Consider the following 72,089-nt stretch of genomic DNA (forward strand, 5'->3'; position numbering starts at 1 on the left):
GGTTAAGTCATCTGCCCACCGTCATACAGAGTTCAAACCAAGGCAGCCTGGCTCTGGAGGGCACACTCCTTGCCAGGACACAGCATGTTAGCAGGGGTAAGCACGGAGAAGAATGAGTGGGTCCAGACACCTCAGAGGAAGTCAGTTTTGATAAAAAATGAAGATTGGCTGAGCGCAGTGACTCATGCCTGTAATCTCAGCACTTTGGGAGGCCGAAGCAGGAGGACTGCTTGAGTCCAGGAAGTTGAGGGTGCAGTGAGCCTTGATGGCCCCATTGCACTCCAGCCGGAACTACAGGAGACCTGTCTCAAAAAAGATAAAAGGAAAAAAAAGAAAGAAAGATGGAAATTCAGGGCAATGTTGAGAGTGAATGAGAATGAGTTATATTCGTCCCGCCTCGGCCTCCAGGGTTTGGGTTACCGGCGCTAGTCCCCCGCCTGGCCTCGGCGGCTTGCAATGGCTGCGGGGAGATGCGAATTTGCTCACGGAAAGGCCCCGTCCTTGTGCGCTTTGGTATGAGCGCTCCTGGATGCTGGTCCCAGAGCCTGCGTGCCCCGAGCTCCAGGCTCCACGCACCTTGGGATCAGAGTTGCGGGGCTCAGAGGACGGCGGAATCGCTGGGCTCGCCATCCTTATGAGAGGTGACAATGTGCTAGCAGCCCTCACTCTCAGCGCCTCCTTGGCCTCGGCGTCCACTTTGGCGGTGGTTGAGGAGCCCTTCAGCCCGCCACCGCACCGTGGGAGCCCCTCTCTGGGCTGCCTGAGGCCGAAGCCGGCTCCCTCTGCTTTGCGGGGAGGTGTGGAGAGAGAAGGGCTGGTGGGAACCGGGGCTGCGCCCGGCGCGCGTCCAAGCCAGCGCGAGTTCCGGCGGGCTCGGCGGGCCCCGCACTCAGAGCGGCCGGCTGGCGCCGGTGGCCCAGGGAAGTGAGGGACTTAGAATCCGGGCCAGCAGCTGCGGAGGTTGCACCGGGTCCCCCAGCAGTGCCGGCCCGCCGGCGCTGCACTCAAATTCTCGATGGGTTTAGCTGTCTCCCCGCGGGGCAGGGCTCGGGACCTGCAGCCCGCCATGTCGGAGCTCCCCCACTGCGGTGGACTGCCGCGCGGCCCGAGCCTCCCCGATGGGCGCCGCCCCCTGCTCGGTGGTGCTTGGTCCCATCCACAGTCCAAAGTCTGAGGAGTACAGGCGCGGCTCGCGACCGGCGGGTAGTCCCGCCTGCAGCCCAAGCGCAGGATCCACTAGGTGAAACCAGCTGGGCTTCTGAGGCGAATGGGGACTTGGAAAACTTTAATATCTAGCCAGAGGATTGTATGTGCACCCATCAGCACTCTGTATCTAGCTAATCAGGTGGGGACTTAGAGAAATTTTGAAGTCTTGCTAGAGGATTGTAAATGCACTAATCAGCACCCTGTCAAAACGGTCCAATCAGCCCTCTGTAAAATGGACCAATCAGCAGGATGTGGGTGGGGCCAAATAAGGGAAGAAAAGCAGGCTGCCCGAGGTAGCCCACAGTAGTCTCCTCGGGTACTGTTTCGGAAGGCGGAAGATTTGTGCTTTCGCTTTTTGCAATCGCTCTTACTTGTTGCTCATTTTTTGGGTTTACTCTATGTTTATGAGCTGTTAAAACTTATTGTGAAGGTCTGTAGCTTCACTTTTGAAGCCAATGAAACCACGAACCCACCGAGAAAAACGAACAACTCCAGACGTTCTGCCTTTATAGAGCTGTAACACCACGAAGGTCTGCAGTTTCACTTCTGACAGCGATACCACGAAGCTGCCACCAGAAGGAATGAAGCTCCAAATACTTCTGAACATCTAAAATAACAAATTCTGGATACACCATTTTTAAGAACTGTAACACTTTCTGTGAGGGTTCGCGGCTTCATTTTTGAAGTCAGCAAGACTCCAATTACGGACACTTAGTTTTTACCGATGAGGTACCTGAGAGTCGTGGAGATTTTGTAGGGCCTAGACCAGAATCTCCAGGCGCCGTAGTCTCAAGGCCTGCGGCCACCCCACGGCTCCCTTAACGACCCGGCGCAGCGGCTTGTGGGCCAGGCCTGCGACAGCAAGTCCGCGGAGAGGCGAGCAGGCCCCTTTAATCATGGGGTTCTGAGCACACTTGTCTTGCAGGTCTGGGTCTATCTAGAGTTTGGGGGAGGAGAGGAGATTGCCAGGGTTTTACTCTGGCGCGGATGTCTTGCGGTCCCTGGCTGGCCAAGCGCCGAACCTTCTGCCTGGGGCGACGAAGCTGTTGGGGGCGCCCCCTTCTGGCCCTCAGGCAGAGTTGTTCCCTGGAAGAAGCCTTCCCGTGGACAAGGAGCTCCTGCTCGCCACGCGCGGCCGCCAACCCCAGCCACCCGCAGGAGTCAGTGAGCAGGCCTTGCCCTGCGTTCGGAACCGCAGTACAGCTGGGGATAAGCTCATACATGGATGATTGTATTTTATTTTTATTTTTAAGACAGTGGCTCGCTTTGCTGCCCAGGCAGGAGTGTCGTGGCGCAATCTCTGCTCATTGCAGCACCCAACACCCAGGTTCAAGTGATTCTGCGTCAGCCTCTTGAGTAGCTGGGACCACATGCCTGGCTGATTAAAAAAAAAAAAAAATGTAAGAGATGGGGTGTGGTTGTGTTGCCCAGGCTATAAATGTATGATCTCAGTTTCTCTCATCGTGCTGATCAGAAGTAGACTTTGCCCCTCGTTAAACATTTTAAATGTAGGGATGATGACTAGATTGTTGAATTTCGTTATCACTAATTTTTTTTTTTTTTTTTTGAGAATAAGTTTTGCTCTTGCTAAGGGTGGAGTACAATGGCAAAATCTGCTCACTGCAACTTCCGCCTGCCACGTTCAATTATTTCTCCTGCCTCAGCCTCCAGAGTAGCTGGGATTACAGGTGCCCACCCCCACACATCAACCAATTTTTTGTTTTTAGTAGAGATGGGGTTTGACCACGTTGGCCAGACTGGTCTCGAACTTCTGACCTCAGGTGATCCACCTGCTTCTGCTTCCCAAAATGCTGGGATTACAGGCATAAGCCATTGCGCCCAGCCTACTAAATCCTAATAAAAAGTGATTTGGGTTTTAACAACCACCAAAGCATCTTCTAAGGGAGAGCAGTCAGGAGTCATGGAAGGGGATCCACCAAGGTGTCATTTGGACCCCAGGCTGGGCATTCCAGCCACCGTCTGTGAGCGCTGCAGTGAAGCACAACATTCTCTGGCTTGGGTTTTTCCTCTGTATATTGAAGGTGTAGATGGATAGATGATTTCGGACGTTCCTTTTAGTGTTACTACTTGCTCTTTTTCTTTTTTAAAAGAATGGTGCGCTTTCTGAAGTATTTTTTTAATGTCAGCTTTATTGAGACATTTCAACATACCATTTACCCATTCAAAATGTGCAATTTCATGGTTTTTAGTATATTTACTGAGCTGTGCAACTATCACTATGATTGATTTTAGAACAGTTTTATCACCTCAAAAACAAATCCTACCTGATCAGCAGTCACTATTTCGCCCGAAGTCCTTCAGTTTCAGGCAACCATAAATCTACTTTTTATCTCTATGGATTGGCCTATTCTGGTGGCACTGTCTCATACACACAGAAACACACCATCGGCCAGGTGAGGTGGCTCAAGCCTATAATCTCAGCACTTTGGGAGGCCAAGGCAGGTGGATCACTTGAGCTCAGGAGTTCAAGACGAGCCTGGCCAACATGGCGAAACCCCTGACTACTAAAAATACAAAAATTAGCCAGGTGTGATGGTGCATGCCTGTAATCCCAGCTAGTCTGGAGGCTGGGGCAGGAGAATCGCTTGAACCTAGGAGGTGGAGGTTGCAGTGAGCCAAGACCGCCACTGCACTCCAGCCCGGGCAACAGAGCAAGACTCTGTTTCAAAAATCAAAAAAAAAAAAAGGAAACACACCACCACCAGCATAGGCAAATATACATTACATTTTTAACTCACAAGAAGTTGAGGTGAAAAGATGGTGTGCCCTGCAAATGTCCCCGTTATTCCTGTGCTTTTTTGGGACCTGAAGCCCTGCTTTGCTTGAGAAGAGTGGGAGACACTCTTCTGGACTCCATTGATAGCTGAGAGCAAGCAAGAAGGGTTTTATGCAAATAAAGCACAGATGCTGGATGAGATGTGAATGCTCACAAGGGCGTGGTCAGGATTTGGGTAGCCCAACTTTCTGGGGAAGTTTTAAAAAGCTGCTGAAATTTGTTTTACTTCTTCATGAAGTGTTGCAGATGGTCAACTTGGATGATTAAGAATGAAATATCCCAGGCCGGGCAAAGTGGCTCACCTGTAATCCCAGCACTTCAGGAGGCCGAGGCGGGCGGATCACGAGGTCAGGAGGTCGAGACCAGCCTGGCCAACATGGTGAAACCCCGTCTCTACTAAAAATACAAAAATTAGCCAGGCATGGTGGCGGTCACTTGTAGTCCCAGCTACTTGGGAGGCTAAGGCAGGAGAATCGCTTGAAACTGGAAGGCAGAGGTTACAGTGAGCAGAGATCGTGCCACTGCACTCTAGCCTGGGCGAAAGAGCAAAACTCCATCTCAAAAAAAGAAAATAAAAATAATGAAATATCCCAGTTAATGATCATGTCACAAAAGAAGGGTACTGAAGGCTGGGCATGGTGGCTCATGCCTGTAATCCTAGCACTTTGGGAGGCCAAGGCGGGTGGATTTCTTGAGTTCAGGAGTTCGAGACCAGCCTGGGCAACATGGCAAAACTGTCTACAAAAAATACAAAAATTAGTCAGACATGGTAGTGCATGCCTGTAGTCCCAGCTACATGAAGGGCTGTGGTAGGAGGATGGCTTGAGCATGGGAGGCAGAGGTTGCAGTGAGCCGAGATTGCACCACTGCACTCTGGCCTGAGTGACAGAGTGAGACCCGGTCTCAGAAAAAAGGGTACTGAATCAAACAGTAAGAAGTATTTAAGGTCTAAACTTTGGGTGAATCTAATACCCAAACAGTGGGCTCAGCCCCTTTATATGAAGATTCCCCAATAAAAATGTAAACATTCACAGTCACTCTGGGATCTGTATGAAAGATTGATGTGGTATAACACTCAAGAGCTCACAGATATGTCCATGGGTTATCTACATTCTTCTAATATCTACTACAGTCTGTGCCCTAGATACTCAAAGAAGAATGTTCTTTTACTAGGGTACTGCATCTTTCTCAGTAAATTCGTCTTAGTACCCTGGGGTGGTTGCCAGGGAGGGTACTAACAGAAGTTTGCTTGTTTGGTGGTTGGGCAAGTAATATTATTAGTAATTACTAGCCAATGATTCCAGTTATTGCATGCAGACTACACTTTTTTTTTTTTTTTTTTTTTTTTGAGACGGAGTCTCGCTCTGCCGCCCAGGCTGGAGTGCAGTGGCCGGATCTCAGCTCACTGCAAGCTCCGCCTCCCGGGTTCACGCCATTCTCCTGCCTCAGCCTCCGGAGTAGCTGGGACTACAGGCGCCCGCCACCGCGCCCGGCTAGTTTTTTGTATTTTTTAGTAGAGACGGGGTTTCACCATGTTAGCCAGGATGGTCTCGATCTCCTGACCTCGTGATCCGCCCATCTCGGCCTCCCAAAGTGCTGGGATTACAGGCTTGAGCCACCGCGCCCGGCCTCAGACTACACATTTTATATGTAGGTATGGGGTTTTACTATTTATTTATTTACTTATTTATTTTGAGATGGAGTCTCACTCCATTGCCTAGGCTGGAGTGCAGTGGCATGATCTCGTCTCATGGCAACCTCCACCTCCCAGGTTCAGGTTGTTCTCCTGCCTCAGCCTCCCGAGTAGCTGAGATTACAGGGGCCTGCCACCATGCCCGACTAATTTTTTTTGAATTTTTAGTAGAGACGGGGTTTCACCATCTTGTCCAGGTTGGTCTTGAACTCCTGACCTGTGATCCACCCACCTCAGCCTCCCAAAGTGCCAGGATTACAGGTGCGAGTCACTGCGCCCAGCCAGGGTTTTATTGTTTAGAAAATATTTTCATGTATTTGACCTCATTTGATCCTTACCACATGTGATCACCCAGGTAAGGTATCTATTCCCTGGAATCAGAATGCTTAGGTTCGACTCTGAAGTCACCATTTATTAGCTATGTGTTCTCGGGCAAGTTACTTCAACTTTATTACTTTTTTTTTTTTTTTTTTTTTTTTTTTTTGAGCCAAAGTCTCACTCTGTCTCCCAGGCTGGAGTGCAGTGGCACAATTTCAGTTCACTGCAACCTCCACCTCCCGGATTCAGGTGATTCTCCTGCCTCAGCCTCCTGAGTAGCTGGGATTAAAGGTGCATACCACTATGCCTGGCTAATTTTTGTATTTTTAATAGAGACAGGGTTTTGCCATGTTAGCCAGACTGGTCTTGAACTCCTGACTTCAGATGATCCACCTGCCTCAGCTTCCCAAAGTATTGGCTTACAGGCATGAGCCATCATGCCCAGCCCACTTTTTTTTTTTTTTTTTTTAAATAAATAGACATGGAGTTTCCCTATGTTGCCCAGGCTGGTCTCAAACTTCTGGGATCAAGGGATCCTCCCACCTCAGCCTCCCAAAATGTTGGGATTATAGGTGTGAGCCACCTCATCCAGTCTACTTAAACTTTCTATGCCTCAGTATCCTCATCTGCAAAATAGAGATCGCTGTGGTACTTACTTCATAGGAATGTGATGACGATTAAATGAGATTGTGATGACTTTAAAACTATGCCTGGGCCAGGTGCAGTGGCTCACGCCTGTAATCCCAGCACTTTGGGAGGTAAGAGGCAGGTGGATCACAACATCAGTAGTTTGAGACCAGCCTGGCCAACATGGTGAAACCCTGTCTGTACTAAAAATAAAAAAATAAAATAAAATAAAATTAGCTGGGCATCGTGGCAGGCACCTGTAATTCCAGCTACTCAGGAGGCTAAGGTAGAAGAATTGCCTGAACCCGGGAGGCAGAGATTGCAGTGAACTGAGATCGGCCACTGCATTCCAGTCTGGGTGACAGAGCAAGACTCTGTCTCAGAAAAACAAACACAAACAAACAAAAACTACATCTGGAGGCCGGGTGTGGTGACTCATGCTTGTAATCCCAGTACTTTGAGAGGCCGAGGCAGGCAGATAGCTTGAGCTAAGGAGTTTGAGACCAGCCCCGGCAACATGGCGAAATTCCTTGTCCACCAAAAAACAGAAAAAATTCGCTGGGTGTGGTGGTACATGCCTATAGTCCCAGCTACTCGGGAGGCTGAGGTGGGAGGATTGCTTGAGCCTGGGAGAGGTGGAGGCTGCAGTGACCTGAGATCTCTCCACTCCAGCCTGGGTGACAGAGGGAGACCCCATCCCCCACCAAAACAAAAAACAAACAAAAAACAAACTATGACTGGAATGCAGTAAATAAATGCTTTATAAGCATTCCTATTGTAATTATTGTTGTTGTTGTTTTCGAAATGTAAGGACTAAGGTGCTCTGGACTGAATTTGTGTTCCTCCAAATTCCTGTGTTGAAACCCTATTCCCCAGTGTGATGGTCACAGGCATGGAGTCCTTATGATGGGATTAGTGCCTTTATAAGAAGAGACTCTAGGCCGGGCGCGGTGGCTCATGCCTGTAATCCAAGCACTTTGGGAGGTCGAGGCAGGAGGATCACAAGGTCAGGGGATCGAGACCATCCTGGCTAACATGGTGAAACCCTGTCTCTACTAAAAATACAAAAAATTAGCCCGGCGTGGTGGCAGGTGCCTGTAGTCCCAGCTACTCGGGAGGCTGAGACAGGAGAATGGCGTGAACCCGGGAGGCAGAGCTATAAGTGAGCCGAGATCGCACCACTGCGCTATAGCCTGGGCGCCAGAGCGAGACTCCATCTCAAAAAAAAAAAAAAAAGAAGAGACTCTAGAGAGCTTGTTTCCTCTGTCTCTCCACTCCACGTGAGGACACAGCAAGAAGAGAGCCATTTGTGAACCAGGAAGTGGGCTCTCACCAGACATCAGACCTGCCAGCCAGTACCATGATTCCAGACTTCCCAGCCTCCAGAATTGTGAGAAATGTTTGTTGTTGAAGCCACCCAGTCTATGGTATTCTGTAATAGCAGCCTGGACTGACTAAAACATAGGCTTGGCAAGGTCAAATGGTTTTCCCAAGAGTGCAACAAGTGGCAAGGCAGGGAGCTACGGCCAGGGCTCCTGACTCATTGTATTCATAGTGGTAAATATCTGCCTGCAAAAACCGGTTTTTAGCAACCGTAACAAGATATTGTGCTGCTAAAACAAAATAATCATGGTTTTGTTAAGTCTCAGGAAAACGGTAATAGGTACATTTTTCTCCATCTTAAATGTTTTCGAATGGAGTTCTAAGCTTTGGAAATTTGCTACTGCTTGCCTACTAGCACTTGCTGGTGCTTACAACCAAGCAAAGGCATTCACATACATTTTTTCTTTTTCTGTCTTTCGTTTTTTTTTTTTTTTGAGATGGAGTTTCAATTTTGTTGCCCAGGCTGGAATGCAATGGTACAACCTCGGCTCACTGCAACCTCCACCTCCTGGGTTCAAGCGATCTCCTGCCCTAGCCTCCCAAGTAGCTGGGATTACAGGCATCCACCATCACACCCAGCTAATTTTTGTACTTTTAGTAGAGACTGGGTTTCACCATGTTGGCCAGGCTAGTCTCGAACTCCTGACCTCAGGTGATCCACCCGCCTCGGCCTCCCAAAGTGCTGGGATTATAGGCGTGAGTCACTGCGCCCAGCCCACATACACTTTTTTCTTTCCTTCTGTTTTTTTGTTTGTTTTGAGACAGGGTCCTGTTCTGTCACCCAGGCTGGAGTGCAGTGGCATTATCAGAGCTCACTGTAGCCTTGACCTCCTGGGCTTGAGTGATCCTCCTGCCTGAGCCTCCTGCATGTGTCATCACACCCAGCTAATTTTTGTATTTTTTAGAGATGGGGTTTCACCATGTTGTCCAGGCTCATTCACGTAAATATTAATAGGGAAAGCTCAAAAAATTAATTTATGACTGCCTATAACCTCTGCCTCGCTGCCTTAAAAACCCTTACCTATAAGCCTCAGATCTTAAGCATAAGCTGCCTGATTCTCCTTGCTTGGCACCCTACAAATAAACACCCCCCTTTCTCCCACCACAAGCCTGGATATAGATATTTGACCTTGCTACACTGGGCAAGTAGACCCCAGTTCGGCTCAGTAACACTCCCTTCCCTTTAAAAGGGGCAGGAGTAGTTCAACTGCTTTTTTATTTTCATAAGTATCCAACTTTGTGGTTTAATTGCATACTTGTATCATAGCTGTATTTTCTGTTCCTAGGTTGGATGAAGGAATTGGATAAATAAGTAATTTGCAGCATTCCACAACTTCAGTAGAGGACACAATGACTTCTAGGTCTACCACCCTATGAATAAGGCGGAGGGCCCTTACCAACCACGAATAAGCCACAGTCATCCCTTACCAACCACGAATTCTACCAAATATAGATGGATTTTAGTACTCTTTTCCCATAATCATGCAAATTTCAGACCAAGTATATATGATCTGAATTATTCTTGTAGGTGACAGAAAAGATGGAAACAGGAAGCTGGAAAGAGGAGAGGGGTGGTGTGCAGGAGTACATACTTTTGCCATGCACCCACCCTAAGGCAACTGAAGCAAAAGCAGCTTAGGTGTTGGAATTATACTCCTGCCCCCTTTAAAGGGAAGGGGGTGTTATTGAGCTGAACTAGGGTCTACTTGCCCGGTGTAGTAAGATCAAATATCTATATTGAGGCTTGTAGTGGGAGAAAGCGGGGAGCGTTTATTTATTTATTTATGACAGATTTTTGCTGTCTCCCAGGCTGGAGTGCAATGGCGCGATCTCTGCTCACTGCAACCTCCGCCTCCCAGGTCCAAGCGATTCTCCTGCCTCAGTCACCCAAGTAGCTGGGATTCCAGGCGCGCGCCACCACGCCGGGCTAATTTTTTGTATTTCTAGTAGAGACGGGGTTTCACCATGTTGGCCAGGCTGGTCTCAAACTCCTGACCTCAGGTGATCTGGGGGTGTTTATCTGTAGGGTGTCAAGCAAGGAGAATCAGGCAGCTCATGCTTAAGACCCAAGACTTACACGTCAGGGTTTTTAAAGGCGGGAAGGCAGAGGTTATAGGCAGTCATAAATTAATATATGGAGGATACAGGCTGGCTTCTCATATAGAGGACATCTCGATGTGGGGACCCATAGGTCGTAGGTGGATTTAAAGATTTTTTTATTTGTAATTGGTTAAAAAAGAGCTTTGTTTAAATATTTGGGGTCAGTAAAAAAGAATGGCAGCTCTGGCTCGAGGGTGTGACTTTTTGTAGGCTGCTCAGGAAGAAGAAATTTAGAACAAACAGTGGTTAGAGTTTAGCCCCCAGTTTCCCCTTATTTGAGGTTTATGTGCCAGTGGATCCATTCAGTGGGGATCTGGGTTTCTGAAAAACAACTGAGGGACATATGCTCAGATGTTATCTTTAGTTTTTTGTTGTTGTTGTTTTGTTTTTGTTTTTGTTTTGAAACAGTCTCGCTCTGTCGCCCAGGCTGGAGTGCAGTGGCGCGATCTCAGCTCACTGCAACCTCTGCCTTCCCAGTTCAAGCGATTCTCCTGCCTCAGCCTCCCAAGTAGCTGGGTTTACAGGCGTCTGCCACCACGCTTGGCTAATTTTTGTATTTTTAGTAGAGACAGGGTTTTATCATATTGGTCAGGCTGGTCTCAAACTCCTGACCTCAGGTGATCCACCCACTTTGGCCTCCCAAAGTGGTGGGATTATAGGCATGCACCCCTACACCAGGCCGTTATCATTAGTTTTTATAGGGAACCAAATATCTCACGACTTTAACTTTCTTGGCTATTGTTTCTTTAAGTAATTTCTTGCTTATAGTTCATTTTTAGGGCTAGTTGGGTGCCTGGAAATTTTTTTTTTTTTTTTTTTTTTTTGAGAAGGGGTGTTGCTCTGTCACCCAGGTTGGAGTGCAGTGGCTCGATCTTTCCTCACTGCAACCTCCGCCACCCGGGTTCAAGCAATTCTGCCTCAGCCTCCCAAGTAGCGGGGACTACAGGCGCATGCCACCACGACCGGATAATTTTTGTATTTCTGGTAGAGACGGGGTTTCACCATCTTGGTCAGGCTGGTCTCAAACTCCTGACCTCAGGTGATCCACTTGCCTCGGCCTCCCAAAGTGCAAGATTACAGGCATGAGCCACCATGCCCAGCTTGGAATTTTTTTTAAGTAACTGAATACTTTAAATGTTTTTATTTTATGGGGGGGGTTGGTAGGCTTCTAAGGATTCCTGCTCTGTCTTAGGAGTTGTACCTAGGTTATGCTACTTTTATTTAAAACAATATGGAAAAGCCACTACTATACAAGGGGACTTCAAAAAGGTCATGCAAAATGCATATTATGAAAAAATTTATGTATGGATTTTAAAATGTTTTTGCACCAAATAAACGCACACTAACTTGCTATAACATGTCTGAACAGAACCTAGTTTGAGGCAGGAAGAAGGATATTATATCAGTTTGAAAACAGGCTGGGCATGCCTGGTGTGGTGGCTCACGCCTGTAATCCTAGCACTTTGGGAGGCTGAGGTGTGTGGATCACGAGGTCAGGAGTTTGAGACCAGCCTGGCCAATATGGTGAAACCTTGTCTCTACTAAAAATACAAAAATTAGCCAGGTGTGGTGGCGCGTGCCTGTAATCCCAGCTACTTGGGAGGCTAAGGCAGAAGAACTGCTTGAACCCAGGAGGCAGAGGTTGCAGTGAGCCGAGATCGTACCACTGCACTCCAGCCTGGGCAACAGAGTGACACTCTGCCTCAAAAAGAAAAAAAAAAATTAAAAAATTAGCCAGGCATGGTGGTGCATACCTGTAGTCCCAGCTACTCAGGAGGCTGATATGGGAGGATCGCTTGAGCTAAGAAGGTCGAGGCTGCAGTGAGCCAAAATCTCAACACTGCACTCCAGCCTGGGTGACAGAGCTAGACCATGTCTCAAAAAAATCCAAAAAAAAAAAAAAAAACAAAAAAAAACAAAACAGAGGCCGGACACAGTAGCTCACTCCTGTAAATCCTAAAACTTTAGGAGGCTGAGGCGGGAGGATTACTTGAGGCCAGGAGTTCAAGACCAACCTGGCCAAGAAAGCAAGACCCTGTCTCAATTTATTTTAAATGAAAATATTAATTTTTTTAAAAAAGAAAATAAGCTGGGCACAGTGGCTCACTCCTATAATTGCTTTTGGGAGGCCAAGGCAGGAGGATTGCTTGAGCTCAGGAATTTGAGACCAGCCTGGGCAACATGAAAAAATCCCATCTGTACCAAAAATACAAAAATTAGCCGGGTGTGGTGGCACGCCTGTAGTCTCAGCCACCTCGGAGGCTGAGGTGGGAGGATGGCTTGAGCCTGGAAGGCAGAGGCTGCAGTGAGCTGAGATTGCGCCACTGCACTCTAGCCTGGGCAAAGGGGCAAATCCCTGTCTCAAAAACAAACAAATAAACAAACAAACAAACAAACAAAAAACCTGTAAAGGGCACCCAATTTTCTTCAGTTAATAGTATAAAAAAGACTGCATTGATATGGTTAAGTTCCCAGGACCCTCAGTTCCTTAAGGATGGACTACATGGCTGGTATCATTGCTTACAAGACTGTTGACCTTGATGAAGCTTATATTGAGAAATAAAGTTTATACTTTTAATTTTTATCTTCTAATTCCATTTTTCCACAAAACTTTTTGAAGTCCCTTCGTATAAATCAGTGAGTTTTGAGAAACGCCCAAATGTGTACATGGATTCTTTTTTTTTTTTTTTTGAGAGAGGGTTTCACTCTGTCATCCAGGTTGGAGTGCAGTGGCACAATCATGGCTTATTGCAGCCTTGACCTCCCAGGCTCAAGTGATCCTCCCACCTCAGCCTCCTGAGTAGCTGGGACTATAGGTGTATGCCACCATACCTGGCTAATTTTTGTTTATTGTGTAGAGACAGTGTTTCACCATGTTGCCCAGGCTGGTCTCAAATTCCTGAGCAAAAGCCATCCACCCACCTTGGCCTCCCAAAGTGCTATAGGCGTGAGCCACCGCGCCTAGCCTACATGGATTTTTTTTTTTTTTTTTTGAGATAGAGTCTTGCTCTTTCGCCCAGCCTGGAATGCAGTGGCACGATCTCGGCTCACTGTAACCTCCGCCCCCTGGCTTCAAGTGATTCTTTTGCCTCAGCCCCCGCAAGTAGCTGGGATTACAGGTGCACACTACCATGCCTGGCTCATTTTTGTATTTTTAGTAGAGACGGAGTTTCTCCATGTTGAACAGGCTGGTGTCGAACTCCTGACCTCAGGTGATCCACGCACCTTGGCCTCCCAAAGTGCTGGGATTACAGTCGTGAGCCACTGCGCCAGCCATGGATTTTTTGGTTAACTTTTTTTTTTTCCCCTCAAGCATCTGAGTTAATCCAGAATTATAGTGGGATCCTAGAAACTAGTCATAACATTTAAAAAAAAAAGTAATTTAAGATTCGGTAGAGAGCTGGTAAAATTATGTGAAACACAATGAACTGAAATTACCACATGACACTGGAAATCAAAGGAGGGGACATTCTGCAGTATTTCCAGCTACTAAGCGATGGCAACTTAACACTCGCTGTATGGTTCTCTTTAGTGTGCAGCCTGTGTTTTATTTTCGTGAACACTAACCAATGCTGATGAATGCCAATCCAAAAACCACTTCCAACTTTCTTCTCCCTTGTCCACCTCCTACGAAAGGAGTGGAAAAAGCTAAAATTCTATTTTGCAACCAGTCTGTGTGACCCAATCCTGGTCTATGAGACACGTGGGGGTTTCTGTGGCAAGGAAGATTCTGGAAAATATCTTTCTCCCTGATTTAAAGGAGAGAGAGACACATGAGAAGGGCCCTTTCACACCTCCCTCCCTTCTTGGTAGCACCCTCCTCTGGGTGCTATCATGTGAGGATGTGATGCCTGGAGAGGTGGCAGCCCCCTTGAGATCAGATAAACCCCCAGCCTGAAGCTCAAAGATGACATATGTAGGAAGGTAAGAATGGAAAGATGAAAGGAGCTCCAATCCTTGTAGGCACTGTTGAGCTGCCAATCCAACCCTGAGGATCACCCATTTTAGACTTAAGAAACAGAAGTCCTTAGGTGTAAGCCACTGCTCATTTTATACTAACTGCAGTTGAGAGCATCATGGGATACAAATGTCAACAAAATATATGTAAGTGTTTTCATGGGGTCACTGTGTTGATTCTCCAGGCCTCCATCTTTTCCTCACGAAGTCTATAGTTTATTCAAATTTTTTTTTTTTTTTTTTTTTTTTGAGACAGTCTCACACTATTGCCCGGGCTGGAGTACAATGGCATAATCGGCTCACTGCAACCTCCACCTCCCAGGTTCAAGCGATTCTCCTGCCTCAGCCTCCTGAGTAGCTGGGATTACAGACACCCACCACCATGCCTGGCTTATTTTTTATATTTTTTTGGTAGAGACAGGGTTTCACTATGTTGGCCAGGCTGGTCTTGAACTCCTGACCATGTGATCTGCCCACCCAGACCTCCCAAAGTGCTGGGATTACAGGCGTGAGCCACTGCACCTCACACAGATTATTGAGGTTAGAGAGCGACACTGCCTGTTACCCGCCCCTCAGAAGGCTGTGAGGTTCATGCACTCCATAAAATACTATACAAATGTAAACGACAAATAGTAACAAAATACTTCTGTGTTAGGAAACGACACTGACTTTCATGCCACAGGGTACAAGGTGCTATGAAGCAACTGTGTCTTTTCCCCTGGGGGAATGAATGAGCCTGTTGAGCCTGAGGTGGCGGAGTAGGAAGTATTTTTAAAACCTTTGTTGTAAGACATTAACTGCAAACATGCCACACTAAGCTGAAACTGGGAGTGCCGCTTCCTGGCTTTAACATTAAGCTGACCTGAACCTTCAGATCATGGAAACTAATCAGAGTTTACCGAAACATAGAGTATGTGAAAAAAATAAATAAATTACTTTAAACTGAAAGGGCAAGTTGGGACCTTATAAAACACCTACATGTTTCAACTACTCCTTGGAGAAGGTGTTGCTTAAAAATACTTATCTGCATATTTGTGATATGTAAACAAAGACCAAAATTTCACTGATCTTTACTGAAGGATGCTGATGCTTACACCTTGGTGGCTGGCAGTGGCCACCCCAGCCGCTCTTCAGTGTCCCGAAGGCCACCCGCTTTGGGTCCTTGGCAAGAACCTCCTACGGAAGCTGCCGAATTAAGGTGGAGACAAGATGGGCAGCAGAACAACTGGTGAAGTTCTGCTGTGGAATGCCAGAGAGAAAGCTGTTTCTAGAAAATGCCTTTAAGACAATTTTCTTAAAGAAATCACGGCCGGGCGCGGTGGCTCAAGCCTGTAATCCCAGCACTTTGGGAGGCCGAGGCGGGCGGATCACTAGGTCAGGAGATCGAGACCATCCTGGCTAACAGGGTGAAACCCCGTCTCTACTAAAAAATACAAAAAGCTAGCCGGGCGACGTGGCGGGCGCCTGTAGTCCCAGCTACTCGGGAGGCTGAGGCAGGAGAATGGCGTAAACCCGGGAGGCGGAGCTTGCAGTGAGCTGAGATCCGGCCACTGCACTCCAGCCCGGGGACAGAGCGAGACTCCGTCTCAAAAAAAAAAAAAAAAAAGAAATCAGCCAGGCATGGTGGCTCATGCCTGTAATCCCAGCACTTTGGGAGGCCTGGAGGTGAGATCACCTGAGGTCAGGAGTTTGAGACCAGCCTGGCCAACATGGTGAAACCCCTGTCTTTACTAAAAATACCAAAAAATTAGTTGGTCGTGGTGGCGGGCACTTGTAATCCCAGCTACTCAGGGGGCAGAGGCGGGAGAACCACTTAAATGCAGGAGGCGGAGGTTGCAGTCAAGCCATTCTACTCCAGCCTGGGTGACAGAGCGAGACTCTGTTTCAAAAGAAAAGAAAAAGAAATCACGGCTCTGAGTGGTGGCTCCTGCCTATAATCCCAGCACTTTAGGAGGCGGAGGTGGGTGGATGACTTGAGGTCAGGAGTTCATGACCAGTCTGGCCAAAATGGTGAAACCCCGTCTCTACTAAAAATACAAAAATTAGCTGGGTGTGGTGGCAGGCGCCTGTAATCCCAGCTACTTGGGAGACTGAGGCAGGAGAATTGCTTGAACCTGGGAGGCAGAGGTTACAGTGAGCTGGGATCGCAACACCTTACTCCAGCCTGGGCAATAAGAGCAAAAAATTCCATCTCAAAAAAAAGAAAGAAAAAGCAATAAAAAACTCAAGGCAAAGAAAAGGTTTTCAGTTTGTTCCCCTAACATTGATGTGAAATGGGGATCTAGGGGAGATGTGGAAGGATGACTAAAATCTAACACATTGCCCACCATTTTTGAACTTGAAGGTTGAGTTTGGAAATCATTTACCGCCTTTGCCTACCTGATCTGCTGGTTGCCTTCGTGAAACTTTGCAGTTCCCCCTCAAGTCTAGTTTGACTCTAACTTTGGTACAAGATTTCTGGTTGGAGAAAATGAGATGTACCTGAAATTAATTTCCAGGCTACCATTCATTCACTCACTTTAGATGCAGGGTTTTGCTTTGTGGTCCAGGCTAGTCTCGAACTCCTGGCCTCAAGTGATCTCCTGCCTTGGCCTCCCAAAGAGCTGGGATTACAGATGTGATCACCGATGTGAGCCACCTGTGTTTCATTTACCCTCTTTTCCCAGGTGTTCCTTTCCTCTCCTCCTGAGCAGGTATTCATTACACTGAAGATCAACCCGCACAGGCTGACCCAAGAAGAGCTCAATTTTTTGGAAGTGGGGAATTTGCTCAACAGGCCCTCAGGGAAGGTTAAGTATGCATCCCTCTGAGGACCCTTCTGCTTCCTGTGACCCCAGCTGCTTGCTTTAGATACTTCCTTCCCAAGCTTTTTTGGGGTGGAGCTCGCTACTCATTAAACTGTAAGGGGATGTACTCGGTGTTTCCTGCAGACACACAGACTCTCTGTGCTTGAAGAAGTAGGTCTGGGAGGATTATGGCCTCCAGAGAAAAAGCGAAGGTAAGAGGTGCAGAGGGGAGATCTCACAATGGCATTTTTTTGGTCCTTCCTGACCCAACATAAGCCAAAAAAGGATATTCTTGGCCAGGCGCGGTGGCTCACGCCTGTAATTCCAGCACTTTGGGAGGCCGAGACGGGCAGATCACGAGGTCAGGAGATCAAGACCATCCTGGCTAACACAGTGAAACCCTGTCTCTACTAAAAATACAAAAAAATAGCCAGGCGAGGTAGCATGTGCCTGTAGTCCCAGCTACTTGGGAGGCTGAGGCAGGAGAATGGCGTGAACCCAGGAAGTGGAGCTTACAGTGAGCCGAGATCGCGCCACTGTACTCCAGCCTGGGCAACAGAGCGAGACTCTTTCTCAAAAAAAAAAAAAAAGACATTCCTTTTTGTTTTGCTCAAGCTAGCCTGATTAGGATATCCATGAATCCTTATAGCTATTTTTATTTTATTTTGAGACAGGGTCTGGCTCTGTCACCCAGGCTGGAGTGCACAACCACAGCTCACTGCAGCCTCTACCATCTGGGCTCAAGCCATCCTCCCACCTCAGCCTCCTGAGTAGCTGGGACTACAGGTGGGTGCCACCACATCCAGCTAATTTTTCTATTTTCTGTAGAGACAGGGTTTCACCAGGTTGGCCAGGCTGGTCTTGAACTCCAGGGCTCAAGTGACCCACCCGCCTTGGCCTCCCATACTACTGGGATTACAGACAAGGCTAACCGTGCCCGGCCAGGTATTTTTAAAAATTGTGTATTTCTCAGCCAGATGCGGTGGCTCATGCCTGTAGTAGCAGCACTTGGGAGGCTGAGGCAGGAGGATGGCTTCAGCTTAGAAGTTTGAGACCAGCCTGGGCAACACAGTGAGACACCATCTCTACAAAGAATAGAAGAAAATTAGCTGGGTGTGGTGGCGCATGCCCATGGTCCCAGCTGCTCGGGTCCCAGGCTGAGGTGGGAGGATTGCTTGAGCCTGGGAGGTTGAGGCTGCCATGAGCAGTGACTGCACCACTGCACTCCACCCAGCCTAGGCAATGGAGTAGTATCTCATCTCAAAAAAAAAAAGAAAAAATTGTCTATTTCTAAAAAGCTGTGTTTAAACCTCATCATTTCCCCTCAAACAAATAGCTTGTATAAAACTACTCATAACATGAACATGCTAAAGAAATTATTTTGAATGATGAAAATTTATTTTGTACATTATATTAAAATTTATTTTCTATGTATACCCAAATTTTCAAGTATTAGATTTACTTACAAATTCATCAGTGTTATCATTATACAATTGGCTGGAATTAACAGTTGCAATACACTTATTCTAGCTTTTCATATTCAATTTGAATGATCAGGAAAGTGTATGAGTCACACAGAATTAAATATTTTAGATAGTAAGAATCTTACACTTTATTAGATAATAAAACATAATTGAATATCTGCTTAAGTAACAAAACAGTTAAGAAACTGGGTTATAAGCGAAGGAATGTAAGTGTAAAATGTGTAGAAAGATAAATATTTTCCAAATAAAATTCTAATAAAAGGCTAAACATTCTCAAATATTTTACATACATGAAGAATAAATTATTTCAGGTTAACATGTTTTTGCCTTAGTGCCAAAAAAGCCACAACCAATTTGATGAACTTAAAGTTTTCTAGACATGAATTCTATTATAACATCTCTGTATTTGTTTAGAATTTTGCAAAATTCTTAGAAGATCACATGTTAGGGTGGGGGAAGATAATTGCTTGCCAATACTGACATGGTTAATTAACAGACAGGCCTGAAAGGAGGAGGCTAGAAGAGAAGAGGGAAGATTATGTCACTAAGCATAGCTACAAAGGGAAAAGCCACATGGAAGCGGAGACAAAGGCTATCCCGGCACACAGAGGCATGTTTGCTGTGGCTCAGGCTTTCTGTTTTTCAAGTGTTCAGAGACGAATTCCAGCAAGACTTCTGGTTTGAGTCAAGCCTTTCAACTGAGCTGCTTGGCATACTTAACGGAAAAAGCGAGTACATTCAGATTTAGTTTTGCTAGCTATTAAGCTAGAAAACTGGATGACAGTAAAACCAATACAGAAACAAAAAGTTGTGTTTGCAGTAAAGAACCGTACACACCAGCAGGTTTTGCTTATTAATGCAGCAGGAGAGCATGGAAATTGGAGTTCAGACTCTTTAGAAAAGACAAAAGGCAGGGGAGGGGAGAGAAGAAGAGGAGGAATGCAGAGGAGCCCTCTAAGAATGACGAGTGATTCCTGCAGGAGAGGGAAATACATTCTGTCCACATGAGGTGCCGCTTCAGGCATTGGACGTCGTTCCCTCTACCTGCACCTAGAAGGATATGTGTTCCGGATCTCGCTATGATTAGTTCCCGCTGTGCTAGACATAGGTTGCTAGCTAGAAGTTTTGCCAGCCATCTTCCCTCTTCCTGGTGCTAATGCCTAATTTCCTAAAGTAATTCCTGAATCCTTATAAGCCAGGGTAACTCAGGAGGTTCTATTTACTTATTTATTTCTTTATTTTGAGACAGAGTCTGACTCTGTCGCCCAGGCAGATCTCATCTGCGTGCGAGTCTCATTGCAGTGGGCGTTGCAGTGGTGCAATCTCGGCTCACTGCAACCTCTGCCTCCTGGGTTCATGCGATTCTCCTGCCTCAGCCTCCCAAGAAGCTGGGATTACAGGTGTGTGCCACCACGCCTGGCTAATTTTTGTATTTTTAGAAGAGAGAGAGTTTCATCATGTTGGCCAGGCTGGTCTCCGACTCCTGTCCTCAGGTGATCTGCCTCCCTTGGCCTCGCAAAGTGCTGGGATTATAAGCATGAGCCACCGCGCCCAGGCTCAGGAAGTTTTAATATTACGTCTAGTCGGCTCACAGATGCTTGGGCCAGAAGTGGGAAGGGTACCCTTGTATTTTGGGCTCAAATGGTTTTCAAATAGAATACATTTGACCAAATAAAGCGAAAACAGTCCTGAACCCTCCGCACTCCAGATATGCATGCAATCCACACCATCAAAAGAAGAGTTCGCTGTTCCCAAGGCCAAAAAGCGGCTACGCTGTACTGCAGAGAACTCTACAGGAAAATCGAACACCCAAATTAGGTGCCAGAATGATGCAGCCCGCTATCATGAGGAAGAATGACACGTGAGAAAACTTTTAGCAGATGCAAAGATGTCACCCCACCATATGTTATTTTAAAAATGTTTTATCAGGAGACAAGGACACTTCAGTTTTTAACCTACACAAGGTTAGGTAATGTTTACCTTGATACATAATTGCATATGGCCCTTTATGCCACTCACCTAGGCCTTTGATAATGGGGGCAATTGCTAAGTGTGCTGTCTCTTCTGGGGACTTTTCTCTGAAAGGGGGACAATATATTGATAACGTATTTTATTGATCAGTTAAGAATTTTTGATCTACTTGGAAAAGACTAAATTATAATATTTCACTTTGAAACTGCTATTGCTCTTGCAAAAGTACTTGATTTTCATATCATATGGAGCTCAGAATCTTGGGACTACACAAACATTCTCTAAAAGGGCAATGATTTATATTTTCCAAAGTTTAGACATGATATCCAAAGGACAAAAGGTAACTACTTTTTTACCAATGTGACTGGAACAGTGACAACGAGTACTGTATTCACCAAACTGATCAAAAAATCTGCCTGTGGCTCCTCCACTGTACCTGTGTGCATATGTGTGTATGCAGAGAAAGGCAGAAAAGGTTCTATCAATGTCATTGTCTCCAAAATGCTTATTCTTGCCCATGTGCCAGTAATTTGAATAAGATGAGAATGGGCCAGGGGCAGTGGCTCATGCCTGTGATCCTAGCACTTTGGGAGGCCAAGGCGGGCGAATCACGAGGTCAGGAGTTAGAGACCAGCCTGGCCAACATGGTGAAACCACGTCTCTACTAAAAATACAAAAATTAGCCAGGCATGGTGGTGGGCACCTGTAATCCCAGCTACTCAGGAGGCTGAGGCAGGAGAATCGCTTGAACCCGGGAAGCGGAGGTTGCAGTGAGCAGAGATCACACCGATGCACTCCAGCCCTGCGACAGTGCGAGACTCCGTCTCCAAAAAAAAGAAAAAGAAGAGAATGTGCTTTTCCAGAATAACCCCAGTTGTATCTAGAATTTGTTTTCAATATAAAGGTAAGGTAGGTATGAGAATGTTTTTAACACCATAATTAGTCAATCTAGATTAGGATGCTGTGTGGCATGACCATTCTCAAATTTTGAAAGCCTGAGCTGGTTGTGGGCAAGGGGATATTCATTAATGACATAAATTTCATTTATGAAATATGTATCCATCATCTAGGTATCTTACACATGGAGAGCTGAGTGCATCCCTTGTATAAAAAGTAAATGAAGACCAGAAGGAAGCAGACTTTGTCCTGCAAACTGAAGCAGAGTTCCGTGCTAAAAATCAGCAGGTGTTCTAGGGAGGTAATAACACCAGTGCAGTATTATTACAGTTCGCAGACCATGAAGGAAAGAGGTGGAGAAGTGGGAGGGAGGAGGGAAAATCTTGCATTATAAGAGGTAAAAGAGTCCCCATTACAATTGCAATGCTTCATTAGACAGCTGATTTTTCTGGCTGGAAGGCACATTAAAAATAACCCTAACAATAACTTACCAAGACAATGGAAATCAAAAGAAAAGAAGGTAGAGGTACAGCTGTCTTATTAACATAACAACCACCTACAGCTGAAACAATACTCTGGTACAGGGACTACCTCATGTTAGAGACTGGGTATTTAGATAAAGAGGATCTGGTGCTCTTGGTTTAGCTTCAGTGATTTTCCAGCACTTATTAAAGCCACTGTACCCTGAACATGGAGACCCTCAAATCCTCTATATGCCAAAGATTTAAGTTGTAGAGAATTACACCAATGTTTGCTGTTGGTGTGAACCACAGGCAAGACCAAGCTCCCTGGTCTGGCTGAGTGGAGTCTTCCATGCACTGTGCGCCGCTCAGTTAGAAAGTCAACTAAGCGGAAAGGAGATGAGGAATGGCTATGGAATACCTGACTACTTTATCTTGGTTAAGTGTCCATAATTCACTGTAGCCTCCACCTCCCGGGCTCAAGTGATTCTCCTGCCTTAGCCTCCCAAGTAGCTGGGATTACAGGGGCGTGCCACCACACCCAGCTAATTTTTGTATTTTTAGTAGAGACGGGTTTCACCATGTTGGCCAGGCTGGTCTTGAACTCCCAGGTGATCCACTCACCTCGGCCTCCCAAAGTGCTGGGATTACAGGCGTAAGCCATCGTGCCTGGCCAACAATCTGGTATTCTTAAGGCAAAACAGTAGAAATCTCTTTAAATAGACACTTTATTAGATCCACAGGCGATAAAATCCCAGAGCTACTGTTAGGCATGTAAATATAGACCCTGTAAGAAAAAAACAATTGAGAGTACTATTAGTTCTATTAAGTTACTTGAGGGAACATCTTTTTTTTTAAGAAAACACATACTTATTCACTTATTTACCAAGAAAACCTAGAAACTTAGATTGCTCACTGATGTGCCATATTCCGTGAAACACCTGCCTACTGAAAAACAAATCCCATACCCCTTATTTTATTTTCTTGTTTTAGAGACACGGTCTCATCTGGCACCCAAGTGGAGTGTACCATGAAATGGTGTGATTACAGCTCACTGCGCCTCAAACTCCTAGGCTCAAGCGATCCTCCTGCCTCAGCCTCCCAAGAAGCTGAAGCTACAGGCGGATGACACCATGCCTGGCTAAATTGTTTTGTAGAGACTAGGTCTCACTGTGTTGCCTAGGCTAAGAAAATTTTTCAATAAACGTTTCGAATCACAAAAATTCTGTGGTCACAAGGTCTACGTATATGCACTATATAGACAGGGACACACAATTTAATATAAAGAACAACACTTCACTGTTAAATACTGCTGTGACCTTAAAATATTTCATTAATTCAAGATGCTAAATCTGACTTGAAATAATGGTTAATTTGGGTGCAGGGGTGGTACATGAATGTTCATTCTCTCTTTTGGATCAAAAATCTCGAAAGTAAAGTAACTCCTTAAAAGGAGTGTCGCCAATTGAAGCAGAAAGATTACAACTGAAACACCTTCCATTTTATCCATAAAATATTTCCTGTCTTGAATCTCATTAAAATCCCTAATAACTATACTTCGATTACAGTATCTTATCAAATTTCCAATTCTATCAATTATAAAGTACACAATTACTTTATTTACTACTAAGAAAGAAAAAGTGCCAATTAAAGTACGATACTTCAACTACTGGAAACTGTAAGATGGTTTCCAATTTCAGAGATGTTAAAATATTTCAGAAAGTGTTGGAATCAATGAAACGCAGTATCTGTCAATGACTTATTTTATAAATTTATTTTCTTTTCCGGTTGATTTAAATAGATATAAAATAGCTTACCTGCTAAATATTTAATATTATCAAGCTTGTGTGACTCAAGCATGGTTTTGAGGCCAGCAACCTCAGTTTCGATCTTCCTATCTGTCTGGGTAAGGGCCCGATCTTGCTGGGCATGCTTTTAAAATGAAGAGAGTCACAGCGTTAGACCACAGCATGTCCCTCTGTTCACCATCCTATAGCTCATTCCCAATGGGGCGTAGTCACAGGGAAACCTGGATAAGACTACGGAGGCCTGGGCTTTAGTCTCAGTGTGAAGATCCTAATGCTATGCTGCATTCGTCAGGACCCTTAACCTCTCTAGGCCTTAGTTTCCTTCTATTTGAAAAAATGAAAACAGAACAAAATGAAACAACCAAACCAGTGGCCCTGCCTTTACCTGGACTGTTTAGAAAATCAAATGCGATAATCTATGTGAAAAAGCATTTGTAAGCTCTAGGTTGCTATATAAATGATGTGGCATTATGAGGCCAGTCTGTTCTCAAAGGCAACAGCTACGGCTCATCCTTCTAAATCCTCCTTAGTCAAAGATATACAGTAAACTCAAAAATGTTTTCAAGAAATGGAGTCTTAGATAATGTAAAAGCGGCAGTGCTCGTCTTGAGCTATTTCTAGTCATATTTTTAAAAAACTTTCTTCTTCCATGTTCAAATATGTTTCATTGCTATGAGGCTTGGCTACCCAGGGCCAATTTGTGTCCTTCCCCAAATACAATACAGTTAAACTGGATACATAATCAACCCTCAAAGGCAGTGGGTTTGGCCGACCTTATAGGGGGTTGTATAACTGCATTAATGCATAAAAACCGTGGGAATACTTCACTAAAATTTCTAGAGCAACGGAATCTACCAATTCAGGCAGAGAAAGAAAGAAATAAATGCCTGGATGAGTAGAAAATTATTCCAGAGAAATATCCCAGGATTCTGGAATTCTCTCATGAAAGCCTCTTGGGTGTTTCAGAGGCCCCAGGTTCCGTACAGTATGGAAAAGGAGTAATGTATGCTATAAATTAAAAATAGAATAAGACTTCTCCATTCCTCACTATTCTTCAATTAGTGAGATTTAAACTTTCTTAGTAAAACTTTCGTTCAGAAAAACAAACTTTCAAGCAGGGTGTGGTGGTGCGCACCTGTGGTCCCAGCTACTCTAGAGGCTGAGGTGAAGGAGGGTGCAGTGGAGCTGAGACTGCACCACTGCACTCCAGCCTGGGTGACAGAGCGAGACCCCATCTCATAAAAAAAAAGAAGAAAAGGAAACTTTCATTAAGAAAGTTAAATCTTTCATAGGATAACTATCTTCCATTAAGATAACCAAATATTTTGTGAAGTGCAAAAAAAATCCTGTGGCATTCCACTTCTGCATATATACCCAAAAGAACTGAAAGCAGGGGTCCCAACAGACATCTGTGCACCCATGCCCACTGCAGCACTATTCACAAAAGTCAACAGGTGGAAGCAACACAAGTGACCTTGACAGATGAATAAAGAAAATGTGGTATATACATATAATGGAATACTAATCAGCATTAAAAAGGAAGAAAGTCCTGTCATTGCAACAACATGGATGAACCTTCAGGACATAGCGTTAAGTGAAATAAGCCAGCCACAAAAAGACAAACACTATGGTTCTATTTATATAAGGTATGTAGAATAGTCAAATCCATAGACAGTAGAAAGGAGGTTGCCAGGGGTTGGAAAAGGGAATGTATAAAGGGTGCAGAGTTTCAGTTTTGCAAAATAAACAGTTCTGTGATAGACAGTGGTGATGGTTGCCCCAAAATGTGAATGTACTTAATACCACTGAACTGTACACTTGAAAATGGTTAAGATCATAATTTTTATGTTATGTGTATTTTAGCACAATGTAAAAAATTCCCATGACAGTAAACCTGCATATAAGTTCCTATTATCATTACAAACAACCATGCATGGGATGAAGCAAAGATGAATACAATGATAAAGAAAAATCAAAGTCTCATTGCTTACCAATGCCACTATTTCTGTTCGCAATTCCAGCAGCTTCTTTTCATTCAATGAATACTGAAATAAACACGTAACATGGGTCAGATTCTGATCTACTCCTCTCTCTTCTCCTTCTCTGGTGCCTTAAATATTCTGGTCTCAGTAACTCCTAGAATATGTAACACCAGAAAGTGAACTCTGGGATGAAGTAGCCTACCTGCCTCTTTATAGCTGTTATTTGAAGTTTCTTTTTTTTTTTTTTTTCATAGAGATGGGGTTTTGCCATATTGCCCAGGCTGGTCTCAAACTTCCAAGCTTGAGTAATCTGCCCACCTTGGCCTCCCAAGGTGCTGGGATTATAGGCATGATCTACCATGCTGGCTAAAGTTTCTTATGTATACTTACTCATTCCTCCAATATCTGGATTTCCTTAGTCATCTATCACTTCTCCCTGCATCTTTCCTGTGACGGCTTTCGGTCCCTCCCACTGTTGCAGCAGCACTCTCTGGGGACCAATTTCCACGGATGCTGAGTCATATGGTTTTTGGTTTTAAGAGGGTTGAAAATGGAGACTCAACTCAATTTAGGAGCTATCCCATCATAACTAGTAGCAAAACAAGTCACTACTTGAGTCTCAACAAAAGACAGGAAAAGTATGAAGTTGGGGAAAAAACAGCGGCAAGGATTATTATTCTATGACAAAGACATTGTGCTGTGATTATAAAACACAATGTAAATAACATAAATACACTAACTCACCACATGTTGGGTTTTTTTTTGTTTGTGTTTTTGTTTTGAGATGGAGTCTCACTCTATTGCCCAGGCTGGGGTGCAGCGGCTTGATCTCGGCTCCCTGCAACCTCTGCCTCCCAGGTTCAAGCAATTCTGCCTTAGCCTCCTGCACATGTTGGTTTTAATAACAATAAAAAAACCCACTTGGGCACAGTCATAATTCAGTGTTACTAAAGGAACTAATTCTACCCAGAGTTAAAGTATCTCACCTTTGGTTATTAATGTCAGTGAAAAGATTTACTGCAGTTTTGGAGACAATAAGATTGAAATCAGACTTACCTCCTTAGGAGTGGGCAACAGGATTTAATTGAGCAAATGACAATGAGTAATTTAAATGAAGACTTTTAAGACCTACATTAACCTTGTTATACAGAGAAACAGTTAATGCTTTGAAATATATAGAAACTTTCTAGCTGTAAAATGTTCTCCTGGGACTACTGGGAACTTAGAAGTAAAAAAAAGATAAGAGAGAGAGAGAGAAAAACAAAACCAAACACAAAACCCCCAAACCCTAAGGCGAGGAGTAGGTTATAAAACCAAGAACAAGGCTCTTTAAACCTCAGGGTTTCAGACCAGGAGAGCCCTATGCATCAGATCACCACTAGAGGGCGGCGTGGAACAAGATTTTGTGCATCACTAAACCTGTCTTCATTAACTCAACATCGACTCACACAAAAGCAAAGCCTAAATCTTGATGCTGCCATGGTTTTAAAAATAACATCTACGTAGCTATATATCCCCATGCGCAAAAACTTTATATGCCATACTGCTTTTGGAACTGGCTGTAAATATCATAGTTAATTTTCAATTTAATATTTAACATTATAACTTTACCAAAAGAATGAGAGCCAAAAAACTCATCTTCACCAATGCATGTAACAAACACACTAGCTTTATAATTTACTACTACTTTGTGCTTCAGAGTAATCTAAGTTTTTGATTACCAAGAACAACCTCCCAGTTAGGGTACTAAATCACATAAATTCACTGGCTTGATGGGAGCTAAGCTATGAGGATGCAAAGGCAAAAGGATGATACAGCGGACTTTGAGGACTGGGGGGAAAGGGTGGGAGGTGGGTGAGGGGCAAAAGACTACACACTGGGTACAGTGTACAATGCTAGGGTGATGGGGCCACCAATATCTCAGAAACCACCTATAAATAACTTCTTCATGTAACCAAACACCACCTATTCCCCCAAAACCTATTGAAATTAAAATAATAATGAAACACTAAAAAAAGACTGTAAGAACAATTCATAGTCACAGTTACTGTTCAAATATACCACGAAGACACTTTTGTGTCATGTAGAAAAAGTTACTGTCATGATGGATAGGATTTAATTGAAACTCTCTGCATTGGTTGCTTCCTGGAGATTAAGGTCAATATCGTCATTCCAGATAAAATAATTATATGTAAATTATATTTATCAGCATAGTTAACTAGTAAATTCAAGTAAAATAAAATCAGGTTAAGTATTTTGAGTGCTGTATTATCAAATCTGCAAAATATTGTAAGCTTTACTTTTCTTATAAGAACACTGAATGGATCCACTCTATATATCCAATAATTTAAAAATATGAGTATTTGAAAAATGAAATTTTTTTTTTTTTTTTTTTGAGACAGGGTCTTGCTCTGTCACCCAGGCTGGAGTGCGGTGGTGTGATCTCGGCTCACTGCAATCTCTGCCTCCCGGGTTCGAATGATTCTTCTGCCTCAGTCTCCCGAGTAGCTGAGACTACAGGCAACTGCCATCAAGCCGGGCTAATTTTTGTATTTTTGGTAAAGACAGGGTTTCACCACGTTGGCCAGGCTGGCCTCGAACTCCTGACCTCAGGTGATCCACCCACCTCGGCCGCCCAAAGTGCTGGGATTACAGGTGTGAGCCACCATGCCCGGCAGAAATTTTTTCATTTTGGTTTAAAGACGAAAACTATAATTGTGAAAAAATTTTCTGGAAAATTTTTGTTTGCTGGATGATGTCACTAACTTAAAATGAGCAAAATCTAAATGTTACATGATTGAAAAATGTACATATGTATCAGCCTAGTTATGTTATTAAAATGACTCCACATAAAATTTTTAAAAAATTCACTGGCTTTCATCTACATTCATGCCCTGTATTTCCTGATGTCCTTGATGTCGTTTTTCTCAGGTTGGTTAGCTACATGCAGTCATTTTCCTACATCAAGTGAATTTGGTTTTTCTTGAGTACACAACCCATAAAGACAAAGATAATCAAAAGAGTTTCTCCTCTTCTGGACACCAGTGACATGCTATAGCCATAACTATTTTAGTAATACTAGGTGATTTAATCTTTATGGGTGGAGACGTTGTTGTAAGACTAGAAAGACAGGTAACACAGCCTTAATAATTGTTTTGTATAATGAAGCTCGGATTAACTCTTGAAATCCAGTGGCAGTTCCAAAATACAAGTAGGTTACTTTTTTGAGTTGCAGTATTAGCTTCATTTATTATTACAGCACATTTTAATTAAAAGCAAATTGTCAAAAATGTGAAGACAACAAATAGCTGTGAGTACTCAGTTTCTGCATGTGTATTCAGTTTTGTGTTGGTGCAAGATGCTCTCTGTCCTGTTTCTCATTATGCGGAGAATAAAAAAGGCACCCGACGTTACCAAATTCAAATAAAGTCCGAGCAAAAAGACAGCTGAAGATTCAGACAGGGTTAAACATCACTAGAGGCAACCTGACACATATCTTTATTAAAACACCCTTAGGCCGGGCGCGGTGGCTCACTCCAGTAATCCCAGCACTTTGGGAGGACAAGGTGGGCAGATCACTTGAGGTTAGGAGTTTGAGACCAGCCTGGCCAACATGGTGAAACCCTGTCTCTACTAAAAATATAAGAACTAGCTGGGCGGGGTGGTGGCGCCTGTAATCCCAGCTACTCGGGAGGCCGAGGCAGGAGAACTGCTTGAACCCAGGAGACAGAGGCTGCAGTGGGCCGACATGGTGCCACTGCACTCCAGCCTCGGCAACAGAGTAAGACTCCGTCTCAAAAACACCAAAAACAAAACAAAACAAAACAAAATACCCTCATGAACTTCTCACTGCATTTAAAATACAATATAGAATTTTATTTTTTTTGAGACTGAGTTTTGCTCTTGTTGCCCAGGCTAGAGAGCAGTGGCATGATCTCAGCTCACTGCAACCTCTGCTTCCTAGGTTCAAGAGATTCTCCTGCCTCAGCCTCCTGAGTAGATGGGATTACAGGTGCCCGCTACCATGCCCGGCTAATTTTTTGTATTTTTAGTAGAGACAGGGTTTCACCATGTTGGGCAGGCAGGCTGGTCTCGAACTCCTGACCTCAGGTAATCTGCCCATCTTGGCCTCCCAAAGTGCTGGGATTACAGGCGTGAGCCACCGTACCCAGCCAGAAATGTTTTAATCTTGAATTCCAGTGTATAATTTAATATTACTTAATATTAATAATTTACTATTATTCAAGCCTGAGATAATCAACTTAACTTTTCCAAGATCAAGACCTATGAAGATTTAAGTCAGTATTAAATAGATTAAGATTGCATTTAATTTCTTTATGAATGTCTATGTAACACATATGTATAATTTCTGAAACAAAGATTCAAATTGACTAATTTGACTAGGATTTTAATTTTAATGTTACTTTTGAAAGCATCAAATTTAAGTCTAAATCCAAAATGAATATAATGGAGAAAATACAGCCTAACACTGATAAACAGATATTTAACAGTACCTATGACATGTATATAAATTTAGGCTTAACCAAGCATTCCACTCCAAAAATAAATTAATTCATAATGTATTTTTAGTAAAGGAACGTACCAATTCTTTTACTCTGCTCTTTTCTAGGTTGAAGTCTAATTTGGTATCTGTTCGGACTTTGATCATTTCATCCTAAAAGGAAGGCAAACAACAAAGAAGGACAAATCCAAAGTAAGAAACCCGAACTCTCTGAGGACGTGACGGCGGGACCACTGCCCCCACTGTCCCTATCCTAGGGGAGGCAGCCCAGGGAAGGACAGAGCCAGGGGCTTCCAGAGAAATGGACCTAGGTCTCCTGGCATCAGGGAACTCTGGCCAAGCCACATCTGAAGCCCATCCCAGGACTTCCCAGTTAGACACAAATAACCCCCTTCTATACTTATGCCAGTCTAGAGTGGGTTGTTGATGTCTTTTTTTTTTTTTTTGAGATGGAGTCTTGCTCTGTCATCCAGGCTGGAGTGCAATGGCGTGATCTCCACTCACTCCAACTTCTGCCTCCTGGGTTCAAGCAATTCTCCTGCATCAGCCTCCCAAGTAGCTGGGATTACAGGCACATGCCACCACGCCCTGCTAATTTTTATATTTTTAGTAGAGATGGGGTTTCACCATGTTGGTCAGGCTGGTGTCGAACTCCTGACCTTGTGGTCCACCCACCTAGGCCTCCGAAAGTGCTGGATTACTGGCGTGAGCCTTCGCGCCCAGCCTGTTGCTGCTTTTAACCTCAAGACTCCTCATACGATCTCTGAATGGAACTTATGAATAAAGCTGATCTTAAACAACTTTGGAAAGCAAAGATGGACTCAAAGCAGCCAAATATTAAAATCTGGTTTACACAGAGCCTTTTCTCTGATACACATCAAAATCTTTTTTTTCTTTAACATCTATGTTTTTGCTATTTAAAAAAACATCAAATAGCTGGCACAGTAAGCATTTAAAAATCATGTGTGTTTCTCTAAAGACAGTCTAAGAGAATTTAAGGGTTCCTTCCATGCAGCTACTTTAGAAAAACTTTGACTTAAAAATGACTTAATTCCTCCTAGAACACAATTTTTTTTTCTTTTCTTTTCTTTTTTTTTGAGACAGAGTTTTGTTCTTGTTGCCAAGGCTGGAGTGCAATGGCGCAATCTCGGCTCACTGCAACCTCCACTTCCCGGGTTCAAGTGATTCTCCTGCCTCAGTCTCCCAAGTAGCTGGGATTACAGGCGCCTGCCACCATGCCCAGCTAATTTTTGTATTTTTAGTAGAGACAGGGTTTCCCTATGTTGGCCAAGACCTCAGGTGATCCACCTGCCTCAGAACCCCAAAGTGCTGGGATTACAGGCATTAGCCGCCGTGCCCAGCCACAATTTTCTTAATGAATATGGTTACACACAACAATAATTCATTCATTGGCTGTATTCTTAGCTAAATCTTCCAATGTGTACTTTTGAGGCATATTACACAAACATTTCACATAGAATTAAATTTCAAAAATATCCATTTCTAATATTATACTTATTAATAAGTTTATATAATTACAAACAAGCCAACAAACAGGAAAGTGAATCTTACCATTACTTGTTGTTTTAACTGATGTAGTTCGAGTTTTATTTTCTAAAAACACATTAAAAAAATAAGTCTTTAGAAAGAACAACATAAAATGCAGTAATCAACAAATATTACACTATGTATTTATGCACAAGTTCTTCAAGTTTTTCCTCCATTCAGAACACCGTATTGATTGCAGAATGGCATTACAACACATGTATCCTGAAAAAAGTTTGAATTCATATTGAAGGCTACGTAAAGTTAACTCAGTTGTGTTTGGCACACACATTTGCCTTCAGTGACCCTGCTTTATTTAGTATCTCCTTCAGTTTATCTTTTAACCAATTTGACCCTCAATTAACTGATTTCAAGGACAACCTAGAGAATCTGAAACTTTACCACTTTACTTTTTGCTAGATGGTTTCTTACAAGGCTAGGGTCAACAGGCAATAAATGGCCTTCCCTATGGGACTTTAAAAATGACTGAAAATAAAAGATGCAGCGAGAGCACTTATTTACATGCTGATCCCATATGCTGTATTTAAAGGAAAGCAAGAGATATTTTGCAGCAGCAATTATTCAAAATAACCAAAAACTGGAAATAATTCTAATTTACATTATAATAGAATGATGGGGCATATTCACGTAAGACTACAGACAATGAAAAAAATGATCTCTTGCTACAGGACACACAGCATGATACCATCAAATGGTTCTAGAATAGGCGAAACTAGTCAATGGTGTTATCAGCCAGGACGGAGTTTCCTCTTCGGCAGGGGCAACTGAGAGGCATGAGAAGGACTTCTGGGACACTGGTCAAGTTTTCCTGCTCGATCTGACTGGAAGTACACACTGTTTGAAAATTCACTGAGATGTACACTTATGTGAGGTCTTTTATGTGTATATATTTTATCTCAATGTCTTAATATAATCAACTTTCTAAGTGTGAGTGGCTGTTTTACCTCATTTTCTGCTCTGAGGGCTGAAAATTCACTCTTCTCCAAAATAATCATATCCTTTTTCACATTCGCAATCTGAGACATTATTTGCTGAAAAGTGATTTCCTAGGAAAAGAAAAACAAAACACATAATCTAGTCTACCCTAAAAAGTCCACTTCCTATCATCTCCATGTGCTATCTTCTCATTGAGAAACCAGGAGAATGTAGACACAAGAAGAGGTTCAGTAAAGTCATCCTTTATTCCAAAACGGGAAAAGGAAAAGGAAAAAAAACCCCACATATCCGGCCAGGCAAGGTGGCTCACACCTGTAATCCCAATACTTTGGGACGCTAAGGCAGGAGGATTGCTTGAGCCAAGGAGTTCGAGACCAGCCTAAGCAACATGGTGAAACCCATCTCTACAAAAAGTACAAAAATTAGCCAGTTGTAGCAGTGCACACCTGTAGTCCCAGCTACTTGGGAGGATTGTTTGAACCGAGGAGATCAAGGCTGCAGTGAGCTGAGACTGCACCACTGCACTCCAGCCTGGGTGAAAGAGTGAGACCCTGTCTCAAAAAGAAAACACAAAACACACAAAAAAAGACAAAAACCACATATCTGGTTATCGTTACCAAGTGAATCACAGCTAAAAGGGTGGTGATCTGAAGACTTGAGAACATGATGCTACAATACTGTAATTCAGGCCATGTCTCCATTTATTAAAGTATATTTCACTGGAATAATTTTGAACAGTGAGCTTTCAAGCATAACAATTCTACAACCGTTGACTAAATAGCTCTGAGTAAGTATTTTTTATGCCACTGTAATCTTTTGCCTCTTCATCATGGTAAAAGTTACTATATACTTTTCAACTGGGTATTATCTAAAAAATTACATTAAAACATTACTACAAACAATACCCCATCCTCACAGTCCTAATGTGCTAAGCCACCCGACAAGGCTAACCTGCTGCATCTTGGTGACCATATCTTTGTAGACGACGTCCATGTTGGCTTCCAGGATCTTGACCAGTGCAGACACAATGATTTCTGCTTGTTGAGTAGCAAACCCTAAGCAAGCACACAGGCAAAAAAAATCATGCTCGGAGTTACAAAAGCCCACAGCAAATGCACACATTCATGTGAATGTCCGAATCCAGGAGCAGGGGTACAGCACGGTGTGGTAGGAGGTAGGGAGGAGGGCCGGGCCACAAACTACCACGTGCTGGTCACTCAGAGCAAGCACGAAACATAAGCTGGCTTCCCCAGGTACCGGTGGCTTTGCTGACTGATTTGTAAGTCCTTCCTAGCTATCAAAAGTCATGTTTTCAGAAACTATTTAATGACATAGACAATGCCGGCAAGTCAATGTCAAGTGAAAAAAGGCAAGACTCAAAATTACAGATGCAATTCTTGTTTTTATAATTTAACAAAGATTCATAGTAATTTTTGTTTTCTTCTTCATGTTTCTCTGCATTATGTAGATGTTCTATGGTGGACAATATTTCTTTAATTTTGTAATGTGTACTTTATTAAAAAATAATTTCCTTAAATAGGAAAGCTCAGCGGTTTTATGTCTAGCATAAGGCAGTCAAATCATTGACTATATAGTCATCTAGCTGTTGGCTAACTTAATGTTAAAAGACAAAATCCGTTCTTTCATTTTTCCTGCACAATTCTCTTCAGTAACTAGTCTGGGGGACCCAAAGTGGAAAAAATATGTTCTTTGGTAGTCAATATATGATACTGAATTGAATGATAGAGGATTCAATGCAGTACTTGTTTTTTTTGTTTTTGTTTTTTTTTTTTTGAGACAGAGTTTTGCTCTTGTTGCCCAGGCTGGAGTGCAAAGGCATGATCTCAGCTCACAGCAACCTCCACCTGCCAGGTTCAAGACATTCTCCTGCCTCAGCCTCCAGAGTAGCTAGAATTACAGGCATGTGCCACCATGCCCAGCTAATTTTGTATTTTCATTAGAGATGAGGTTTCTCCATGTTGGTCAGGCTGTTCTCGAACTCCCGACCTCAGGTGATCCGCCCGCCTTGGCCTCCCAAAGTGCTGGGATTACAGGTGTCAGCCACTACACTTGGCCAGTACTTGGTACTGTTTTTAAAAACGTTGGATAGTAACTCATATTTCACATAAATTCTAATTAAATGCTTAAAACTGAGTGCCTGGGAAACAGTTCTATTAAATGCTTCTAGCTATAAGAATTTCAGAAGAATCTATTGATTCCTGTAATTAATTGTGTATTAGAATAAAGTAGTACTTAATTAATGGAATTTGTTTGGATGAGATGAAGCATCGGACTATAATGAACAAAAAAACCAAAGACACAGATTTAAAGGAGAAGGAAAAAACCTCCAAAGACCTATTGCCATCACTTTCATCAAAATCCTTTAATTTTTCAACATGTGCGTTGTGCACATGTCTAGGAAAAAAAAAAATAAAAGGTTACCCACCAAAATGTTAACATTGTTTAGCTCTGAATCTGTTTTCTTTTTTCTAGTCTGTCTTCCTAGTTTTTAAAAACTCAACCTAAACTTTTGTAAATTTTAAAGCTTTATTAAGAAGAGTTCACTGGCTGGGTGTGGTGGCTCATGCCTGTAATCCTAACACTTTGGGAGGCCAAGGCAGGAGGACCTTTGAGCCCAGGAGTTTAAAAAACCAGCATGGGCAACATAGTAAGATCCCATCTCCATTTTAATGTAAATAAAATTTAAAAATTTTTTTAATTTTTAAAAAAAGAGTTCATGTTTAAACATAATTAGTTTTGGCAGCTGGACACAGTGGTTCATGCCTGTAATCCCAGCACTTTGGAAGGCCAAGGAGGGTGGATCACTTGAGGTCAGGAGTTTGAGACCAGCCTGGCCTACATGGTGAAACCCCGTCTCTACTAAAAATACAGAAAAATTATGCAGGTGTGGTGGTGTAAGCTCGTAATCCCAGTAACTCAGGAGGACGAGGTGGGAGGATCGCTTGAAACCAGGAGGCGGGGGTTGCAGTAGGCAGGACTGCACCACTGCATGTCCAGCCTGGGCGAAAGAGTGAGACTCTGTCTCAAAAAAAAAGAAAAAGGAAAAGAAAAACAAAGGTAGAAAGAGAACTTATGTTGATTGTAAAACAAACTCTAAAGCCATATACTTTATAACCACTTGTGGGAGGAGAAAGGGATAAGAAAAAGTGGAAATCTGAAAACCTACTGAGTTATGAGGCAGAAATTAATTTTTTGTAGACACGAGGGAATAGGACAGAACCAGGGTCAGTGAGATCAGAGGCATATGAGAAATTCTGTTAATCTGAAGACACAGGTCTGGATAAAGAAAGGGTAGAATACGCCTTAAAAAGTCCTTCCTGGCCTCCTACTCAGCCAGTCATCTCAGACACCCGCCCCACTCATCCATGTTGGATTGAACAGCCCCTCCACACCACATACTGCAGCGCGGTCCTCACACCACAGTCTTGAAAGATGCAAATAATCATGGGTTAAGGTTTAAAATCAAGAAAACTAGGAAGACTTCTGCTTATCAATTTTTTTGTTTGTTTGTTTTGTTTTGGTACAGACAGGCTCTCACTATGTTACACAGACTGGCCTTGAACTCATGGGCTCAAGCGATCCTCCCGCCTCAGCCTCCTAAAGTGCTGAGATGACAGGCATGAGCCACCTCGCCTAGCCTTATCAGAGTAACTTTACATGCTCCCCTCTCACTTCTACTTTTCTCTTTTAAATTCTGAACTGAAAGAAGTTTTGGCGAAAAAAGCCTACTGTTTGACAGGAAAAGTTAAAATTACACAGCATATGACAGTTTTTCCAAAGTTCAGTCATGCATATTATCTTGTTTAATATTCAAAAAGATCTTTGGAATTCTTATTACACTCATACTACAGATGGGCAAATAGCAACAGAGAAGAGGAGAAAGGCTTCCTAAGCTATGCGACCAGAAGTCTGCAGAGTTAGGCTCGAGCCCAAAGCCGCTCTCTCCCACAAAGCACAGAATAATTCATTCCATCACTTTGTCTTAGGCATGTAAAGCACCTCTACAGAGAATAGCTTTTCTGACACAAACATGTATAACTGGACAAATAACTATACAATGAAGTAAAAACACAGGGAAATTTATTTCACAAGCATAATTTACACTATTTTGAAATTCTGATTTTTGAGAATGTGTCACCATATAGAGAATTATAATCAGTGTATTTGTCTAAATATGATTTAGTACGAGAATCTTCCCTACATTCTAAGTCTAAAGTGCATTTTCAATGAACGCCATATATACCAGAGCAATCTTTTACCTTAACAGCAATAAGGGAGAATGTTAGCCAGATTATTAAAAAGAAAAAAGAGGACCAGGCGCGGTGGCTCACGCCTGTAATCCCAGCACTTTGGGAGGCTGAGGCGGGTGGCTCACAAGGTCAGGAGTTCGAGACCAGGCTGGCCGACATGGTGAAACCCCAACTCTACTAAAAATACAAAAATCAGCTGGGCATGGAGGCACTTGCCTGTAATCCCAGCTACTCAGGAGACTGAGGCAGGAGAATCGCTTGAACCCAGGAGACAGAGGTTGCAGTGAGCCGAGATTGTGCCATTGCATTCCAGCCTAGGTGACATGGCAAGACTCCGTCTCAAAAAAAAAAGGAGAAAAAAGAAAAAAGAACAGTAAATTGAAATTATCAAGAACTGCTACTTGACAACATTTCCATTTCACAGGATTTTAAAAAGCACACAAGATGCACAGTAATAAAACTATCACTCCTGTGCTTCAGACACTGTTGTCATAGGAATCATTCCTCAGCTTTGCTGACTTGTGTCTAAATTTTTACCTATAACACTGTACTTCCATGGTGATGTTACAGAAATACACTTCACTTTGACAAAGAGACAATGTATGAGAAAAGTCTCCAGTGTACTGATGAAACAAAAATGTCCTCAAGCAAAAAAAGAGGACTTAAAAAATGGAGATTAATTAAAAGATTACCCATAGGCTTGAAAGTCAAAGAGATATAAAAATCAGCCAGATGTGGTGGTATGTGCCTGTAGTCCCAGCAACTCGGGAGGCTGAGGTGGGAAGATGACTTGAGCCTGGGAGGTAGGTTACAGTGGGCCAAGATTGCGCCACTGCAATCCAGCCTGGGTAACGGAGCCAGACCCTGTCTCTAAATAAATAAATTAATTAAATTAAATTAAATACAAATAAAAAATAAAAGTCAAAGAAAAGTATGAGAAACTAAATGAAACCATAAGAGAAATCATAATTTAAAGTGTTTTTCTAAGGCACTAAATGACAAATGAGAGAGGATTACCATTGTCTTCCAGTAAGCACACTAAGGCATGAGTGTCAAAGTAGAGCCTCCTACTCCCAGAAGAGGTGAAATCTCTCCTTCTGCGCTCCAGCTGCAGGTGTCCGGCAGACAGGCTTAGCTCTAGGGTAGAAAGGACAGTAAGCTCAAAACAGACTTAACGCAAAACAGAAGCAACTCAGCATCCTGAGAAAATAAGGTATACCCCAAAGCCTACCTGGTATTTCATAACAGCTTCACTGAGATATACCATTCACCCAATTTCAAGCATACAATTCAACAGGTTTTGGCACAGAGTTGTGCAAGCATCCCACAATCAAATTTAGAATATTTTTTTTATTCTCAAGACAAACTGTACCCCTTAGCTGTCACCTTCCAATTCCCCCAGCCCTTCTCCACTGCCCCCAACCATACCCAGGACAAGCACTGGTCTATTTGCTGTCTCTTCTGTTTATCTACTCTGGAGATTCACAGAAACTGAATCATATAATATATATAGTCTTTCGTGACTGGCTTCTTAGCATGTTTTCAAGGGTCATCCATGTTGTAGCACGTCAGTACTTTCATTTCTTTGTATAGTTGAATACTCCTCCACTGTATAGCTATATTAAATTTTGTTTATCCATTTATCAGTTGAAGGATGCTTGGGTTGTTTCTACTTCTTAGCTATTATGAATTACATGGACGTTATGTTTTCAATGATCTTGAATGTATACTTAGGAGTAGAATTGCTGGATCATATCATAACTCTATGTTTGTTTCAGCAGCCGCCAAACTGTTTTCCAAAGCAGCTGTACCATTTTACACCCCCTCTAGCAGCACACATGGGTCCCAACTTCTCCCCATCCTCACTAATCCTTGCTATTATCTGGGTTTTTAAAAAATTATAGTTATCCTATTGGGCGTCAAGTGGTATCTCACTGTGGTTTTAATTAGCATTTCCCTGATGACTAATGATGTTGAGCATCTTTTTATGGGCTTGCTGGCCATTTGGATATCTTCTTTGGAGAAATGTGTATTCAAGTCAGCTATGGTTTGAACGTGTTCCCCAAAGTTTGTGTTGAAAACTTAATCCCCAACACACCAGTGTTGAGAGGTGGGTCCTTTAAGAGGTGATTAGGCTATCGGGAGGGCTCTGTTCATGAATGGATTAATGCTGCTATCTCAGGGGTAGGTTTCTGATAAAAGAATGAGTTTCCCACCCTTCCCTGATATGTGTGCTGTTCTGCCTTCCGCCACGTTATGAAGCAGCAAGAAGGGCCTGGCCAGATGTGGGCCCCTCAATCTTCAACTTCCTAGCCTCCAGAACTGCAAGAAATGTATCTGTTTGTTTTGTTTTTTTTATAAATTACCAGTCTGTGTTATTCCCTTACAGCAGCACAGAACAGACTAAGGCAAAGTCCTTTGCCCATTTTTAATAGGGTTGTCTTCATATTACTGAGCTGTAAGAGTTCTTTATATATTCTAGATACAAGCTCCTTATCTGATTATGATTTGAAAACATTTTCTCCCATTCTGTGGGTTGTCTTTTCACTTTTTGATACTGTCTTTTGAAGCACAGAAGTTTACTTTTGATGAAGTCCAACCCATCTGTTTTTCCTTTTGTTGCTTGTGCTTTTGATAACATATGTACGAAACCACTAAGAAATCCAAGTACATGAAGATTTACACCCATGTCTTCTAAGAGTTTTACAGTTTTAGCTCTTACATTTAGGTCTTTTACTCATTTTGGATTAGCATTTTAAATGGTGTGTGGTAGTGGGTTCAGCTTCATTCTTCTCCATGTGGGTATCTAGTTGTCCCAGCACCATTCCCTCCGCTGAAACGCCTTGTCACTCTTGTTGAAAATCAGTGAGCTGTAAGCATGAGGCCTTGTGTCTGGGCTCTCCACTCTAATGCATTGATCTATATGTTTGTCCTTATGCCAGTGCCCCAATTTCTTGATTACTTGTAAGTCTGTTTTAACTTTGACATCAGAAAGTGTTTGTTGTTGTTGTTGCTCTTGATTTTTTTTTTTAAGGCAGGGTCTCGCTCCATTGCCCAGGCTGGAGTACAGTGGTGCAATCATAGCTCACTAGAGACTTGACCTCAGCCTCCCAAGGTGTGGGTTTTAAACTTTGTTGTTTGTCAAGGTTGTTTGGTTATTCTTGTTTTCTTGTATTTCCATATGAATTTTAGGATCTATGTGTCAATTTCTATAAGAAAACCACTTGGGATTTTGATAGGGATGTGTTAAATTTGTAGATCAGTTTGAAAAGTACTGCCACCTTTATATTAAGTATTCAGATCAATGAAAATGGATGTCTTTCCATTTATTTAGGAAAATTATACTTTAATGTACCTTAGACTTTAAGTACATTGCACTTTTTATATGTTGCTGGATTTGGATTGCTAGTATTTTGTTAAGGATTTTCTCATTTTTAATCATAAGAGATATCAGTCAATAGCATTCTTTTCTTGTAATGTCTTTGCAAAAGCCTATCTTTAGAGAGCTATTTTCCAACAATTTTTACATTACCTTTTCTATAAATTTTTGTGCATTTAGCCTAGATCCAATCCATTTTGTAAACTTCTTGTTTGAAGGTACTCATCTGAGGGAGGTGGTATAGTATATGGTTTAGTTTCTTGGCTTTTAGATTTTATGAATTGCTAAAATCATTTTTTTTTAATTGGGCCAAGTGAACTAGTTCATGGTTGTAAATCTAATACTTTTGAGAGGCCAAGGTTGGAAGATCACTTGAGGCCAGGTATTCAAGACCAACCTGGGCAACATTGTAAGACCTCGTCTCCAGAAAAAAAAAAAAAAAATTAGCAGAGTGTGGTGGTGTGTGCCTGTAGTCTCAGCTACTCCTAGCTACTTGGGAGGCTGAGGCAGGAGGATGGCTTGAGCTCAGGAGTTTGAGGCTGCAGTGAGCTATGATCGCACCACTGTACTGCGGCCTGGGTGACAAACGAAGATCCTGTATCTAAAACAAAAATATTAAAAGGTTGGGCACGGTGGCTCTCGCCTGTAATCCCAACACTTTGGGAGGCTGAGGCAGGTGGATCATGAGGTCAAGAGTTCAAGATCAGCCTGGCCAAGATGGTGAAACCCCGTCTCTACTAAAAATACAAAAATTAGCCATGTGTGGTGGCGGGCACCTGTAATCCCAGCTACTCGGGAGGCTGAGGCAAGAGAATTGCTTGAACCCGAAAGGCGGAGGTTATAGTGAGCCGAGATTACACCACTGCACTCCAGTCTGGGTGACAGAGCAAAACTCCATCTCAAAAAAAAATAAAATAAAACAAGATTTGAGTTGCCAATTTTTAATTGTTATAAAAGAACATTTAAATATAGCTGCTTACTACTACTATTAAATATTATACTAAAAATGAAATTATGACACCAAAAGAAAAAAAAAAAATGAACAATCTCTAGAACTTCCATTTAATCAACTTAGTATATGAAAATCTTGCTACATATTTGTCACTACTTTTCAAATTTTGCCATTAACTGGCACCAGTCTGAGGTCTGGTGTTGTATAAGACTGGTAGGAGCAAGAAGGGTCACCCGCCAACTCAAAGGTCAAAGGTTTCCCCAGCAGGCCTCTGAATGACCAGAAAGATGCTGCAGCTGATCAGCTTCCACTGTCAGTCCTTTGCCCCTGATTACCCTACAATAAAATCGAGAGTAAACAAAAATGTGATGTGAACTGAACCCTACAGATCTGACACTTCGCTGCAGCCTATGGAAGTTGTTCCCAGCCTACTCACAACTTGGGAAGAGGAGGGTAACTGTGGTCATTGTAAGCATCAAGATGAGAGCAAGAGATGCAATAATCCATATCTGTATCAAGAACCATTTGCAGACTGACAAAATATAAAGTGCAATGACTTATGTATGTTTGTATGTGTTTGTTGGTAAAACTGGGCCCTTAGATTCGAAGAACCACTGTGCTATGACACGAGGTCCTTGACCTGGCATACAAAGCCCTTGCTATTTATGACCACACTTATCCTTTCAGCTTTCTTTCTAGCAACCTAAGCTATTCTATTTCCTGCAATTCCATGCTTAAGCACGGCTTGCTCCCCTTTCCCAACTGTTAAACTTTAAGCATTCTTTTTACCTTTCTTCATTAAATTGCCAATTTACTGAGTATACATTATGTTTCAGATGTGGCATTTTCTTTTTTACATTTTATGGTTCTCTCTGCTTCCTCCACCCAGCTAAGGGAGCAACCTTTATTGCTCCCATACCTGTGTTCTCAGTTCAGTACAGATAGCTCATCATAGCACTTAATACCTTATTTCCTCATCTGTATTATCTATTTGCCCAAGCTGCCCAGGAGCAGCCAGTCTTGCTCATTTTTTATCTTTAGCATCTGGCAAAGGGTCTAGCATACAGCAGGCTAGGAATATATATATGTGTGTGTGTGTGTATATATATGTGTATATATATGTACGTGTGTATGTGTGTGTGTGTATATATATAGTAATTGAACTGTAATGACTTCTACAATCTGGATTATGAAACTGTCTAGAGGGAAAATTTGAAATGAATTCCTTTCTCCTCAGTTCTTCCCTTTTCACAAAAATGAGCTCACTTAAATCTGGTATCTCTTTTTTAGTTTATTTCCAGTCCTGAGACAGAAACTGGCCTCCATGAGAAGAGACCCAGGATGTCTGCCCAACACAGAAGAGACCTACCTTGAGAAAGTGGGAGTGAATGAATGAAAGCACTTATCTAGGGGACCTCTTAAGGACCACCTCACCTGCCCTAGAACTCTGCTGGACTGTCCCATGTGTCAGGGAGCTTGAAAACACCTGAGTCTGGAATGGCTTGTGAAGAGTGACAGGGTTACTCTAGACCCAAATTCCTTGTTTCTAGTAAGAAAATAACCATTCATGTATTTAGAACATAACCTCTTCATCCCCACTCCCACATAAACAAAACAATCACACGACTACTTTGTAACGCCAATTTAGATACTCTAATTTTTTGTTGTTGTTCTTTTTCAGAAAGATTGGAACCAGAAACAGCAAGCTTATTTCCAAGAAATCCTGCCTCTGAAAAGTCGACAGAAGGGCTGGCCACTTGCCAGTGGGCACTCCAACCCCTGCTGAGGGAAGGATATGCCCTCTTGCCTTCTGTCAAAGGGCAGTACCTGAGGACGCCGCCTACTCCTAGAGTCCTCACCGATCATAAGGAAGCAAGTCAACTGAGCTGTGTTAACGAGTAACATGCAATTCCCCTTTCTAGGGACTTTCAGCATATCAAGAGGATATTAAAAACCCACAATTACAATAGAGGCCCAAAGTTAGCCTTGGACAGGATGTGGAAACCAAATACAAACTTCCTACTCATGATATCCTTAAGTAGCCCAATTGAGAACCTCAGGTACCAAGCAAACAAGTGGTCGGGAAACGCTCATTAGCTGGTTAACGAGCATACACCCCTCCTTAGCTGTGTCCCTGCTCTGCTTCTGTTTTTATGCGTCCATACTTATTTTTCATGATGACTGAAGAATGAGATCGCTGACACTAAAACAACAGTACCACCTTACGGATTGGTCAGCAAATCCATGAGAAAGAACACTCTCTTTTTGCCCCATACTCTTGTATTGAGAGAAAAACAAATTGGAAATTACTAGCTTGTCAGAAAAAGCACAACAAAGGGCACAATCTAAGACCAAACTCATCTCCGACTCCTAATTCCTGAAGGACAGTGGCACCGAGTTCACTACTCATTCCCCACTCTGTATATACAGTTTCCTTCACTTTATTGCTCTACTCATCAGTTTTTACCCCAGCCAATGATATTCTTAAATTTTAGATATAGTCAACATTTGCTGGGCCTATCTGTTGAATAGGAAAAATGTGTGGTTAGTGATGGCTACTAATGAACATGTATAGACTGCCCAAAGTGATAATTTTGCCAAGTCTGTTGATTATTCGAAATGATTTTTTTCTTTAATCAACAATATGCTATCTAATAAGTTGATCTTGTTTACTTCCCTCATCTCCAGGGCAGTGATCTCTCTCACCTCCTTTTTAAATAGTCATGCGCCCCACAACTACCTTTCAGCCCAGGACAGAGGGGCACACACGACAGTGGTCTATGAGACTATAATACATATTTTTACTGTACCTTTTCTATATTTAGATGCGCAAATACGATTGTGTTCAGACTGCCTCTAGTATTCAGTACAGTAACATGCTGTTCAGGTTTATAGCCTAGGAGCACTAGGCTCTACCTGCTAGTCTAGCTGTGTAGTAGGCTGTAGCATCCAGGTTTGTGTAAGCACACCCTACAATATTCACACAAGGAAGAAGTCGCCTAATGACTCATTTCTCAGTAGGCGACTGTCCTGAAGGGATACACGACTCTATTTAATTAAATGCTACCTTCTCAATGAAATCGATTCTGATCACCCTATTTAAATTCACGACTGGAGACCCATTCCACTTCCCAAGCCTTATCCTATAATTTTCCTGTACCATTTATCAAATTATGAATATATAAAATTATGTATAAATTATATATACATTAATTATGCATACGTATATCCATACACATTTACTGCGTCTCCTCCGCCAGAATTAAGCTCCACAGGGAAAACATTTTGTGGACTGACATATCCCACACATGTGGAAAAGCGCCAGGGACAGGGTAGACGCTAGGACTCCACGAATTAATGATTCCATCAGAATTTGAAATCAAACTGTAAAGCCATCTCTTCATTTCTCAGAGCTTTGCTCCCCAAACATACCCACCCCTTCTCCTTGAGCGGCCAACAGGCTGCGCCCTGCCAAACAGAACGCCTGGAAGGCGGTGCCCAGAAGCAGACCCTAGGAGTGGGCGGGCACCACCTCCCCGCCCCAGCACGCACCTCCCTCCAACTTTAGCGCCCGGAATTCCCAGGAATTCGTCTCTTCTGGGCTAAGCCCCGCCACCGCGGCCGAGCAAGGCGGGCGCGGACCTTCGCCCCACGGTCCGGGCAGATGCCGGTGCCCTTGTCTGACCCGCCTCCGGCCTGCCCGCCCTTTCCTCGGGAAGGCTGTAGCTGAGGTCCCCGCCCCACCCAGCCCCGCGAGACTAGCCCCCTCTCCTTTCCCACCTGGGCCTCACCTCTCCTGCAGGAAACAAGTGCAGGCGCCGGGCCTTTGCACTGGGGAAGGGCGCCGGCAGCAGCGGCGACGCCCGGACTGAGGCCCGGTGGGCACCTCCATGCGCCGCTGCGCCCGGCCGGGGGTGCGGCATACCCGAGGCGCGAGCGCTCCCAGTCCCCGAGCTGCCGGCGCGGGGCTGCGGCGGCCAAGCGCGGGGAGGGCACTAGCAGGAGGAGGAGTAGCGGCGAGGCACGTGACACGCAGCCGCGGGTCGCCGGGGCGCGAGGGCGCAGCGCCCCCAGACCGTCGCAGAGCGCAGAGAGGCAGCGGCGTGCTGAGGTTTCGCTACCTCTCGGTCTTCCGCTGAGGCCCGCGGGCAAGAACAGAAGCCGCCGATGGCCGGGCAGGCGCTGGGTCCTCTGGCCGCCGACCGAGCCGCAGTCCATCCCCGAGCCCTTCACTGGCCCGGGCGCGCGCTCCTGCCTCTCGCTCGCGGCGCCGGTCACGCGCGGTCCCAGCCCAGAGTCGGACGGCTGGAGCGAGCTTGGGCGGCAGCGCAGGCCCGCCCTTTCCTGCCGGGCGCGCGGGTGGGGCTCGGGACGGGCGCCCGGGGCGGGGCGGTGGGAGCTTGCGGTGGCTCTCTGGGACGCGGGGCCGAGCCGGTGTGGCTAGTCTCGGGGCGCTGCAGGGACCGTGCGAGCCCCCGCCCCATTCGCTAGGCGACGGCAGCGACCGGGAGGAGCCTGCGGGCACTCCGGAACTGGAAGGAGTTTGTTGCTGCGACTATTTGCATATTCACTGCACTGCTGTCCTTATAAAGGAATTAATTACTCCGGCGCCCTTCAGAGTCCTGTGAGAAGTCCCAGACCAACAGGCTGCCCTAGATTTCACTGATTATCCTAAGTTCCCCAACATGTGGTTCTGGGGAACATTTTAAGGAATTATTAGCAGGGCCCAGGGAAAGGCCCTCACATAATACATTCAAAACTAAATTTTCAGTTTTTGTTTCCGGATTAGAGCACCAAAAACATGGGAAGGTCGCAGTCTGGGAACTTAAAACGTGGGGCATGATTGTTAAAATGAGACCTGTCAGGTATATTTGAAACTGATAATGTTTAGTTTCGTGGACTTTTTGAAGGCCTGTTACACCATTCACAGATAACTGGTCCCTTACGTGAACTTGGAAGATGTTAGTTGAATGAATAAATGAAATGCATAAGGCATCAAGCTAGGAGATTTTATTAAAAATAAAAAAAAACCCAAAACAAATTGTTCTTATCCTCCAGAAGCTGTTTTCCTATACAGCCATATGTGTACACATACGTGATGGAAGAAGAATGTGTTATGAGCCATGAGAGATGTATAAAGTGCTGGGCAGAGAGGAACGTGCATGTGGATGTGAAAGATAAATGTCTATCAAAATTTGAAGAACTAAAAAACAGGATTCAAGTCATAGGTTGGTGCAAAAGTAGTTGCCGCTTTTGCCATTGCAAGTATACTTGCAACTACTTTTGCACCAACCTGAGAGACACTTTTGTAAAAGGAGTATACATTTATAAAACGGGTAGAAAAAGCAGTTTAGCAATGAGTATCAACAAAATTTGTAAACTTTTCTCAAGTCACCTAACTAAAAAGGGGGATAATGGGAATAATCCAAAATATTAAAAATCTACTAGGTTTGACCATACAAACTTGTCATTTTTAAGGGTCAAAATGTTTAATATTGGTAATTTCACATATGCACAAAAGATAGTCATTGTATCATAATTTGTGATTGGGAAAAAATGGGAAAAACTAGTGCACAACATTAGAGGAACAATTAAACTGTGGCCCAAACTTTAATGTTAGTCCTTTGTAATTTTTAAAAATTGAGGTATAATTTGCATACAATAAATTCCACAGACCTATATGTTGAACGTGATGACATTTAGCAGTTGTATACACCACCCAGTCAAGATCTAGAACATTTTCATTGCTCCAGAAAGTTATTTTGTGCCAGTTTTCCAGACAATCCACCACCACCCCATGGCAACTATTTTCCTTTTTTTTTTTTTTTTTTTTTTTTTGAGATGGAGTCTTGCTCTGTCGCCCAGGCTGGAGTGCAGTTGTGCAATCTCAGCTCACTGCACCCTCTGCCTCCCAGTTTCAAGCAATTCTCTTGCCTCAGCCTCCCGAGTAGCTGGGATTACAGGTGCCTGCCACCACGCCTGGCTAATTTTTGTATTTTCAGTAGAGATGGGGTTTCACCATATTGGCCAGGCTGGTCTCAAACTCCTCACCTTGTGATCTGCCCGCCTGGCCTCCCAAAGTGCTAGGATTACAGGCGTGAGCCACCGCGCCCAGTCAACTATTTTCAAATTTCAATGACCATAGATTAGTTTTGTCTTTTCTTGAATTTCATATAAATGGAGACCTACAATACCCACTGCCTTGTGTCTTTCTTCTGCTTTGCGTCTGACTTTAATATCAATGAGATTCATCCATGCTGTTGTATCAGTAATTAGTTGCTTTTAATTGTTGAACAATATTCCATTGTATGACCATACCACAAGTGGTCATCCATTCTCCTATTATTGGCCATTTGCTTTGTTTATAGTTTTTGGCTATTATGCATAGGGCGTTATGAACATTCTTGTTTAAGACCTTGTGTGTACATACATTTTTATCCCTCTTAGGGAAAGTATCTGGGTCAAATTGCTGAATCATATGGTAGCTTAACTTTAGACACTGCTGAATTGTTTTTCCAAAGCGACTGCACTCTTTTACACTCTTAGCAATAGATGAGAGTTTCGGTTGTTCCACATCCTTGCCAAATTTTGGTATTTTCAGTCCTCATAGAATGGTGCCTTATTGTGATTTTAACATACATTTCCCTGATGCCTAATGATGTTGACTAACTTTTCGTGTATTATTGTTACCGGCCATATCAAATACAATAACATATGTAAAGCACTTAGCACAGTGCCTGGCCTATGATAGGAGTATAATGAATGTCAGTTCTAACTACACGTTGGATAGCATCCACTTTTCCTTGGATGTGACACCTGTTGTTTTGTTTTCCAAAGCATTCCCTTTCTTTTGGTTTCAGCACCCTAGTTTTCCATGGGCAGTCGCTCTTCTCCACTCTCAGTCCATGCGGTTTGGAGGGACTGATTGCTCTGCAGACCACAGGCATGGGCATGTCACCCAATCAAAGTTAATGAGCAGCTGGGCATGGTGGCTCATGCCTGTAATCCCAGCACTTTGGGAGACCAAGGCGGGCGGAACACTTGAGGTCGGGAGTTCGAGACCAGTCTAGAGAAACCCCGTCTCTACTAACAATACAAAATTAGCTGGTTGTGGTGGCACATGCCTGTCATCCCCGCTACTCAGGAGGCTGAGGCGGGAGGATTGCTTGAACCTGGGAGGCAGAGGTTGTGGTGAGCTGAGATTGCACCATTGCACTCCAGCCTGGGCAACAAGAGCGAAACTCCGTCTAAAAAAAAAAGCTTCTATTCTAGGATTATTTGTTTGTTGGTTTGTTTGAGATGGAGTCTCACTCTGTTGCCCAGGCTGGAGTGTGGTGGCTCGATTTTGACTCACTGCAACCTCCAACTCCTGGGTTCAAGTGATTCTCCTGTCTCAGCCTCCCACGTAACTGGGATTACAAGCAAGCACCACCATACCCAGCTAATTTTTGTATTTTTGGTAGAGACAGGGGTTTCACCATGTTGGCCAGGCTAGTCTCAAACTCCTGACCTCAAGTGATCTGCCTGCCCCAGCCTCCCAAATTGCTGGGAGTACAGGTGTGAGCCACCAAGCCCAGCCCAATTCTATGGTTCTTAATAGGAACTACTGGGAAGAGGTCGTCTTATTTTATTGTGATGTCTAGATATAGGATGATTTGAACCATGAGCTCCTGGGGCTACCATGTGGCCTAAGACTAAAGCCATTATGGAGAAAAGAAGGCTGAGAAATGAAGAGACAGGTCCTTTTGAGTGTCTGATTCTAGCTTAGGCTGAAATTGGCATTTTATTTATGTAATCCAATAAGTTGCTTTTGCTTAAACCAGCTGGGACAGGGCTTCTGATTACTATCCCGGATACATTAGTATACATTAGGATAAACTAGACATATTAGACTTCTGTCTATGTATAGAGAGACTAGATACAGGGGCCTAATGGCCAATGAAGAAGAAGTATCAACTAATTAATGGATCAGGCAGGAGACAGACAACCCCCATGTGAACTATGACAAAGTTGGACTTTATGACAAAGTTGGATCGGTGAAGATACTTGGATCTGGGGCCAAAGTGGGGCCCTCTTACTCTCTCTCCATATCTAAACTTAGGAATCTCCCATGAGTTAAGCTGAATTCACAGAGCAGACTGACTTAGCCACCATCTGTGAGAACTTTAGGTGGCCTTATATATTCTAGGTGTCATCAGGAGAAAAGAGATGGAAGATGACCAGAGCTATCCCTGAAAGATGCCCTGGGCCTGTTTTAGCAGGTAGTAACAGAAAGGTCAAGGGCTCATTGTCTCTGGTGCAAGCAGGTCAAAGAGAGAACAAAGGAGTTGGAACATTCCTGAACATTCCTGTGACTTTTAGCATACTGATACTCTTACTAGTAAACACTGATAGGGGAATGTCAGCTTCCACTAATCAAATTACTATTCTCCCTAATAAGGATTCTCCTTCTGGGTAAAATGGAATAAGCACAACCCACCCTGTCTTTCCACCTGAATGCAGCCATAAAAGCTGGACAGAATGCACAGAGCAACTGTTTGAGGACTCTGAAAAGTAAATAATAGCAGGTACATCAGTGAAGAAGACAAAAATCAAAGTACCACAGAACTGATGTTTAGTTTAGTATTTTTTCCAATGTGTGAGTTCCCCTAGCTTGAACTGTCAACCCAGAGTTCTATTACTAGCAAAAATATCCTTCAGTAATGAAGTGATGAAATAAAGACATCCTCAGATGAAGGAAAACTAAGAGGAGTTGTTTTTAGTAAGCTTGCAGTAAAAGAATTGCTGAAGGAAATTCACCATATAGTAGGGAAATGATACCAAGAAGAAACTTGGAGCATTAGGAATGAAGGAAGAACAACAGAAATGGCGAATATCAAGATAAGTATAATATTCTTCTCCTCTTTAGTTCTTTAAAATATGTTAAATGATGGAAAGCAAAAATTCAAACAACGTCTGGTGAAATTTTTAATGTTTATAGATGTATATAATAACTACAACATAAAGGGGCAAGAATAAAGAGACCTATATGGTAGTGGAGTTTTCATATTGCACTTACAGTGGTAAAATATTGATTCTAAGTAGATTTAGAAAGGTTAAACATGTCTACTGTAATCCCTAGAGCAACCCATAAACATACTATATAAAGAGATACAGGGTGGGCACAGTGGCTCATGCCTGTAATCTCAATACTTTGGGAGGCTGAGGTGGGAGGATGGCTTAAGGTCAGGAATTTAAGACCAGCCTGGGAAATATAGTGAGACCTTGCCTCTACGAAAGAAAAGAAAGAAAAGAAAGGAGGGAAGGATGGAAGGAAGGAAGGAAGGAAGGGAGGGAGGGAGGGAGGGAGGGAGGGAGAGAGGGAGGGAGGGGAGAAAAAAATTAGCCTGACGTGGTGGTGAATGCCTGTAGTCTTAGCTACTCAGGGGGCTGAGGTGGGAGGATCACTTGAGCCCAGGAGTTTGAGGCTGCAGTGACCTATGATCAAGTCAAAACACAAAATAGATAAAATGAAATATTAAAAAATGTTCAAATAACCCAAAAGGAGATAGGAAAGGAGAAATAGAAGAACAAAAAAGAGAGATAAAAACTAAAAGCAAACAATAAAATATTAGGCATCAATCTAAACATATCAATAATTACATTAAGTGTAAATGGTCTAAATCACTGGTTGATGAACTTTTTAAAAAAGCAATATAGTAAATATTTGGCTTTGTGAACCACATGCAATCTCTTCTACATACTATTCTGTTTCAAAAACAGGTGGTGGGCTGGATTTGGCCCATAGGCCATAGTTGGCCAACCTTTGGTCTCAACATGCCAATTAAAACAGAGAGAATGTTAGAATGGATTAAAAAAAGAAGAAAGCATAACCTTTGTATACTGCCTACAAGACACTCACATCAGCTATAATAATATAGGTAGGTCAAAAGTCAAGGATGAGGAAAGGAGGATGCTCCTCAGGAGGTGAAAATCTTGATAAAAGTTTTTTCTAATGTGTGCTAAGATGGGAAATTGAGAGAAGTAGAAGGGATTCTCCCTGATCCTTTTTCTTCCCTTGTATGAAAGTTAGACTCCTGAAAAGTCTGCATTTAAGAACATAGCCCTGAAACTGGAAGTAAAGAATGCCTCTGAGTTTTATCAGTAACCTTAACCAAACCTGAGCTCTTTATGCCACAGTAAAGGCCACTAGACACTTATTCTGAGCCTACTTACTCTTATTTTACACATACTGTTAACTATGTTAGCCTCTCCACCAATGTCATGAGATGAGAAAAAAAGATAGAAAGGAGGAAAAATCAGAAACTAATGTGTAAAGTAGAGTAAGAAAGGTGTGTGACAGTACAATTGCCACTGGACCATATAACGGTAACCAAGAGGACCTAAGGAAGGTCAAGATATAACTAACTTCTCCTGTTTAAACATTTCATTCAGTACAAATCTTACTTAAAGGAGAACTTTCTTTTCAATCTGTGGATTCCATTTTTCTTTCAGAGAATGTTTTCTTTATATATATTTACATACATTATATATTATATAAATATATATATAATATATAAATATATTTTAATAGAGCTGGGGGTCTTGCTATGTTACCCTGACTCATCTTGAACTCTTGAGCTCAAGGAATGTACCCACCTTGAGCTCCCAAAGTGCTGGGACTACAGGTGTGAGCCACTGTGCCTGGCTTTGTTTTCCCATATTTTTGATAATTTTTCTGTTGCTTCGTTGAGTTTTTACTTCAAGGGACAATTATCTATATATTGGGTCACTTTTTAAAAACGATGTCTTTCATTTTCTTTAATCTAGAACAATCTTTAAGTTATTTTCTGGGAAGGGTGGGGAGGGAGGTTTTATGACAATGACATTTTTGAGGAGTCCAAACAAGTTGTCTTGTGAAATGTCCCACAATTGAAATTTGTCCAATTATTTGCTTATCATTAGATTCAGATTACACATATTTTGCAAGAATAGCTAGTGTGTAGTGTTCAATGCATCACATTGGGATGCATACTGTCTTAGGCTTTTCTATTATTTATCGCACTAAATTTGAGCACTTGTCTAAGGTAAGTGTTCAGCAAATTTCTCCATTGGACCTGGGTCACTTTTATTTTCCGTATCTATTCATTTTTCTTAAATGACTTTTTGGGTTTTATTTCCTTATGCTCACTTCATTTGTCTCAAGACTTTCCTTCTCGGGAATAATTTAATTTTTTGCTGTATCAATTTTGTTCCTTACTGATAAGCAGTCCTGCTCCTGATATTTGTAGGAATAAGAGCAAGAAAATAAATGCAGGCCCATCCTCCATATATTTAAATATTTAGAAGTTATAAGCCAAACTAAGAAATTATTAAATTAAAAAATATGCTCTATTCTCGACAGATATACTTTCATACTAACAAAATGGAAAATATATGTAAAAGCCACGGTTTTTACGTGACTGAAATTTGGCAAAATATTAAAGGTGACGCATGTAATTCTAATTGGGCACATTTGAGTGTTCTGTTCATGGCCCGCAATGGTTAGGTGTGTACTAAAAACTTTTATAGTTCATATGCTTTTTGTCTATTCATAACATTAATTTTTCTTTCATTTTAGCAAAATCACTCATTATGTTGTTATTGAGAGGTGACAATGTGCCAGCAGCCCTCACTCTCAGCGCCTCCCTGGCCTCAGCGTCCATTCTGGCGGCGCTTAAGGAGCCCTTCAGCCCGCCCCGACACCGTGGAAGCCCCTCTCTGGGCTGGCTGAGGCCGAAGCTGCCTCCCTCTGCTTGTGGCGAAGCGTGGAGGGAGAGGCGGGGTGGGAACCAGGGCTGCGCACGGCGCTCGCCTGCCAGTGCGAGTTCCGGCGGACGCGGGTGCGGGTGCGGGTGCGGGTGCGGGTGCGGGTGCGGGTGCGGGCTAGGGTTCACCAGGCGCCGCACACTGAGCGGCCGCCTGGCGCCGCTGGCCTAGGGCAGTGAGAAGCTTAGCACCACGGGTCAGCAGCTGCGGAGGTTGCCCGGGTCCCCCAGTAGTGCCGGCCGGCCGGTGCCGCACTCAAATTCTTGCTGGGCCTTAGCTGCCTCGCGGCGGGTCAGGGCTAGGACCTACAGCCCGCCATTACTGAGCTCCTCCCCCTGCGGTGGGCTCCCGCGCGGCCTGAGCCTCCCCGACAGGCGCCGCCCGCTGCTCCGTGGCACCCGGTCCCATGGACAATACAAGGGCTTAGGAGTACAGGCGCGGGTCGGAACTGGTGGGCAGCTCCGCCTGCAGCCCTGGTGTAGAATCCACTGGATGAAGCCAGCTGGGCTTCTGAACTGGATGGAGACTTGGAGAATTTTTGTATCTAGCCGGAGGATCGTATGTGCTCCAATCAGTACTCTTATCTAGCTAACCTAGTGGAGACTTGGAGGACTCGCAGTCTATGACGCTATGTCTAGCTCAAGCATTGTAAATGCACCAATCAGCACTCTGTGTCTAGCTCAGGGTTTGTAAATACACCAATTGGTACTCTGTATCTAGCTAACTCCGTATCTAGCTAACTAGCACTCTGTGACTCTGTGTCTAGCTCAAGGATTGTAAACGCACCAATCGGCACTCTGTCAAAACGGACCACTCGGCTCTCTGTAAAGTGGACCAATCAGCTCTCTGCTAAATGGACCAATGAGCAGGATGAGGGTGGGGCCAGATAAGGGAATAAAAGCAGGCTGCCCCAGCCAGCAGCAACTGTTTTGGGTTTTTTTTGTGCTGTGGTGGTGAGAAATTTTTTTTGCTTTATTGTGGTAATCTTTATTGGTAGTGGTTTGGGTGCGTTCCATTTTTAATGCGCTTATAACATTTACTGTGTAGTTTTGTAGTTTTCTTGTAAATCAGCATAGACCTGGAATCCACCAGGAGAGATGAATAACTCTGGATTGTGCTGGTTTTAAGAGCTGTAGTATTCTCCGTGAAGGTCTACCGTCTCACTCCTCACAGGCCAGTGAACGTACCGGAAGGAGAGAAGTTCCACTCCAGACACAGCTGAACGTCTGAAGCAGCAAACTCTACATACAGCTCCTTTAAAAACTAATACTTTCCGTGAGGGTCTGCAGCTTCTTTCTTGAAGTCAGTGAGAAAAGTTGCTAATTCGGGACAGTATAATGAAGGTTTTCATATTTAAGGACGTTTTTTATTTTTATTTTTTTTTTTGAGGCATTCTCCGTGTGTTGCACAGGCTAGAATGTAGTGGCGCGATCTCAGCACACTGCAAGCTCTGCCTCCCGGGTTCACGCGATTCTCTTACGTCAGCCTTCTGAGTAGCTGGGATTATACGTGCCCACCACCATGTCCGGCTAGTTTTTTTGTTCTTGGTAGGGAATGCGTGTTAGGATGGTCCTGATCTTCTGACCTCGTGATCCGGCCGTCTTGGTTTCCCACAGTGCTGGGATTATAGGTGTGAGCCACTGTGCCCAGCATCTTTGATGTTTTACATATATATAATGTGAAAATATAAAAAATGGCCAGGTGCAGTGGCTCATGCCTGTAATCCAGCACTTTGGGATGCTTAGGCAGGCAGATCATGAGGGCAGAGGGTCAAGACCATCCTGGCCAACGTGGTGAAACCTCATCTCTACTACAAATAAAAAAAATTGCCTGGGTGTGGTGGTTGCGTGCCTATAATCCCAGGTACACAGGAGGCTAAGGCAGGAGAGTCACTCAAATGAGAGGTTGCATTGAGCCCCGTGCCACTGCACTCCTTGGTGAGAGAGCGAGAAACCATCTCAAAGTGTCTGATAAGAAATTTAAAAGACAATTTGATTTTCATGGAAAACAAAACAGATGTAAAAAATTAAAAGCTTTACATTGTTTTAATGATTTTTGAATTTTTCTTCTAAAATTGAAATTTGAAAACTTATGAGGCAGAGTCCTCTGTCATCCAAGCTGGAGTGCAGTGGCACAATCATAGCTGGCTGCAGCATTGAGCTCCTGGGTTCAAGCAACTATCCCATCTCAGCCTCCCAAGTAGCTAGGTTTACAGGTACATACCACTATGCCAGGCTAGGTTTTGGAATTTTTTTTGTAGCGGAGGGTCTCATTGTGTTGCCTATGCTGGTCTTGATCTCCTGGCCTCAAACAATCCTCCCACCTTAGCATCCCAAAGCACTGGGTGACAGGTGTAAGCCACTGCATCCAGCCTCAAATTTCTCTATCAAAAGAGATAGGCAGGGTGCAGCGGCTCATGCCTGTAATCCCAGCACTTTAGGAGGGTGAGGCAGGCAGATCACCTGATGGGACAGGAGTTTGAGACCAGTCTGCCCAAGATGGTGAAACCCTGTCTGTACTAAAAGTACAAAAATTAGCCGGATATGGTGGCAGGCGCCTGTAACTCCAGCTACTTGGGAGGCAGAGGCAGGAGAATGGCTTGAACCCGGGAGGTGGAGGTTGCAGTGAGCCGAGATCCTGACACTGCACTCCAACCTGGGCAACAGAGTGACTCTGTTGCAAAATAATAATTACATTGAACAAAAATAAAAATTATGTAAAGTTGATATTTAATAATTTAAAAATTTAATACAATAATAGTAAAGATTTTTGTATTGTAAAACTATTTGTAGTGTTAATGTTTAAAGTCCACATAGTTACCAATGTAAATAATTGGAACTACACTTCACGTTATTTCTTGTCTGTATGTAGGTACACATTTAAGAATAATATGTAATATGAGTTGTATAATGTTGCAAAATGCTCCTCAGATGCCATGTATAACAGTTGTGAATATGCTGTAATATTTTAGTACCTTCAAAACCAATGAATTAGATACAAAAAGACATGAGAGAATGAACACTTGGCCTTTTGGGAAATGATACTTTCTTCCGTAAGAATCTATGGGATTCATGCTGAGACTCTGTATTTGACAAGCAAGTGAATTGGTCTGTTATCCTCCCTAAACTCTTCAGCTCAAATCTTTCTCATTCTCCTGAGTAGTGTCCATCTCTGATGTTGGCAAAGGCGCAAAAATCTTCATGGCCTTTGGCATTCTTCAGTACCTCAGAAGAAACCTTTCCTTGGGGCCTGAGGGGTGTGAATTATGAGAGTAGGTTTGGAGTTGTGGGTTTTGCTGTGCCAGCACAGAACATCAGAGATGCCCATGTGTTCTTTAATAAATTTATCTTCCTCAGTCCTCTAAAAAGCAGGGCCCAGAGCCTGTGTCTCTTTTCTCTGTGTGTAATGTCATATGTAAGAAGCAGAATCTATGAGTTATGATGAGTATTCTTTTAGTCTTTGATCTGTTTACTTAGAATTTTAAGTTTCTCTCTTCCTATTGCTTTGTATTTCATCTTGTCTTTAAGTTTTTATTTATAGAATTCATATTTTTTTTAGTTGCTTTACAGAGAAGCCATTATAGAGAATTTCCTTCTCTCCTTTGAGTTATATTTTCTTTGACACTGGGTTCCGTATCTTTTTTTCTTAGTCTGGTTGTTTCTTTGTCCTCCTTTTAAAAAAGTAATAAATTTTCATAATGCACACAGTATTTTTTTCATCATCTTTTTTTTTTTTTTTTTTTTTGAGACAGAGTCTCACTCTGTCACCCAGGCTGGAGTGCAGTGGCGCTATCTTGGCTCACTGCAAGTTCTGCCTCCCAGGTTCATGCCATCCTCCTGCCCAGCCTCCTGAGTAACTGGGACTACAGGCGCACGCTGCCACACCTGGCTAATTTTTTGTATTTTTAGTAGAGATGGGGTTTCACTGTGTTAGCCAGGATGGTCTCGATCTCCTGACCTTGTGATCCGCCCACCTAGGCCTCCCAAAGTGCTGGGATTACAGGCGTGAGCCACTGCGCCGGGCCTTTCATCTTCTTCATGTTTAATGTAGGGAAGTCTATCCAGACTTTCAGTTTGCTTGGGTGTAATTTCTCCTCATATCCTTTCTCATTTTTGTGTAAGACCCATTTGTTTTGCCCTCTGGACTGTGGCTGAAGGACATAGTTCTAGTGCTCTGTCAGCTTTTTTGTATCTGTGCATTGGTGGGAAAGAGGTAGCTGGAATTTCCAGTATCCTTTCATTTCTTTTCTTTTTTTTTTTTTTGAAATGGTGTCTTGTCCTGTCACCCAGGGTGTAGTGCAATGGTGTGATCTCAGCTCGCTGCAACCTCCACGTCCCAGGTTCAAGCAATTCTCCTGCCTCAGCCTCCTGAGTAGCCGGGATTTCAGGGGCACGCCACCACGCATGGCTAACTTTTTGTATCTTTAGTAGAGACAGGGTTTCACCATGTTAACCAGGCTGGTCTCAAATTCCTGACTTCGTGATCTGCCTGCTTCAGCCTCCCAAAGTGCTGGGATTACGCCACCACGCCCAGCCTCTAGTATCCTTTTTAGAGAAACTGGGCTCTAATGCCTTTTTGAGGTTTTAATAAGTATCTTGTGTCAGACTTTCCTTTTCTATGATGGGTTGGATGTGAAGGGGGAGGATATGGAGGAGTAATTATATTCCCATTGGAAGCACAGATTTCCCTGGAGTGTGTATTTCTATTTCAGAGATTCAAAGCTGACTGCTGAATCTCCCATCTCTTCTGTCTTCTTCCTACCAACAGGTCAAAAATGACATTTTGAAAATTGGTCTTGCATGAAAAACCAGGATGTTTTGAAATGGAAGAAATTGGATTCAGGGAGACCAAAGAAGCTACTCTTACGGTAATGCATGTGAGAAATGAATTAGGTGAAAACATTGTATATGAAGAGAAAAAGATGAACTGTCATAATTTGGAGAAGAAAAAAACCCATAAACTTACAGTGGCAGAGGAGACACCCATAACAAAGGATTGGGAATAGATAACATTTATTTAACCTTAGGGACTGAAGGATTCATAATGCTATCTGCGGCATGCTGAAAACTGTATTGATTCTTCTGAATGTGCAGAGAAAGATGACCTCAGTTTGGGCATCATGTAACTTTTTTAAAAGTGAAAAAGTATATATCATATACTATACCTTAATTTGAGATATATATGTATGTATGTTTAAATTTAGAACCATATATTAAAATTTTTGAAGTGGTTATTTCTGAAAGGTGGTTTATGGATGGATTAAATTTCTTTCTTTGTACTTTTCTGAATTTTTCAACTTTTCTACAAATTACTATAGTAGAAAATAATAGCAAAAGCTGCAAAAAAGGAAGAAAAAGTTTTATAATAGAGAAAAAGTTGCAAAAAAGAGAGACATTCAAGTTTATAGTCCTATATTTTAGGCAAATTGCCATGAAACATTGTTAAACTTTAAACAAAACAAAAAAAGAGGTAAGATTTGGTGTTATTGAGCACTTCAAATGTGGCTAGCTCAAACTGAGATAGCTCTAAGTATAAATTACCAAATGGATTTCAAAGGTTTAGTGCGAAAAGAGAATATGAAATATCTCATGTATTTTTAAACATTGGTTACATGATAAAATAATTTTGTTAGATTAAATAAAGTATATTATTTTCTTAGTCCATTTTGTGCTGCTATAACAGAATGTCTAATGCCGGATAGTTTATAAAGAACAGAGGTTTATTTTTTACAGTTCTTGAGGCTGGAATCCAAGGTCAGAGGGTGGCATCTGGTAATGGCCTTCTTGCTGCATCATCCCATGGCAGAAGGCAGGAGGGCAAGAGAAGGTGTGGGAGAGAAATAGAGGGCCAAACTCATTTTTCTAACAAGCCCTCTCTTGTGATAACTAACTTACTCCCACAATAACAACATTAATCCACTCACAAGGGCAGAGCTTTCATGACCTAATCACCATTTATTAGGCTGTACCCCCAACACTGCTGCATTGGGGATAAAGTTCTGATACATAAACTTTGGGGAACATATTCAAATCATAGCAATTGTCAAAATAATTTTGTGTATTTCTTTTTCCTTTTTAAAATGTACCTACCAGAAAGTTTAAAATTAAATATATGACTGATGTTTGTGGCTATATATGTATTGGATAGTGCTGGTCTAAAATATCATCCAATTTTTAATAAACCCATGAAACCCAAGTGACTTTAAGTGCTTTACCTTTCCCCTAACATCCTCTTCAGTATTATCCAATAAAACGACTTTATCCTTCATCCTAAGTACTAAGGTCATCTTGTTCCTCTTCCTGTTCCTCCCAAGGTTCTAGTGACTTTGGTGTATTTGGGAAGAATACAGAATCTATCCACAACACAGGTGGGTTTGCAGCTGGAACCTGTCAACTCATCCCTGTGTAGATTTTTGAAAGTACTGCCACTGATGATTATTATTATTTTTGAGATGGAGTCTTACTCTGTCACGTAGGCTGGAGTGCAGTGGCGCAATCTCGGCTCACTGCAACCTCCGCCTCCTGGGTCGAAGTGATTCTCCACCTCACCCTGCCGAGTAGCTGGGATTACAGGCATGCACCACCATGCCTGGTTAATTTTTGTATTTTTTAATACAGACAGGGTTTCACCATGTTGGCCAAGCTGGTCTCAAACTCCTGACCTCAAGTGATCCACCCTCCTTGGCCTCCCAAAGTGCTGGGATTATAGGTGTGAGCCATCACACCTGGCCTACTGCCACGTTTTACTCCATCTCCAAAACAATGCTAATACAAGGCTCTTTCAATTAACAGATGTTTCTGAAGTTTCAGAGAATAATTATAGCATAAGCAGAAAACTGCTTCAGATTGTGTATTACTCCTTGCTCTTCTTGTACCTTTTCCTGCCATTCTTCACTACAGGGGATTTCTCACTGCTTCAAGAGGCAGTGCCCTTCCTCCCCTCCCTTCTTTCTCCTAGAGTCCAATTCCCTCTTCATAGCACCAGCTGACAACTCCAGAATTTCTTGAGACCTTATTATGTGGAACATTTTGGCCAAATATTTTTCTTATAGCCTGTACCTAGGCTACCTTGCACTTCAAAGTCAAATAGGCCCCTTTTGGTGCTTTCCAAAAGGCTACCCTGCTCAAATTCCCATGAGCTCTTTAACACCATTTTATTTGGTTACACTAGTTTTGTTTATACACAGGTGGTATAACTATCATTATGAGCCAAGCTCTGTTGTATTGACAGTTCTCAGGTAACAGAAAGGCTTTAGGCCTGGAATGCTGTCTGTCCTCCAAAAATTAAGATCAAATGGCTGGTGTTATTTGCAGATCAATACAGTGCTTATGAACATGACACTCTCTGACACTTACTGGGTGACCTTAGGTGAGTTTCCTTGTCTCTTTCATTGAATTATCCTATGCTTAAGAAGAACTCTGTCATAATAATAATAATAATAATAATACTATCATCTGTCTCTTAGGTGAGGATTAAAATGAGATCATGGCCAGGTGTGGTGGCTCACACCTGTAATCCTAGCACTTTGGGGGCCAAGGCAGGAGGATCATGAGGTCAGGAGATCGAGACCATCCTGGCTAACATGGTGAAACCCTGTCTCTACTAAAATTACAAAAAATTAGCTGGGCATGGAAGCAGGTGCCTGTAGTCCCAGCTACTCGGGAGGCTGAGGCAAGAGAATGGCATGAACCTGAGAGGTGGAGCTTGCAGTGAGCTGAGATCGTGCCACTGCACTCCAGCCTGGGCGAGAGAGCTAGACTCCATCTCAAAAATAATAATAAAATAAAATAAATTGAGATCATGAATCATCAACATTTATTACTGTGTTTGATCTATAGTATGAGCTCAATAAATAGTACCTATGTTGGTTATTAATATTGCACATGACTCCAAGGAGTCCTAGGTAATAAGAAATTTGTACCTCCATAGGGTATCATATCTCTTAGAAATGCTTTTGGTTGCAAATAACAGAAAACGACCTTTGGTAGTTCAAACAATTAGAGATTTACTTGATTTTACAGAACATCATTGGGAGTTGGCAATTCAGGGCTGATATAGTGCTCAGCAATGTCCTGAAAGACCCTGACTTCTTCTGTCTTTCTGCTCTGTCCTGCTCAGTGAGTGGTTTTCATTTTTAGGCCTGTTGGATTCATAGTCACAAGATGGCTGCTGCATCACAAGGCCCCACAACCACATTCCAGGCTGGAAGAAAAGAGAAAGCTGAAGTAGCCAAATCCTCATACTAAGACTTTGCCTTTTATTTCAGGAAGGGATGGCCTCCCCCGGGCCTTCTGTTCACATCTCATTGGTTGGAACTGTGTCATTAACCAGCCTCAGGTGTAAGAAAGGCTAGAAAGTCACATGTTTGGCCTCTCTGCTTCAACAGAAAAGGAAAACAAAGCAAAAGTAGGGAAATGGGTATTGATCCAACCTGTAACATCAGTTAGAAGGAGGCAGTATAATTTGGCATGCCGAGAGAGCCAGCTTCTAAGCAAGTAGCATCATCTCCCCTATTGGGGGAACATGCCCCCAATATTTCAACGTAGGTTCTTTCTAGTTTCCAAAAGCGTTGGCTGGCTGAGAAATAAGGAGAGAGTACAAATAGAGGAATTTTACAGTTGGGCCACCAGGGGTGACATCACATATCAGTAGGACCATGATGGCTGCCTGAGTCTCAGACCAGCAAGTTTTTATTAAGGGTTTCAAAAGGGGAGGGGGTGTAAGAACAGGGAGTAGGTACAAAGATCACATGCTTCAAAGGGCAAAAAACAGAACCACTAATAAGAGTCTAACAAAGATCACATGCTTCTGAGGGAACGGGACAACGGGCAAAAGCAGAACCACTGATAAGGGTCCAACAAAGATCGCAAGGCAAGGGCAAAGCAGAACCACTGATAAGGGTCTATGTTCAGTGGTGCATGTATTGTCTTGATAAACATCTTAACAGAAAACAGAGCAGAGAGCAAGAACCAATATGACCACAAATTTACCAGGGCGGAGTTTTCCCACCCCTAGTAAGCCTGAGGGTTCTGCAGGAGACCAGGGTGTATCTCAGTCCTTATCTCAACTGCACGAGACAGACATTCCCAGAGCAGCCGTTTATAGGCCTCTCCCCAGGAATGCATTCCTTTCCCAGGGTGTCAATATTCCTTGCTAGGAAAAGAATTTAGCAATATCTTTCCTACTTGGATGTCCGTTTATAGGCTCTCTGCAAGAAGAAAAATGTGGCTCTTTTTGCTTGACTCCGCAGGCAGTCAGATCTTATGGTTGTCTTCCCTTGTTCCATAAAAATCTCTGTTATTCTGTTCTTTTTCAAGGTGCACTGATTTCATATTGTTCAAGCACACATGTTTTACAATCAATTTGTACAGTTAACACAATTATCACAGTGGTCCTGAGGTGACATACATCCTCAAGTTATGAAGATTACAAGATTAAGAGAATAAAGACAGGCATAAGAAATTATAAAAGTGTTATTTGGGAACTGATAGATGTCCACATTAAGATGAAATCGTCACAATTTATGTTCCTCTGCCGTGGCTCCAGCTGGTCCCTCCATTCAGGGTCCCTGACTTCCCGCAAAATTCCCCACCCTAGGAACGTAAGGACTAGGGCTGCAACATATGGGAACATACATAAGTGTTCTGCTTCCAGCCAGGCCCTTGAGAGGGGAGAAGGCATTCTGCCCCTTTTTGCTTTTCACTACCACTTATCAAGGGAGTGTTATGTAACTAGGACTGAACAGCTGAATAAGATTGATGCAGTCATTGTCTTCAAAGATGGAGGAACATATGCTTGTCAAACTGTATGATATTACATCCATAGAGATATGCATGTGATGCTGTGGGAAAACACAGAAGAGGGGGCTTCTGGCTCAGATTGGGAAATCAGGGAAGGTGAACCAAAGGAGGTGGCACTGGAGCTATGTTTGGAAAGATAGCAAAGATCTGGGATGGTAAACAAGGGAGTGGAAAAATATTACAAGTAGAGGTAACGTGTGCAAAGACCCAGAGGTAAGGAGACCATATAGGTGATTCAAAGAATCCTGAGGAGTTTATTAGGACTGGAGCTTAGAGTTTATGTTGGGGTCTAATGAGAAAGAGGACTAGAAAAACAGGCTGAAGCAGGCTCAAGGGTGCCTTGTTTGCCAAACCAAGAAATGTATATGGCACCAAATGTATATGGCAGGACTTCAAGTCAGGGAATAATGTGATTAAACTCACATTTAAAATTACTTTAGCAGCCTATGTAAAAGCTAGACCAGAGGAAGGGAAGATGAGATCAGAGGTAGAGTGATTAGAAGGTAATTGGGAGAACTGAGGAGGAAGGCTGAGCGTCTGAACCACTGTAGTGTTGGAGACCATCGCATCTAGAGGAAATTTGGGAGATGCTGAGAAGGTCAAATCAATAGGACTTAATAAGTGATTGGATATATATGTTCATGAGGATTCAGGGATGACACCATGTTTCTGGCTCAGGCAACTGGATTGATGTGCTGCCTCATGATGTCAAAGGGATTACTGAAGAAGAACAAAGTAATTTTTGAGGAAGTATTGACTTTGGAGAAGTTGAGTTTGAAGTGCCTGGAGAATGTGTAAATGAGTATGTCTGGTAGGCAGCTCGGAGATACAAGTCAGGAGAGTGGTCTGGCAGGAGATACAGATTTACCATCTGCAAATAAATGATGGTTGAAGTCTCTGAAATGAGTATGCACACCACACCCCACCCCCAGGGGAGTTGTATCAGAGTCACCGCAACCTCAAAGCCAAACCTTCCCTCCTCTCCCTTCCCCCACCCCCTTTCCTTTCCTTTCTTTTTTTTCCCCTTTTCTTTGAGACAAGTCTTTCTCTATTCCCCAGGCTGGAGTGCAGTTGTGTGATCTCAGCTCACTGCAACCTCCGCCACCCGGGTTCAAGCAATTCTCTGCCTCAGCCTCCCAAGTAGCTGGAACCGCAGGCTCCCGCCACAACGCCTGGCTAATTTTTGGAATTTTTGTAGAGACAGGTTTTCCCTACACAGGCTGGTCTCAAACTCCTGATTTCAAGTGATTCACCTGCCTCGGCCACCCAAAGTGCTGGGATTACAGGCATGAGCCACGGCATCTGACCAATGCCACCTTTTTGAGGCATGGCTTATCAAGAAATATTTAAGGAAATGAATGTGTTAATTATGTCTCAATAAAACAACCATAAAGTTAATCTGTATGAATGGTACAAATCAAATTAGAAGAAAATTTACATTTTAAATAAGAGTAATTAGGAACTCAAAGTCACTAGGTGTGCAAGGCAGCCTCCAGGGTGATTCTCAGTATTGAATTCTGCTTCTTGGTATTCATGTCTCGTGCATGCTTCCCCATCTTCTAAGGGGACTGCCTGTGTGGGCTAATAGCATATGGCAGAAGCGAGAATACGTCACTTGGGTCATTTACTCTGCGGGAAGATAGCTGCTACGGCATGAGCAGCCCCATGGAGAGGCCTACACAGTGAGGAACTGAGGCCTCCTGCTGACAGCCCTGTGAGTGCGCCATTTTGAAAGTAGAGCCTCCGGCCCAGGCCGACCTTGAGCTGACTGCTGCCCCTGCCAAAATCTGACTGCGGCTTGGCCTGAGATCCTGGGCCAGAACCGCCCAGTTAAAGTGCCCCTGATTCCTAAGACTCAAACACTATGTCAGATAATAATGTTTACTACTTTAAGCCACCAACCATACAACTAAAGATAATTAATAAAATAGGACATAATAATTTATATAAAACAATTATGTCTTGTTTTCATGGAAATGAAATTCTTTATGACAATTTCTATGCTTACTTGCATTAATATTTCATTTTCTATAGAAATGATTCTAGATTTTACAACCTTTCTTTTGACATAGTAGACCTTCAGTAGGTTTTAAATAAATTTTAGTTTTAAGAAGCTATATTCTCCAGCGGGGAGAAATAATTTAAGGCTCAGCTTTCTTATATTAGAATTTATAGCATATTAAAGCAATGTATAGTAACAAGCTGCTGAATTTTAATACACATTAAAATTTTGCACTTATGACAATTTCATAATTAATATAAATGATTGCTATAAAATAATTAGCCTAGCATTACTTATTAATTTCTAATTTAGTTTCATATAATAGTTACTACTTTGAATTATTCATGGTAAATACTATTAGTGGTTATATTATGACGGTAGATTTAAAATGTGAACTCAGCAATGCCATCTGATACAACAAAATGACAAATGATATGAACTACAATATAAAAAAGCAAATATAACCAGCACACTAATATCAAAAAGCAATTTATTAGTAATTTTATGGCAATTGCTGATTAGCCCATCACTCATGAAAGGAGCAACTCATTTAGAAACTCAGGTTATTTTAGTTATTGCTAGATCACCAATGTTTTCTTTTTTAAATAAGCTAAAGTGGCATTGTTTATATCTATCCTGTTAGAACAAGGTACTTTATTTCCATTTGCTGGAAAAATTTTATACTGGAAGTACACATTCTTATTTGGAGGAAAAAAAGCCAAAAAAAAAAAAAAAATCACCCACCAAACCCCACAAAGAAATAAAGACACCTGTTATGTGAATGGCATGTGGTGATCTCATGAAATACACAACCTAAACGCATGTACATGGCAACCCTGACTGTGCAGGCTGAGAAAAAAAAGTAGCAGACTGGGATCCACTGCCTTTTAATCTGAGGAAGAAATGAGAATGGCCAGTGGGATGCTGCCAGAGTCCTCCTGAGTTGGAGTTTTAAATATAACTCTCTGGGTTATTTTCCCTCCCTCCCTAAGGCAGCTACAAAATTAGAAGAACCTGCTAGCCTTGCTTTAACCAAATTCTTTAAGGAAATCCCTTGAGTATCTGCGATAAGAAAACACTGCACTGTAAACATCTTTGAGGCTCAGGGTGCACCCAATGAGAAACAGCACTTTGAGGAGCGGAGCAGGGCACTTCGGGGTCAGCAGGTTTGCTGTCATCTTCAGAGCTTGCAGCAGGCTTGAAGAAGTACCACATGCCAGCCCACCTGACAGCAAAGGAAGGGTCCTAGTAGTTAAGAAAAGGTGCCCACTGATGCCAGCCACTGGGAGACACTTGGGTAAGTGGGTGTGAGCATCCTGTGGGACCCTGTTACAGCCTTGTCCAATGAGTTATTTGGGAAAGCAACTTGTGGGGATGAGTTCAGAACTGGGGAGGAGGAGGAGGAGATATTCTGAAGTATAGTGAATAGGTCTTCTCCTCTCCTTTTTGTCTTTTTTCTTTGGGGCATTTCTTGAAAGGGAATCCCCGGGGAAATGGAAACTTAGAGTGCAGACTTTGTGCAGCCCAAAGTGGAAACATCTCTTCCTGGAAAAAGTTTATCAAAGCTAAACGACATTCAGGAAGTGGTTTTCATACATGTGAAGGTTTGGGTCTAGGGACTTGAGGGCTTGGCATGGAAGAGCTTGGGGACATATATCCTCTTAGAATGAGTAAGCATGTGTGATAGCAAAGACTTGGAACCAACCCAAATGCCCATCAATGATAGACTGGATAAAGAAAATATGGCACATATACATCATGGAATACTATGGAATACTCTGCAACCATAAAGAAGTATGAGATTATGGCCTTTGCAGGGACATGGATGAAGCTGGAAGCCATCATTCTCAGCAAACACAGGAACAGAAAACCAAACACCGCATGTTCTCACTCATAAGTGGGAGTTGAAAAATGAGAACACATGGACACAGGGAGGGGAACATCACACACCGGGGCCCATAGTGGGGTGGGGGGCAAGGAGAGGGAGAGCTTTAGGACAAATACCTAATACATGTAGGACTTAAAACCTAGATGACGGGTTGATAGGTGTAACAAACCACCATGGCACACGTATGCCTATGTAACAAATCTTCACATTCTGTACATGTATCCCAGAACTTAAAGTAAAAAAAGAAAGAATAAAAGAATGAATGAGCATGTGTGAATAGCTCCTACCCGCAGAGAGCACTTCGAGGGAGAACTGCATGGGGGGACTTCTAGTGCAGGATGGTTGAGTTAAGTGAATTAGCAACATTCAATACCTAAGGGAAATTGGATGAAGGCTTGTGATTGGTTTAAGATTGACAGGAACATTTCCAGTCACTTTTGTCATTTTCCCTGTATATCCCAGCCCTGGGGTATCAGGTGTTTGACAAAATTCAGGGGACTCATGGATTTAGAGCTAGACTTAATTGTGGTCCTTTGAAGGTAAGAATGATGTAGAGGTTTGTGTATCAGATGCCTTTTTTGTACCCCCTCATATCCTTTCAGGCTTGACTCTGATTGTAGTCAGGGCTGGAGCAAATAGTTCTGTGAGGGCTTTGACTCATTTCCTGCTGACAGCATCTCACCTCAAGCACCAACTGCATATACCTTTTATGTTCTGCCCCAGGTTTCTCCAATCAATGGTATGGGATGACAGTGAATGTTTGCTCTGTATGCATGAATGTGAAACCTACTAGACGCAAGGAGCGAGGCTTCTTGAATCACCATGCGGAAGGCTGCCTGCTGAACAGTGCATGACTGGTCCATGACATGAGTGAGAAACACACCCCTCATATATGAGACCACTGAGATTTGGAGGTTATTTGTATACGTGTTAGCCTACCCTGACTAATACACCACTGTACAACTCCAGGGGGAGCCACTCACGTAACAAGGATGTGAATGGTGGCCCTTCAGAGCTACGCAGTACGTAGCCTGCATGGCTGCACAGTAGCCTTACTTGCCTTTCCAACAGAAAAGCCAGAAACACACTTTCCTAGTATCCCTTGCAATCAGATATGTGACCTAACCTCTGCCCTACAAATATAGACATGTGCCAGAGTGAGACTGGGAAACAATGTGAAGGCAAGCACCATTTTCTTGGTAATGATGATGGTGGAGGCATCGAATTTCAGGGGAGGCAGTAAGAGCAGTTTTGGCATCTAATGCACAGCACCAGGTATGATCAGCAGGGCCTTTGCTGGTGTAGTGCTGTCATATGGTAGTACATTGGGCATTTTTCCTGGTTATGTACTCTCCAAGCATGACTGATTCTCCTGCAAATTCTGTGACCTACCTAAGTATCTTTATTAAATTAAATTTCTGCTTAACTAGCTAAACTGGTGTACTATTTAGGATGTAGGTTCAGCATCTAAAAACACAAGCTCTACAGATAAGATTGAGATCTGTTTTTTTTTTTTTTTTTCTGAGATGGAGTCTCGCTCTGTCGCCCAGGCTGGAGTGCAGTGGCGCAATCTCAGCTCACTGCAAGCTCTGCCTCCCAGGTTCATGCCATTCTTCTGCCTCAGCCTCCCAAGTAGCTGGGACTACAGGTGCCTGCCACCACACCCAGCTAATTTTTTTGTATTTTTAGTAGAGAGGGGGTTTCACCGTGTTAGTCAGGATGGTCTCTATCTCCTGACCTCATGATCCACCCGCCTTGGCCTCCCAAGGTATTGGGATTACAGGCGTGATCCACAATCTTAGACGATGCCTGGCCTAAGATTGAGATCTTTTCTCTCTCATGTATCCATACAGGGTTGATATGGTGGCTCCACAGTGTTGGCAAATCCACTGACTCACCACTCTTAGACAATTGTCATTGTCTGCCAACATGGGTCACCAACATTCTGGCATTCTACCCAGTCAGAAAAAGAAAGGGAAGATATGCCTCTTCCCTTTACGAACATGACCTGGATGTTGAACACATCGCTTCCCCTTACATCCTCCATTGGCTAGAACATAGTTATATGGCCAAACCTAGGTGCAAGAGTGTCTGGGAAATGAAGTGTGAAAGTTGTCAGAATCAAAATGGAGTCACTAATGTTAAGAAAACCTTGACAAATACAGCCTGAGAAGGCCATGAAGAGAAAATTCATAAATTAGCCGGGCATGGTGGCACATGCCTGTAATCCCAGCTACTTGGGAGGCCGAGGCATGAGGATCACTTGAACCTGGGAGGCAGAGATTGCAGTGAGCCAAGATCACACCATTGCACTCCAGCTGGGGTGAGAGAGCAAGACTTGTCTCAAAAAGAAAAAAAAAAGATCCTCACACTTGTTCACCTGATAAGGAAAAAGACTACAAAAACCACAACCTTGAACAAAGGTCTTTGCAACCTTATACAAAAAATACTTCTCCGAGGACATCTGCCCAGTAACTCCCTGTCCAATCTCAGACTGGCATTACCCTTTCAATTGATCATTGTAGCCAAAGATAATATTTCAAAACAATTATGTAATCTTCTTTATTATTTTCTTTCTTTCTTTCTTTTCTTTTCTTTTTTTTTTGAGATGGAGTATTGCTCTGTTGCCCAGGCTGGAGTGCAGTGGCGCGATCTCAGCTCACTGCAAGCTCCACCTCCCGAGTTCACGCCATTCTCCTGTCTCAGCCTCCCGAGTAGCAAGTAGCTGGGACTACAGGCACCCGCCACCACGCCTGGCTAATTTTTTTTTGTATTTTTAGTAGAGACAGGGTTTCACCGTGTTAGCAGGATGGTCTCGATCTCCTGACCTCATGATCCACCTGCCTTGGCCTCCCAAAGTGCTGAGATTACAGGCATGAGCCACAATGCCTGGCCTTCCTTATTATTTTCTTTAAAAACATTTGTCAACTGGGTGTGGTGACTCATACCTATAATCCCAGCACTTTGGGAGGCCCAGGTGGGCGGATCACCTGAGGTCAGGAGTTTGACACAAGCCTGGTCAACATGGCAAAACCCTACGTCTTCCAAAAATACAAAAATTAGTCAGGTGTGAGTGCATGCCTGTAATACCACCTACTCGGGAGGCTGAGGCAGGAGAATCCCTTGAACCCTGGAGGCAGGGGTTGCAGTGAGCTGAGATTGCACCTCTGCACTCCAGCCTGGGCAGCAGAGTGAGACTGTTTCAAAACAAACAACAAACAAACACCTTTCTCTTCCTTTGCCTCCCTGAATATGCATATAGTTTACGATGGCATGCATATTACCATTGCAATGCTTTATTCCCAGATAAACATCATTTCCTTTTAGAGCCTCACTCTGTTTGTTATTTAGGTTAATGTTACTTTCAATGTTCAGAAATCTTTGTTGGCTTCCAGAAATAGCAATATGCAAAGGATCTGAGGATAAGGAAGAATATGAAATGCTGGGTAACGGCAAGTAGTTTGGCATGACTGCAGCTTATGCTGGAATGGGAGACCTATTAGTGAAAGGTGAGGCCAGAGATTCAGCAGTGCCTATATGCCAAGATAAGGAGTTTAGACTTTATCATGGTGACATTTTGGGCAAAGACAAGAGATGATTAGTTTGCATTTTAGAAAGGTCATTGTATTTGCCTTTGCCTAAGTTCTTGCACAAAAGAGAAGCTGACTCCGGCTGATTAGGCAGAAATGGAGTTAATTAAAATACCATTGCATCATAGAAGTATTAGGAACTTGGTCTGAAGTTCAGTTTCCATGAACAGTGTCCCAAATCACATGGCAGACCTGGTTTGATGGGAAAGCTGTCCTTCCGCTGTCACTGTCATCATGGAGCATTAGTTGCTATAGTTTGCACTGCTGCCAGCAAGTCAGCACAAATGAAATTTCCACAAACTACAGCCACTGCAGCCATTTCTGCACCTAAGGAATCCAAGTTTGCAGACACTGCTGTTTCTGAAGGCTGGATACCTTTACCACCAGCAAGGAGATTCTACATGGATCCTCCCGCCCACTCTGGTCTACTGCTGAATCAGATTCTGATTTAGACGTCTGATTGGTGGAGCTTAGGTTACAATGTGCCTGCGAAGAAGCCTTTTGGGTAGCATTTTCTGAGTTAACTCCCCAAACATAGAAAGGATGTTTCAAAGGTACCGGCTGGCCAGAAAACGTGATAAATGTCCACGTCATAACTTTTTCATGTGGTCTGGCTTTCCAGAAATACACTGTTTGGACCCAGACATTTATCTTGGTCTTGGACAAGAGCAAGAAGGTAGCAATTCTTTTTCTAAGCGCAGGTGTTACTTGTCTTTCCAGTTCCACACTTTAAAAAACAATCACAAGTTTTAACTCAAATTTTATTTTCAGGCATTATGCCAGGTACTTTTATTACATTCCCTCTCAACTCTTTGTGCATCAGCTCCCCACTATTAGACGGATGAGCAAACTGAGACTCAGAAAGTTTAAATGACTTAAAAAGGCCAGGGAACTTGGAAGTGAGGGAACCAGGATTCTAACCCAAGTTTCCTGACTTCAAGTCTTTTTCCATTATACTTGGTTGCATATAAACCCCTGGAATTTTCTAAAATTAGAAAAAGATTTTAATAAGTTTTACGAACTTATTGATTTCCTTATTGCTGGTAGATGGGAACTCGTGGATTTGGCTTATATAAAAACAACATCTTTCTTTTTAAGTGAGCACAAGGAGCCTTCCACTCATTCCATGAGGTATTTCTTTTTGTTGTTTTGTTTGTTTGTTTATTTTTCAGTTATTCCAGGGCCCCTGGAAACCTCTAGGTACCATCTTTTCTTAGAGCAGATATAAACCCACCTAGCATCCCTGGAGCTGTCTAGGCACTAACCCTCGTGGCTGCTGTGGCTGATGGGCCTAACTCATGGTAACTCATGGTTGGTGATAACTGGGCCTTTTGGGAGGCACAATTGTGAATGCAAATTTGGGATTTAGTGCCAAACACTCTCCCACCCTCAAATGTTTACACCCTTATACTTATGAAAAATAAGCATGATATAGTAAGTTTCTTATGACAAAAACAATTTATTCATTGCTTATCATACTGACATTTTGGCCTTCCCAATTTGTTACTCTTGATATAATTTTTTTTTCTTTTTTTTTGAGTCAGTGTCTTGCTCTGTCACCCAGGCTGGAGTGCAGTGGCATGATCTTGGCTCACTGCGACCTCTGCCTCCTGGGTACAAGCCATCCTCCCACCCCAGCCTCCTAAGTAGCTGGGACTGCAGGCATGCACCATCGTGCCCAGCTAATTTTTGTAATTTTTTGTAGAGACAGGGTTTTGCCATGTTTCCCAGGCTGTTCTCGAACTCCTGAGCTCAAGCAATCCTCCTGCCTTGGCCTCCAAAGGTGCTGAGATTACAGGTATCAGCCACTGCTCTCAGCTGACATAATTTTTTTTAAGAAAATCATGGTTTTAGTGTATAGTAAGTCTCTTTATTTAACTTGTAAAAAATGTTTTACTGATCTGTGAAAACTGAAAGATCATTTTA

General features: G+C 43.0%; 1 protein-coding gene across 3 annotated transcripts; it reads right to left on the minus strand.

Moving 5' to 3' along the window:
- Window positions 1-2,445: 2,445 nt before the first annotated feature.
- Window positions 2,446-45,612, minus strand: MCUR1 (mitochondrial calcium uniporter regulator 1). 3 transcript variants are annotated; one of them, XM_050789322.1, is made up of 9 exons: window positions 44,888-45,599; window positions 37,783-37,902; window positions 33,446-33,549; window positions 32,503-32,604; window positions 31,565-31,606; window positions 30,074-30,145; window positions 25,480-25,533; window positions 23,498-23,612; window positions 2,449-2,584 (listed from the first exon to the last, which is right to left on the minus strand). In XM_050789322.1, exons 1-9 carry the CDS (start codon window positions 45,312-45,314, stop codon window positions 2,511-2,513), a joined length of 1,110 nt encoding a protein of 369 aa, XP_050645279.1. In that variant the 5' UTR covers window positions 45,315-45,599; the 3' UTR covers window positions 2,449-2,510. The 3 variants fall into 3 exon arrangements, with proteins under 3 accessions (XP_050645281.1, XP_050645279.1, XP_050645280.1); XM_050789323.1 differs by lacking the exon at window positions 2,449-2,584 and adding an exon at window positions 22,394-22,467 and having other exon boundaries at window positions 44,888-45,597; XM_050789324.1 differs by lacking the exons at window positions 31,565-31,606; window positions 32,503-32,604 and having other exon boundaries at window positions 2,446-2,584; window positions 44,888-45,612.
- Between the last annotated feature and the right edge of the window lie 26,477 nt (window positions 45,613-72,089).

The sequence above is a fragment of the Macaca thibetana genome, chromosome 4, assembly GCF_024542745.1.
Source record: "Macaca thibetana thibetana isolate TM-01 chromosome 4, ASM2454274v1, whole genome shotgun sequence".
Classification (NCBI taxonomy): domain Eukaryota; kingdom Metazoa; phylum Chordata; class Mammalia; order Primates; family Cercopithecidae; genus Macaca; species Macaca thibetana.

Coding starts and splice junctions, on each gene's coding strand:
- MCUR1 (XM_050789322.1), bottom strand. CDS start 45,314: ATGGACTGCGGCTCGGTCGGCGGCCAGAGGACCCAGCGCCTGCCCGGC. Junction 33,550..37,782: donor GTGCTTACTGGAAGACAATG/GTAATCCTCTCT, acceptor GTGCTTGCTTAG/GGTTTGCTACTCAACAAGCA. Junction 25,534..30,073: donor AGAGCAGAGTAAAAGAATTG/GTACGTTCCTTT, acceptor TGTTTATTTCAG/TATTCATTGAATGAAAAGAA.